The sequence below is a fragment of the Bubalus bubalis genome, chromosome 15 (genome assembly GCF_019923935.1).
Source record: "Bubalus bubalis isolate 160015118507 breed Murrah chromosome 15, NDDB_SH_1, whole genome shotgun sequence".
NCBI lineage: Eukaryota > Metazoa > Chordata > Mammalia > Artiodactyla > Bovidae > Bubalus > Bubalus bubalis.
Genome location: NC_059171.1, coordinates 62,403,668 through 62,474,675, shown reverse-complemented (window position 1 = coordinate 62,474,675; position 71,008 = coordinate 62,403,668). Strand labels below are relative to the sequence as shown.

The following is a 71,008-nucleotide window of genomic DNA, read 5'->3' as shown; positions in this document are numbered from 1 at the left end:
GGTGGCCGGGTGGGGGGTGCCCTTTGCCTTTTGATTTATATGCGGTCAGAGGAGCCCAGTTGCACTCTCTTCCGACTGGAATGTCTTTGACGTTCCATTTCACTGCGGGGCCATCAGCTGGGCCGCTGTGGAATGTCTCTGGGGACCCGGCGACCTCCCAGTCCGTTCATTTGTGCAGCAGAATTCTAAGCGCCTTGCCTAACATCTGCGTCCTATTAATATGTTCCGAGCATTTCCACCAGCTTTGGGAAGGCAGGAGATGCTTGGAGGGAGGCTCAGCCCCAGATCCTGGGGCATCTTTGACTCTTTCCCTTGTGAGTCTTCTGGATGCAGTCTCTGCCCACTCCCCGGGCTCTGTCCTGTTTCCTCAGCCATTACCCAGATGGCCATTCACTTTCCCAGGTGAACCCAGGGGCCAGGTGGAGGCCCACGGTGGACAGTGGTCTGTGAGCACACGGGAGGACGGTGGTGCAGCTCAGACACTCTGCTGCGCTTGGTTGGTGGGAGAGGGGCCACCCTGCAAGGGCCCTGCAGCACTGGGCTCCGAGCCCCAGAAGACCTCCAGGCCACCTGTCCTCTGAGGGCTGGAAGGCATGGGGGAGGGAGGGAGGGAGGGAGGAAGGAAAAGACTTGACGAGATGGTGCAGTAAAGTGATAGACCTGAGGAGCATTTCTTAAAGTGAAGTAAAAACCATTTCTAATGTCTGAGAAGATGGGAATGAACCTGTATCAGTGAGAGGTTGCTGCATGTGGTGCCAGGGCAGGGTCTGGGTGGAGACCTCAGAGGGACCAGGGTGCACAATCCTTGGTGGGGAGTTCGAGGGACAGACACTAGCGATTGACCCACTGGACCCAGGTTCCAGGAGGTTTTGTCACCAAGTATGTATGGACTGTGGGTCGGGCAGGGGAGCTGCTGCACCTGCTGGATGCAGAGGCCCATGGCCCCACCTAAGTCATGCTGCCCAGAGTGTGTCTGAAGGGGATACACTGTAATTATCTAAAAGGGATAGAGAAGAAGCCTCTTTTTCTGAAAAGTTTTGGGAACAAATCTGATGACCCGGCCTTCGTCACCTGAGATTTCAGTTCTCAGAGTTCGATGGGAGAATTGCCATTCTGGGTTAAACTGAGGAGCAGTTTTCTGGAAAGTTCAGAGGAGCACCAGGCTGGACGAGAATGGCCCCCCTCATCCAGCCCAGCACCAGGAGTGGACCAGGCCCGGGGAGTGCCCTGAACTGGAAGGTGCACAGTCCCCTGCCCCGCCTCAGACAGCCTGCTGCACCGCAGCCTGGCCAGGACCATAGACCCGCCCTCCACCAGCATCTGTCCTGCAGGCACCCTGTGAGCAGAAGGCTCAAAACCCCGTCCATCTTCTTTCCTTTTGTCAATATTATGCAAAGTTGCTTGGAAGACAAACAGATACAACCACTAACTGGGCCGGATCCTCGGGTCAGGAAATTCCTGAGCTCACGTGTCTGCAGGGAGGAGGCCCCCCAGAACGCACCCCCTCATGCTGCATTCAGGACCCGCTTCCGCCTGTTCCCACAGCTGCTGGGCTGAGGAGGGGCCGTGGCTGTGGGCTGGATGCCGGACGCGGTGGAACGGGCAAACTTTGGGCATCAAGGTCAAAGCAGGCGGCCGTCCACTCACTTCCTCCCGACAAGAGGAGCCGATTCGGGCCTCTGCTGCTTGCTCAGCGGATTTGAGAGCCGGTGGGTTTTACGAGAGACTTGAATCCTCTTCCCATGGACAGAGGAGCTTGGTGGGCTACAGTCCCTGGGGCGCAAGAGTCGGACACAAATGAGCGACTAAACCACCACCGCCCAGAGGCTGACCCAGGCGCAGGGCTGCTCTGGCAAGGAGCTCCTGGTTTGGCCGGTCATGCAATTGAAGTGGAGAAGCAGCAGGAGATCTGCCACATTGAGGGGTTTCCTGGTCTTGTCACCCAAGGCCCCCCTCCCCGCTGGCTCGGGGTCCTTACTAGATGGAGAGGATGCAACAAACCTACGAGATTAAAGGGCAATTTCTGTTCATTTGCAAGATACGCAGATCCTGCTGAGGATTTCTGCACGGCCGCGTCAGCACAGAGGACGACCTGCTGGGACAGAGGCTGCCATGCATTCCATATAGGGGGCTGCCGCCTGCCTGAAAAATGTGGGTCTGGGGTCCCAGCTGGGAGCTCCTTAGGCTAACACCCTTGGTACTCCTTCTTGTTAGCACTGGAATTAAGGGAAGGGTTAGTTGCTCAGTCGTGTCTGACTTTTTGTGAGTCCATGGACTGTAGCCTGCCAGACTTCTCTGTCCGTGGGATTTTCCAGGCAAGAATACTGGAATGGGTTACTGTGCCCTCCTCCAGGGGATCTTGCCGACCCAGGGATCAAACGCAGGTCTCTTGCATTGCAGGCAGATTCTTTACTGACTGAGCCACCAGGTAATTAAGGGAACCAAGGCTCAAAAAGGTCAGGCCAGCTTCTTGAGGTCACCTGAGAGTGGGAGTGGGTGGGATTCTCTGTACTTTGTGCCGATGGCTCCAGAGTTCTCCAGAGCACCCGCTGGGGAGCCACAGCACGTGCAAGAGTTCAGGGCTTTTCTTGTGAGAGGATCGGGTTGTTTTCACCCACTCTTATGCACACTGCGTGACTTTTCTCTGTCCTCCTGACACTGCCCGGTGAAGCAGCTCCTGCCGGCCCTGCATGGCAAGGTCAGGCAGTGCTGCGGAGGGGACCGTGGGCTCCACCCCCAACAGACGTGTGATGGCAGAACCGGGCTGGAAGGACCCATGCCCTGCTCCATGGCGTGAGCTGAACGGAGGTGGGGTCAGGGTCCTTCGAGGGCAGTGTTGGCTGGTTCCCGGTCACTAGTGAAGTGAACCGTTTCCTGAAGTTTAAGATGCAGGGGTGTGTGTGTGTCCTGTGGCCCTTTGACTGTGACCCTGGACCATCTCTGACAGGCAGGGGACCTCTTGTCTTGGCTCGCCCTGAGTGTTCTGCTGGCCGTCTGTTCTGGTGCAGTCATGGGTGGGCAGAGACAGGACTGTAGGCTCCCCTGTGTCCCGCCACGAGGCCAGTCGGAGGAGGAGGGCTCCCTCCCCACCCTGCCCAGCAGGCTGCCCGCTGGGCAGCCGTCCTACCGAAACCTATTAATAGCCTGTTTCCAGTAGATTCCCCCTCAAGCCGGGCCTCATTTTTAGCAGCTCCCTGTTACAATTGTAGGAAAAGTTCCCTTTGAACGTCTTCCTGCCAGAGGATGGTTCAGCCCCCGCTCCCGTGTGCCGGGCGGGTGCCCCTCCACACGCTCCTCCCGGGGCGGGAGACTGTCTGTCTGGGAGCCGCCTGGATGAGCATCTGGGGAGGGGGTGGGGGTGCCCTGCTGAGCTCACAGGGACTCATGTCTCCTTCCTGGTGCCTGGTTCATCACACCTTCAGGTTCATCCGGAGATAGGCACCCTGCCAGGTGGCCACCTCCTTGGAGGGCCCTCGCCTGCCCCCACCATAGAGAAGCAGCTCTTGGGAGAAAACCAGGCTAAGTCACATTCACATCAGAGGTGCCCGGGGCCTGGTGCTCCGTGCTGAGCAGGAGTGACCTCTGCCATGGGGACCCCTCCCCTGATGCACTGGCCGTACTCTTCTGCTCTTTCCTCCACATGGGCAGTTACCCCTCCAGACAGCGGGGTTCCTCCTAGGCTCTGCTCTCCGGGCTGGAGTCTGGGGCTGGAGGCTCAGCCGAATCCCCTGGGCTTCCTACGGCGCCATCGGCAGTTTCCTGGCCTGGATGCTGAGTCTGGAGTGGGACCTGGGGAGGAGCAAGCAAGCCTGGGTCCAGCGGCTTTGTCCTGTTCCAGAGTGGCCTGAATCTTGTAGGTTATGCTGACCACAGGCGATGATGTGAAATTTGACTCCTGACTCTGCATGCTTAACACAGAATCTTTCTTCATTCAGAAAGTTACTTTCATAGACAAAAATATTAATAAGTGAACATTAAAACCAAATCTATCTTTCACTTTTAAAAGACCTAAAAACAAAACAACAAAAAAAAGACACACTTCCAGCCCCTAGGAACATGGAACATCTAATGCTTCCTGGGTTTCTCATCTCACGGAGCGGGGGCAGGGTGTGTGTGGAATGTGGGGCTGAAAGGATCTCCTTCCCTGCTGGGGGCTTGTGGGGTCACAGCCCCGCTCTCACTGTGGTGGCTTGGGGCTGAAGGGCTCTGGCAGAGAGAGCGTTTATTTTTGTAGCATCACTTCCTTACTCCCCCAAACGATAACTGTTTGGATTATTTATTATTAAATCAGAGGGGGCAGGAACCTCAAATCTAATTTGGTTTTCACTGTTTGCACACTCTTTGTTTATCTTTCATTCATTACTGAGCTTGAGAAAGTATGAGAGAGAACTGGCCATTCGATCCACTTTGCGAGTTTCCTTCGGCTGCTTCTCAGCAGCAGCACTTCTTTCTTGGCTACTCGTGTTATTGAAATAACAACGTTTACCCATGAATACTCCAAAATGCAGAAGGAAAAGCCCTGCAGTAAAACACGCAAGGAATCATTCCACATATACTGTACCCCGGGGGACCCAGGGAGCAGACAGCCTCCACAGGCGTCAGCCTTGCAGGTGAGCCCCTTGAAAGAAGTCCCCCTGTTTAGTATGAGGACTCTAGGGGCTAGACCACAGTGACAACACGGAGCATCCTGAACGCCCCTGCTCCCACAGACCCACTGAAGGGACATCTCCACATGGGGTAACTTCCTCTGAACCAAACAACCCAGCCAGGGAGCCCGTTGGGGTTTGACAGGCAGAACCTCCTGTCTGCACAGTGTCTGTGACCTTTAAGTCTGCCTTAAAACTGAGAACCAGGAAAAAAACAGAACAAAACAAGGTCTGGCAGTGAACGCCCAGGTGGACTGAAAACAAGCAAAGAAAGAGAGAGAAGGCGACCTGGCTAGGTTCAGCCTCTGTAGCGACTCCTCCGTGAGCCAGACTCTCTTCCCCGCCCGTCCTCCTCCAAGGGAGGGGCACTGCCCACGTGGCAAGGCCTGGAGCCAGACCCCGAACCTTCTGCCGCTTGACCGACCCGGCCGGCAGCCCTCCTTGGAAGCCCTCCTGCTCATCACTGAGTGCAAGGAAACGAGCTGCCTTTTGCTAAGACGATGGGGCGAGGATTCTGTGTAAAGGCGCTGTGTAAGAAGCTGCTTCGGTTTTCCTGCGAATGTGTGTCTACGTCCAGGGTGTGCTCCGTGGCACAGAGGCAGCCCCAAGGGCCAGATCACAGTTACAGCCACGGAATGAGCTAAGCTCAGGTCAACAAGTGTAAATAAATATCCAGGCCCACGGGCCAGCCCAGCCCTGAGATGACTGAGTTCCATATAAAGGCTTCATTGAAGCCTTTCAGGACAAGATTGCAAAACCCCCGAGTCGGCAGCGTCGCTAAGAGAGTCCAGTAAACAAAACCCTGGACATTATGGGGCCCGCGCCCTCCGCCAGCCTGCCCACTGGCTTCGATTCATCCTCAGTCCACATCAACGTCCAGAGTTCAGAACAAGATGCCTGGGGAAGGATGAGAAGCAGGGATTATAATAGTCCTGGAGAGGCGGGTTTCGGTAGTCTTTGGGTGGAGGTGACGCCGCTGCCCCCCAGCTTGTCCTGAGGGCTAGGGGTGTCGGCCAGCTACCCACCCATGACCACAGTCCTCTCTGGACTGTGTGGTCTGGACTGGTGTGTCCGGCCCACCAGGGGTTTCCAGAGACCCTCTAAGACACTGCTGGTTGAGATGCTTTGCTGGGCAGATGCTAGAGACCAAGACTCACAGATTCTCAGAGTTTGGGCAAGTCTTAGAGATTAGGAGCAGAAGTTCCAGGACTGGGCAGCAGAAAGAGGAAAAGTGAGGATTTCAGCATCTTGGGTAGAGTGGTTGTGTTTGCTTGGGATTTAATTGTAAGAATAAATTCTGTTCCGAGGACTTGGTTGGCATCAGTGTCCGAGGAATGACTTTGTCAAAGGTGACGGGTGGGAAAGAAATGGTTCTGGAAAGGGCCCATAAAATGTGTCTGTCATCCTATGTACAGCGCATGCATGCTCCACCCAGGGGCCCCTTGCAGGTGCCGACCCCTCATGGGTCTCTGTGGACGGTGGCACCCCCCACCCTTCCCCTGTAGATCTGTGTCCTGTGCTGCTCCCAGGGCTGGGGTGGGGGTTGGGTGGGTAGGGGGCCGTAGTGACCTGGCAGCAGCCTAGCCTCAAGTGGGATGTGGTGGAAGAGGAGAGCTTCTGGCCCCATCACCCTCAGAGGAGGGCCCTGGAGTCAGAGCCCACTGGGCTGGCGACATTAGCAGCTGGGGGTTCTGTCCTTGAAATGAAGTTAGAGAGAGAATGGAAGATTTTCTGGTCCATGCTTTAGAATTAGAGAGCATCCTTTCAGAAGTCCATACAGAGCCCGTTGCCTCTCATGGAGGCCCTGCTTCCCCAGAGATGGTGACTCAGGGCTTCTTGAAACGCTGGTGGGTTTGCATTCCTAATTTCTTCTCCATGATGGAGCTTGGAGACAAAGATTTAAGTTGGTGTATGTCTAAGTATGGAAGCATTTGTATTTGTGTCCACAGTTTTGTGATGTCATGTGCGTATGCACTTAACTGAAATCTAAGACCATATCTGTGTGTTTGTCCATTTGTCTCACAGACACACTCAAACACGTTTGTAAAGTATAATTTTCATCCATTTAAATACAACCAAACTATGTCACCAGTCACAGGCAAAACTGAGAAAGAGCAAAAGACATTTTAAAGTAAACTTTTTAAGAACGATTTGGAACTTACAGGAAACTTGCCAGGGTTGCACCAAGGCCCCATTCAAACGTGTCCAAGTGTTGCAACAAGAGCCTTCATCAGGACCAAGGCCCACTGCACCCTTCTCCCAGCTCCTCACCCGCCTTCCATCTAGAACAGCATCTCTGTGTTTCCTTGACTTTTGTGACTGTAAACATTAAGAAAAAACCAATGCTAGTAATTTTCCAGAATACTACTCCATTTGAGATGATCCACAGTTTGCTCATGATTAGACCTGGTTTGTATATGTTTTGGCCAGAATATCAAAGCAATGATCTTATCAGGTGGCAATCGATGTTGACTTTTCTTGTTACTGAATTTGACCACATGATTAAGAAGTTCTGTGCCCGCTTCTTCCACCATGAAGCCCCTTCAGCTTGTCTCTATATCCATAAGTGTTGTGAAGGTGCCCTTGAGACTATTTAAAGTCTCATGCCTCACTAATTGGTGTTTCTTGCCAAAATAGCTGACCACCAGAGTGTAGCAAGACATCCTGGAATGCAAAGTCAAGTGGGCCTTAGGAAGCATCACTACAAACAAAGCTAGTGGAAGTGATGGAATTCCAGTTGAACTATTTTAAATCCTAAAAGATGATGCTGTGAAAGTGCTGCACTCAATATGCCAGCAAATTTGGAAAACTCAGCAGTGGCCACGGGACTGGAAAACGTCAGTTTTCATTCCAATCCCAAAGAAAAGCAGTGCCAAAGAATGCTCAAACTACTGCACAATTGTACTCATCTCCCATGCTAGCAAAGAAATGCTCAAAATTCTCCAAGTGAGGCTTCAATAGTATGTGAACCATGAACATCCAGATATTCAAGCTGGATTTAGAAAAGGCAGAGGAACCAGAGATCAAATTGCCAACATTCCTAGGATCATACAAAAAGCAAGAGAATTCCAGGAAAACATCTACTTCTGCTTTATTGATTATGCCAAAGCCTTTGACTGTGTAGATCACAACAAACTGTGGAAAGTTCTTCAAGAGATGGGAATACCAGACCACCTGACCTGCCTCCTGAGAAATCTGTATGCAGGTCAAGAAGCAACAGTTAGAACCGGACATGGAATAATAGACTGGTTTCAAATTGGAAACGGAGTATGTCAGGGCTGTCTATTGTCACTCTGCTTATTTAACTTATATGCAGAGTACATCATGAGAAATGCCGGGCTGGATGAAGCACAAGCTGGGATCAAGATTGCCGGGAGAAATATCAATAACCTCAGATATGCAGATGATACCACCTTTATGGCAGAAAGTTAAGAGGAACTAAAGAGCCTCTTGATGAAAGTGAAAGAGGAGAGTGAAAAAGCTGGCTTAAAACTCAATATTCAGAAAACTAAGATCATGGCATCTGGCCCCATCACTTCATGGCAAATAGATGGGGAAACAATGGAAACAGTGACAGACTTTATTTTCTTGGGCTCCAAAATCACTGCAGACGGTGACTGCAGCCATGAAATTAAAAGACACTTGCTCCTTGGAAGAAAAGCTATGACCAACCTAGACAGTATATTAAAAAGCAGAGACATTCCTTTGCAGACAAAGGTCTGTCTAGTCAAAGCTATGGTTTTTCCAGTAGTCATGTATGGATATGAGAGTTGGACCATAAAGAAAGCTAAGTGCTGGAAAATTGATGCTTTTGAATTGTGGTGTTAGAGAAGACTCTCAAGAGTCCCTTGGACTGCAAGGAGATCCAACTAGTCCATCCTAAAGGAAATCAGTCCTGAATATTCATTGGAAGGACTGATGCTGAAGCTGCAATTTCAATACTTCGGCCTTCTGATGCAAACAGCTGACTCATTTGAAAAGACCCTGATTCTGGGAAAGATTGAGGGCAGGAGGAGAAGAGGATGACAGAAGATGAGTTGATTGGATGGCATCACCGACTCGATGGACATGAGTCTGAGCAAACTCTGGGAGCTGGTGATGGACAGGGAAGCCTGGAGTGCTGCAGTCCATGGGGTTGCAAAGAGTCGGACACGACTGAGCGACGAACTGAACTGAGGGTGTATTTTTATTTTTTTTATTTGCTAGGTTTTTACTGCAAGGAAAGTGGACACAAAGAGCCCTGAAGCCCGTTACTTGGGGGTGGTGGGGGCTCCAGGACATAAGAGTTTAGATCAAGGTTGAGGTACTGAAACTTGGGGGCAGGGCTTCTGGACCATCAGGGGGTGATTTCAGTTGGACTGGGGCAGCAGGGAGGAGGTGGAAGGTGGGTGTTTGTGGAGGTAGATGGGCATGTGTGCTCTGGTCTGGGGGGGCCGTGAGTCTAGCTGAGTCCCCTGGGGAGAAAGGAGGTGAGGTGGCTCCAGTTAGGACATGAGATTCCACTGTGGATCCCTGGATCTGTGTCCTGGAACACGAAATAGGGAGGGATTGCTCAGGTGCCTTCAGGAAGTAATGCCTGGCATGGTCATTCTTGGGCTTCCATGGTGGCTCAGCGGTAAAGAATCAGCTGGCAATGCAGGAGCCTCAGGAGCTGCAGGTTCAATCCCTGGGTCGGGAAAATCCGAGGAGGAAATGGCAACCCACTCCAATATTCTTGCCTGGAAAATCCCATGGACAGAGGAACCTGGTGGGCTATAGCCCATGGGGTCACAAAGAGTCGGACATGACTGAAGCGACTTTTGCACACACGCAGGCATGGTCATGTTCTTCCAGACAAGGAAGACTTGTTAAAACAGACATTGTCTCCTTGCCAAGTCAGGACTCAACATATTTTTTTCACTGACCCTTGAATTCTTTGCAATGCTATGAACTTCTTGTGATTAATTCTTTTATGTGAGAATAGAAATAGAACTTGGAAAAATATCTCCTGAATCTGGAGCCATAGTTTCTCTGTTGAAACAACATTTTCCTTTATTGAGAAAGTTGTTGCATCGAGAGAAAGGACCCTAATTCCATGGTAGGTTTGGAGGCAGCCCTTCTCTTGGGAACAAAAGTCTGGTCTGCTTTGCATCACCCCAAAGAGACCCCACAGGCCCCACAGTCAGCTCAGCTCAGAGAGCTTCAGAAGAAAACCACATCTCAGAATATTTAAATCTCTGGGCATACATTTAGTAATTCAGAAGTAAACCTGACTTCATAAGCAGCAAAGTCATTTTTCCACAATATAACTTCCCTACCAGAAAGCTTTTCATCATTATTTTTCCTGAAGGGATTTCATAACCAGATTATATTATAGAAACTCTTGATTTTAGGCAGCTGAACTTTTTTTTTTTGGAAAAAAGCTGCCAAATATTTTTACATTAGAGGAACTCACAGAGCGAGACGTGGAAGGATGAATTCTGGGAAAGGACGATACGAGGGTGGATTCTAGGTTTAGAAAGGGAAAGCATTTGTGAACCGTCTGACCCCTGAGCAGCACTGAAATTATTCAACATACTTTCTCATCCACTGACACTCAAGTTCCAGTGAGGGGGGAGGGTGGGGGCAGTAAGTGCCCTCAACTAGAGGCCACCACCAGAGGTACAAGTGGCCGTGGTGGGGTGTGGGCAGCCCCCCGGCCAGCTCCACCCTGGTGGCCTCCCTGAAGGGCTTGTGCAGTCCAGACAGCCCTGTGGGGCTGGCATCGTTTCCGTGGTGGAAGTGAAGATGCAGAGCCCCAGGGCTGGGAGAGGCCGGGCTGGAGTTCCCCGGCCCAGCGTCAGCTTTAGGATGCAGCTTCGCCTCAGTGAGGAAGACCTCTGAGGCTGGAAATGGGACACTGTAACTGACGATTTAAATGATAGTTTGAAATGATGAAGGAAGAGAACGCTGCCTTTCCCAGCGAGTGGGCCAGATGGCAGCTGTTACGCCAGGGCAGAGAAGCAGGGGTGGCGTTTGTTTATTTAGACCAAGGGCAGTTCGCTTACTCCCAAGAGGTGAGGTTGCCTGGCCAGCCTGTGATGGGGGTGGCTGGTGCGAGGGGCGGTCATCCTGATGCTGATTCTGCAGACCCCAGGCGCCTGCCCCGTCTTCACCCGAGGCCTTGGGGGTGGGAAGGCCCATCTGTCTTCACCAGAGGCCTTGGCAGGGGTTGGGGGAGGCCAGGGACAGGTCAGAGGAGGGCCTGCATGGTGGTTCTGTGGGAAGGACCTTGCCAGGCAGAGAAGCAGGCTCAGGACTGGCAAGGATGATGATTCCAGTGGGGTCTGGGTCTAGGACCTGGGCAGGGGGGAGACGGGCAGTGGAGTGGCCCAGAGTGCCAGAGCCCCTTAGAGGAGGGATCGGGAGTGGACATAACTGGGGGCAGGCTGACTTCAGAACTGGATGCAGATAGCATTTAGGGAACTGTGCTCATGGCCTGGCTGCCCCTCCCACACGTGCAGACTGGGCACACCGCCTCCTGCCTCCCTGCCCACCCCTCCTGGTGTGTCCGAGTGGTCAGACCAGCCCGTGGTGCCCAGGCCCCCCACTCCTGCCCCCGAGAGAGGCTGCAGGGCCCACTGGGTACATCTGCCTCCTGCTCGGCGCAGAGGAGCCTTCACGGGGCTTGAGGCTGACCTCCAGCATCCTGACTGCAGGGAAGGTGGTGGGGTTGGGCATTAGCCAGGCTGAAAGAGCAGCACTGACGGGACTTGGGGCAGTGACGCCGTGGAGGTGGGCCTGGGAGGGGGCGTGGGCGCGGCTGCCAGGGAGGGTCTCAGGGTTGTGCGGGAGCTGGACTGTAACTGGACTGCAGTGCAGAGCTGCCAGGGCAGAAGGGGGAACGGGGTCCAGGTTGGGAACTCCTGGGTGGCCGTCCCTGCAAGGTGCCCTTGGGGCTGCCAGGCAGACTGTCTGAACTCCTGTACCGAAACCTGAGAGTGGAGCTCGGGCTGCAGACTCCAATGTGGGTCTCATCCGTGTGAAGATAAATGAAGCCGTGTGGTGCTTCCCAGGCCAGGACAGGAAGGAGACCCCACCAAGGGGCCTGGGGGGAGGCTGGGAGTAGCGGCCAGCCTGAGGACGGCCACGACCTCCACTGTCACAGGGGTCAGCTGACAATTCTTTCCTTGTGAGTACATTTAGATTCTTCATTTAAATTTTTTTTCCCTCTTTTTCTTTCTTTTAAAAGTACATCTTTACTTTGATTCTTCTGGAGTCCTTTACAGAGGAAGGCAGGAGAGACAGCAGCATCCATCAGCAGGTCCTGAATTCTGGAGAAATTATGGTAGTTTCCTTTCTTTCCTAAAAATTTATTGAAAGGACAATGGCAAAGCTGATGATTTATTGGAAGAATGTATGAATCAATTTTGGTGAAGGTTCCCACAGTTTCCTGTTTGATAAAGCCATGGGGTGAAACTCTGCACAGGAGAGTGTTTTGTTAGTAACTGAGAGTCAGAATTAAAGGGCTGAGTTGATCCCAAGGAAATCCAGCTTTATTTTTCCTCCTGCTCCCCACCCCCCACGAAGAGTTCATTCATTAGAGCACTTCTTTGTAAAGTGATCTTTGTGTTCTTTTGAGCTTGGAATTATACTCCAATGTTCTTCTGGAATGTTTTCATTTTCCTTTAAAATAATAAATGTATTGACTCGCTGGAACTAAACTAAATTAGGCAGCATGGCGGGGGTTCGGGGGAGAAGCTGGACTTCAGGCTGTCCTGGGCCATCACCTGGCTGCCTGGATGGACTGTCATTGGCTTCAATCAAACACCCCAAAGCTCCTTTGGCAGCTGTGACCTGGGCAAGTTCACCTCTTAACCTCTGATGCTTTAGGTGTTTTCTCTGTGAAATGGGGATAATTATGATATCTAATACACAGGCTTGCTGAATCCATAATACATGCCTAGCGTCTGAGTGCTCAAAGCGTCCAGCTGTTGGGGGGGGGCACACCCATTACAGCCTGTTCCACTCCATTCCATGCTGATGCTATTTCCAAAAAAACCAGGGTCTAGACAAGATGAGAGTTTTTGTTTTTTTGTGAAGGTGGAAAACAGCAGGGAACCTGGGGATCTGACTTGTGATGAAGGGAGGGGCTGCTTTAAAATGCCCTGCATGCCCTTCATCCCCTCATTCCCCTGCATTACCTACATGTGCCCCAGCAGCCTGTGGCCCCTGAGGGTGCACATGCCCCACGGGGTGAACCTGGGAGCTCGAGACCAGGGCTGGTGTGTCCACGCCTGAGTCTCTGTAACCATGGCTGGCTGAGGTCCTTCCCACTGTGGATGGCATGTCTTGTGTTCCCAGCAGCGGACCTGGGGGTGAACTGGAAGCTCCTGTCTGCTGTGCCTCTTCTCCTGAGATGTCTGTGTGTCAAGGGATCTTTTTATTCACAGCATTTGGGATCTAATTCTCCAACCAGGAGTGAAACTTGGGCCCTCTGCGGTGGGAGCTCGGAGTTGTAACCCCTGGACCACCAGGGTGTCCCCCCAGCTCCTGTATTTTATTCTATTTGCAGTGTTAGCTCTCATCTGTGGTCCTTTCTGAGATGGTTTCTGTGGGCTGGGATGCATGTGTTTCTTGTGTGTATTCAGTCCCAGCAGCAGTTGTCGGAAACACTATTTATTCCCCCATTTAATTGTCTTGGCAGTGCGTCAGAAACCCACAGATCGTAGATGTGGAAACTAAATTCTGCATTCTCAGTTCCATCCCATTGTTCTTTGTGTCTGCTCTGCCCGTATCATACTTGCTTCATGACTGCAGCTTTGCAGTAAGTTCTATAGTCATTCCACACTATTTTGGCTACATTGGGTTCCCGGCATTGACATATATGCTTTATGGTGAACTTGTCAATTTCTTCAAAAATCAAGCTGGGAGTTTGTTAAGTGTAGCAGGAAGTCTATCATTTTACTTTAAATTGATTGGTACTTTTGAATCTAAAGTGTGTCTTCTTGTAGACAGTATGTTATTGGATCATGTTTTCCTCTTTTAATTCACTCTACCAATGTTTTTCTTATGATTGGGGTGTTTAACCTATTTGCATTTAATACAGTTAGTAATAAGGTAGGCTTTATAGCCTCCATGGAAAAAGCAAGAGAGTTCCAGAGAAACACCTATTTCTGCTTTATTGACTATGCCAAAGCCTTTGACTGTGTGGATCACAATAAACTGTGGAAAATTCCGAAAGAGATGGGAATACCAGATCACCTGACCTGCCTCTTGAGAAACCTATATGCAGGTCAGGAAGCAACAGTTAGAACTGGACATGGAACAACAGACTGGTTCCAAATAGGAAAAGGAGTACGTCAAGGCTGTATATTGCCACCCTGCTTATTTAACTTATATGTAGAGTACATCATGAGAAACACTGGGCTGGAAGAAGCACAAGCTGGAATCAAGATTGCTGGGAGAAATATCAATCACCTCAGATATGCAGATGACACCACCCTTATGGCAGAAAGTGAAGAGGAACTCAAAAGCCTCTTGATGAAAGTGAAAGAGGAGAGTGAAAAAGTTGGCTTAAAGCTCAACATTCAGAAAACGAAGATCATGGCATCTGGTCCCATCACTTCATGGGAAATAGATGGGGAAACAGTGGAAACAGTGTCAGACTTTATTTTTCTGGGCTCCAAGATCACTGCAGATGGTGATTACAGCCATGAAATTAAAAGATGCTTACTCTTTGGAAGGAAAGTTATGTCCAACCTAGACAGCATATTCAAAAGCAGAGACATTACTTTGCCAACAAAGGTCTGTCTAGTCAAGGCTATGGTTTTTCCAGTGGTCATGTATGGATGTGAGAGTTGGACTGTGAAGAAAGCTGAGCACCAAAGAATTGATGCTTTTGAACTGTGGTGTTGGAGAAGACTCTTGGGAGTCCCTTGGACTGCAAGGAGATCCAACCAGTCCATCCTAAAGGAGATCAGTCCTGGGTGTTCATTGGAAGGACTGATGCTGAAGCTGAAACTCCAATACTTTGGCCATCTCTTGTGAAGAGTTGACTCATTAGAAAAGACCCTGATGCTGGGAGGGATTGGGGGCAGGAGGAGAAGGGGACGACAGAGGATGAGATGGCTGGATGGCATCACCAACTTGATGGACATGAGTTTGAGTGAACTCCGGGAGTTGGTGATGGACAGGGAGGCCTGGCGTGCTGTGATTCATGGGGTTGCAAAGAGTCAGACACGACTGAGCGACTGAACTGAACTGAACTGATAGCTTCCATTTTCCTATTTATTTTCTTTCTGTGTTGTGTGCTTTCTATTCTTTTTTTTTCCCGCTAGTTTTAATGATTAACATAATTTTAAAACCATGTAGTCCAGAAATATACCAACTTATATTCAATAGACTGCAAAATCTCTGCTCCAGTACTCCAGTATAGCTGTATATCTTCCACTCTGCTTTGTGCTATTACTGTCATGTAAGTTACATTTTTATACATTATGAGCCCATCAACATATTTTAGTAATGTGTACAGTATCTTTTAAATCATCTGGTGAAGGAATGAGTTACAAACGAACATATAGTTATACTGTCTTTCATATTTACCATGGTAGTTGAGTTTTAACGTGCTCTCTTTTCCTAACATGCCTTTGAATTATAGTCTCATGTCTTATCATTTCAGCTTGAAACACCTCTCTCAGTATTTCTTGTAAGGCATGACTCCTAGTGCCACATTCTCTCAGTTATCGTTTATCTGGGCATGTCTTAATTTCTCTTTCATTTTTGAAGAATAATTTTGCAGGCAGAATTGCCAGTTAGCTGATCTTATAAAGGATTGTTACGAATTGTCTCTGTGTGTTAGTTGCTCAGATGTGTCCAACTCTTTGCTGCCCCATGGGCTGTAGCCCGCTAGGCAGCTCTGTCCGTGGGATTCTCCAGGCCAGGATACTGGGATTGGTAGCCATCCCCATCTCCAGGGGATCTTCCTGACCTAGGAATGTCTGTGTGGGCCTCGTGTAGTCAGAAGGCTCCTTAAAGGTGGATGAGGGCTAAGGAGAAGGTTGTGTGATGTGATGTAGGAAGGACCCAGCCCTACACTGCTTGCTGCCTGTGAGGGTGAGGGGCTGTGAGCGGAGGAGGAGGGCAGCCTGCAGAAGCTTCAGCAGGGAGGACACAGGTGGTCCCAGATCTAGAGAGAAGTGCAGTCAGCTCTGCCACAATCTGGATGTCAGCCGGTGAGACCCATGTCAGATCCCTGACCTGCAGAAACACAAGATGATAAATCTGTGCAGTTTTAAGGCACCAGGTATATGGTAACGTGTTACAGCAGCAGTAAGAAACTGATACACGGGAGACTGGAACGGGCCAAGGTAGAGCGCCACAGAGCTCACTGTTGACCCTGAAATTCAGCCGTCTTTCTTCAATAAACAGGCCTTGGGTTGCTGGATCCTCTGGACAACCTTCAGAGTTCTGAAAAGGCTTAGTTTGCACTTTCCACCAGTGTTCCTGTGGCTTTTATGAAAAAGCGAGTCTGGGAGATTCCTGTCTGCCTTTCCAGGGTTGCTTCCACCAGGACGACAGTTTAACTGGGGTTTGCTGAAGGGCTGGGAGGTCTGCAGGAAGTTTACAAACGACTTTTCTTTCAGGAGGTAGGCTGGCCAAGGAAGCCTCCAGGCCTTCATCCAAAGGGTTTGACTTAAAGCAATCCGGTTTTTATCTGTTTAATGAACTGGGCTTCCATTTAAATTTTGTTGCAGAAGTTTTTTACGTATTCAAAATAAACAAATTTGAAAACTCTGCTCTGTTCTCCTGCACCATCTTCTCACCCAGATCTTATAACTACAAATGAGCTCTGTTAGCAAATTGCAGGATGGATACCTCCTCTGTGGGGGCTGTGCTTGCTCAGCCTGAGTCATCGTGTTGTTGTGAGCAGAGATGCTAATAAATGGTTCCAGGTATGGAACACGCACACAAGCAGGTTGTCCCTGGGAGCTGCTGTCATCTATGACCTGGAGACTAAACTAGGACGTGGCAGGGTGAAGAATATCGATCTGACTTGAAGAGGCAAGAAGATAACATGAGAAAAATAGCAACCCAAGACGTCAGAAGCAATGTCACATTCTATGAAGTTCTCGAGTGAACAGGGGCACATGTGGAATGTTAGAGCTGATGCATCCACAGAGGTCATATGGGTCCACAGAGGTTGTCACATGGTCCATCCTGCGGTTTCAGAGTCAGCTCTCTGGTTTTAAGTTCTGTACTTAGTGGTGGCTTAACACAGCTCCATAAGGACCAGGGCAGAGTCCACGGTGCAGTGGAGAACCCGCTGGGGAGGGGTCTCGGGCAGGAAGGCTAAAGGCACTGTCCATCCTGGAAGCAGATGTCTGTGAGCGTGAGAAATACAGGATTGTGACATTGTGATCTACCAGTTTCACTCTCAGACATATTTAAATTCCATTTCTGATCACTAGCTGTGTGACCTTGGGGCATCATAGTGTAACATCTCTGAGGCTTGCTTCACTGTTCTCAAAGGAAAGCTATCCTTGTCTCTTAGGAGCAGTGGGATAATACATATAAAGCTCGGCTTCCTTTCCTTGTTGGATGAGGTTTTGGGCAAAAATCCAACCATGAAAACTAGTTTCTGCTGCTGCTGCTAAGTGGCTTCAGTCGTGTCCGACTCTGTGCGACCCCATAGACGACAGCCCACCAGGCTGCCCCGTCCCTGGGATTCTCCAGGCAAGAACACTGGAGTGGGTTGCCGTTTCCTTCTCCAATACATGAAAGTGAAAAGTGAAAGTGAATTCGCTCAGTTCGCGACCCCATGGACTGCAACCTACCAGGCTCCTCCGTCCATGGGATTTTCCAGGCACGAGTACTGGAGTGGGTTGCCATTACCTTCTCCGAGTTTCTACTAGAAAAAGTAATATATAAGTGCATAGAAATAATGTGACATCAGTTATGGTATCTATACATCTAGCCATTCTATTCAGGTGATAATATCTGGGCGGATTTCTGAGTATGTGCCTGTGTGCATGCTCAGTCATGTCTGACTCTTTGTGACCCCATGGACTGTAGCCTGCCAGGCTCCTCTTGTCCATGTCTTTGGGGTCAGAGGTCATAGGGGAAGGGTGACACTGGGAAGGAAGAAAATCACCCCTCCTCTGTGACCTCTGACCTCAAACACAAGGACTTTGGTTTCCCTGTTCCAACCACCACCCCAATCATTTCACAGCAACTGAGGATAAAGACGATGCAAGAGGTGGTCTACCCCTAGTTCTAACACCCTGTAGAGTTACTGAAACCAAGGCAGACTGCAGTCAGAGGGCGAGTCCCTGACTCAGGACGAGGACGTTCTGGGATGTGTGTGTGGGTGGGGAACCTTAGTTCTTCTGAAGAGCAGAGCCAACACCTGGGGTGTGGGAAGGGCTTAAGGGACCCTCCTCTGTCCCCAGACATCAGTGCACAAGACCCACGGGGAGCCTTGTTGGAAACATGGTCCCAGACCCCACCATCTGCTGAGATGCTCTGGGATTCATCTTTGAGCAAGTGTCCCAGGCCTGTGTCCCAGGCAGTCCGGAGCCACCCAGGGAGGAGCCAGAAGCCTGTGGCCTCACCTGACACTCACATTACATGGATGGGGCTGCGGACCGGGAGGCTGGGCCATAGTGAGGGCCACAGTCCATCCTCAGACCCAGATGCTGCCCACTGTTTCATCCGGACCCAGGAAGACTCCTTCTGGTTTATGTTTTGAAGAGAAGAGGCTTAAAGCAGAATTTGAAGGAAGCTGCCAAGCTGATAAATTTGCAAAGAAAACAAACGTTAACTCCAATGTGTTGATTCAAGGTCTGCACTGACTCCTTGAAGGTTGGCTGGAGAGATGGGATCGGGGGACTGTCCCCCACCTGCCCCAGGGCAGTCCTGACCTGATTGGGTGCACAGGGCATGGGGGGCACCCTCGCCCCCCCACCCCAACCCAGAGGCAGGCTTGTTGCCGGAGCACTGGCAGCTGTGAGGTGCCATCACTGATGGGGCAACACCCTGCCTGACCTGGGCCAGGCTTGTATCCTTTATGTTCTTAAATGACGTTTTCCCCTCCTCACTTGGTTTTAATTCCAAAAAATCATTTTTAGTACCAGAGAACAAGATAGAATAAAATATAAATAATTACCATACTGGGTAAAGATGTCATTCGGATGAGACCTTAAATCAGAAGTTAGTCATCATTGTTAGAAAGCTGAAAATGTGCCTTTGGTGGAGCAATTTAATCTGTTCCCTTCTTGAAGGCTTGATCAAAGTTGGAGGACTTTGTCAAACACGGGTGTTCCTGGGCCTTGTTTGGACCGAATCAGCCCAGTGATGGGGGGGCATGCCTGCCCCTCTTTTTCTTGCAGTAACACTATGCTGACAGCCAGTATCTCGGGGTGTGGCAGAGGTGAGATGCGAGAATGATTCATAAAAAAGGATCCCACAGGCTGGTTCCCGTGGGACTCCCAAGCCGCATGGGAAAGTGTAGGCGTGGGGCTGGTGGGGAGAGTAAGAGGCCCAGACCCACCCTCTGCAGTCCTCAAGTTTATCATCAGAAAGGTGGGGCTGTCCAGTCTGGGTGTGTCCAGTTTTTTTATCACACCTTCAATATGTTTTAAGACAGACAAACGGATGGGCTTTGAGAGCTTTGCAGCAGTTCATCTCTTAGAGACAACCAAACACTTTAAAGGGCTTCCCTGGTGACATTAGTGGTAAAGAATCAACCTGCCAATGCAGAAGAGTAAGAGACATGGGTTTGATCCTGGGTTGGGATGATCCCCTGGAGGATGGCATGGCAACCCACTCCAGTATTCTTGCCTGGAGAATCCCATGGACAGAGGAGCCTGGAGGGCTACAGTCCACGTGGTCACAAAGAGTCAGACACGACTAAAGGAACTTAGTATGCACCCATGCATGTGTGCTTTAAAAATAAGTTTCTAAATTGGCCGTCAGCACGTGCCAGAAAACTGACGGTGGTGGAAATTTGTCTTCTTTTGTATTACCCACTTTTATACTTAAAAATATGTTTATGTTTAAATTTTAACTATTTAGTCTTTAATGTGAAATTTGGAAACCTAGATGGTAGTTCTTTGAATAAAGATGATTTTGTGAGTCCCTAGTTTCAGATTTGGGATGATTTGGTTGTAATACATGTGTTGGCAGAAATAATAGACGTTGATTAATTTTTATAAAAGAAATTAAACTTGTTTTGCTTTCCTCTAAAAGGCTTAGAATGATATTAAAATGTGACTTAAAGTCCTCTGCACTTAAATAATAATACTTCATCGTCAGTGGAGATCACCTCTTGGATCTTTCGTGTGCGGCGGTCTTTTGTTTCAAATTAAGTTTGATGGTGAGGTATGTAGGAAACATCTAAAATTTTTCCTCTGTCTACAGTTCTGAATCCAACTTGCTGACACCCCGTAAATAACACTGACTGGTGGGCCCGTCCCAGTGGAACTGATGTGTTAAAGCGGCCACAGAATCTCCCATCTTGTCTTGTCTCAGCCTGGTTCCAAGGATGAATATTCCAATTCATGTCCAGGTCTGTTTACGCCTTCTTTGTGGCAACAGACTCTTCCCTGGTGGCTCAGATGGTAAAGAATCTGCCTGCAATGCAGGAGATGTGGGTTCAATCCCTGGGTCAGGAAAATCCCCTGGAGAAAGGAATGGCAACTCACTCCAGTATTCTTGTCTGGGAAATCCCATGGAAAAAGGAGGCTGGACAGCTTCAATCCATGGGGTCAAAAAGAGCTGGACATGACTGAGCAGCTAACACACACACACACACACACACACTCTTCACGTATATTTAAAGCACAGAGTATTTTCTATGCTAAAGTTTTGCGGAACGTGTGGACTCAGGTCTCCTACTTGGCTCCCTCATTGTCCACCCCCCAACCTGCAGCTCCCACTTCCCAGCAGGCACCCAGAGATATTTGTAGAATGACTAGATGTAACATGTGATGACTTCATTCTGTCATCAGTCAGCTGATGAAGAAGTTGGAAAGTTTGGGAAAAGAGGCTTAGGGAGCAGGCAGGGGTGGGGGGTGCTCAGGCCTCGGTGGTCTCTGTCCTCAGCCCCCTCCACCCCTACCCCTGGGCGCTGCACTAGGGGAGGATTTCAAGGCACTAAGCAAGCCAACCTTAGTTTCTTTCTCTTTAAATAGCATATACATATATGTGTATGTGTATAAAATGTATGTAGTGAAATAATACTTCATATTGACATATCTCCTCCTGGAAAAGCCCCCCGCGAGGGGTACAAGAGAAGTCAGGTGGCCCCAGTGGCCACGACCTGCTTCTTTCAGGCCATGGACTCCTCAGTTGAGGCTCATTAAAAGATCTAAGCATATGACTTGGCTACTTCAGAAACATATCGAGGCTTAGACCCCTGCTTCTAAGTTCCTACTTTTCAAAAAGAAAAAAAAGTTCTAAAGAAAATAGAATGGTCTCAACGTCAAGTTTTTTGTTGTGCTTCTATGTATTTTTTTCGTTTTACAAGAGTATTAAACGTGTATTGCTTTTATGCACTACAATTAATCAGGCAGGAACCCCAATAAATGTCATTTCCCAGGACAGACTCAGAGTGCGAGGCTATGCCAGCTTCCAGCCTGTTGACAGCGTGAGAACATCTCGCAGGGTGTCGGGCGGGCAGGAGCATCACCTGCCCTGTGCACGTCACCTGGACGGCGGCTCCAGAGGCGGGGGAACCTGTTCATCGGGTGAGTGTGTGAGCAGGTGTGGACCGTGCATTTCCCAGGAGGCTGACCGGTCTGTGCAGGTGGATAACTAGTTCACAGAGTTGAATTTGGCTCCTGCACCTGCCAAGCTGTGAACTCTCGCTTACTGAGGGCTGTGCCATCACCGGGAAGGCTGGGACCTCTTGACCTGGAATTGGATGCCATGGAGGCTCTGTGCCGCGTGACTGGTTAATAAACTCACAGATCTGAGCAGCGTGTTTCACACCTTCTGAGGCCATCATGTGGAGGACGGAGCAAGGCTGAGATGAGACTCCCCCACCCCGGCCCAGGTGATCCCAGCTGTGCATGTGCCCTGTGGGGCGTCCGTTGTCAAAATGCAGAAGCGTGTTTGCAAAATGCCCATTTGGGGGAATGCTTTTCCTCTCTTCCAAACTCGTGTCGCTGGGACGATGGGTCAGCTCTGAGTTGTGGGGCCCTCTGAGCTGACATGTGTTGGGGAGGACACGACTTTGCCTCAAGAATCCACAATTCTGGGGCTTTGGGATGTCTCTGAGAAAGACGGTAACACCAGCATCAGCCAGAATGTCCCATCCCAGGCACACTGGGCCTCGGCCATGTGGGGGCCCTGGGCTAAGGGTTGTAGGGGGGGAAGGAGGGACCTCACTGGGCCCTGTGGGATGCCGGAACTCAGGTGCTGATGCATTTGGTTATTATGTTTGAACTGGATTTGGGAAACGGACCCAAGTGAGACAATGTGATGCTTTTTCAGGTTAACATGGGCTGAAGCTCTTTTGATTTGTAGCATGTGAATTCCTTGGTTCCCTGATTTCCTGTGATGCCTGCAGTATCTGTGTGAGCTGACTGAGTCCCAACAAGCTAGTGGAAAAATAGCTGGGATGGTGCTCTGCCTCAAACAAACTAAGCTTTCTGGGGCTTGGGGCCTTGTCCTGTTTTGTTTTGGTTACGCTGTGTTCTGGTTTTAATGGCTGTGCTCTTGTGAGAAAGGCTGATACTTACTGAGATCCTGGACTTCTACAAAGTGCCATTAAACAAATTATCTTGTTAAAATCTCATAAGGAAACCCCTGGAATAAGTACTTTTTAATTTCACTGTTCTGCAGATGAAGAAACCAATGCTGAGGGATGGGATGGCCCGAGGCCGCAGAGCCGGCTCGTAGGGGCTGAACCGCGTCTGGCTGGTCTCTGTGGGCTGAGCCTGGGCCAGGCAGTAAACGGGGCAGGGGGGCCTGCAGGCAGCCAAAGGGTGACTTGTCTGACTGGTGCCTCCTTCTCTATTAAATAAAACAAATTTCCAACAAGTACATTTTGGGTGTATTTGATGCACATTTTGTTCCCCTTTGTATTGATCTTTATTTCTTCCTGGGGCCCTGATTGAGGAGGCTAGATCCTGGAGGGAAAAGAGCCCTGCCCCCCTGCAGCTGCTCCTGAAGCCTCGGGTTGGTTCTCCCAGGAGTGGGTGCAGCAGCATTGTTCTGGGGTGCTGCAGGGGCAGAACTGTGAAGCCCCCCGGTGTTCCACCTGCCCCTTCCCCTACCCGCCCTGCGCCAAACACGCACATTCAAACCCTAAGTCCCGGGTGATGGTATATGGACGTAACTACCCCCTGCAGATGGTCCCTCCAGACGCAGTACACGTGGGAGGCTTCAACAGTGGACTTCGGGGAGGGATGCACATTCAGTCCTTAATGTTGGAGACTCAACTGAAATCCTGTGAGAACTTTCTCGTTTGGATTTCACTTTTGCTATTAAATCTTATGTGGGTAACAACTCAAACCAAAGTATGGGAAAGTCGGACAGGCTGTTTGAAATCCCTGTGGCTCAGAAATGCCTTTGTCCTCAAAATGGAGATTCTTCTAGGCCATCCGTTAACGGAGACAGGGCCTTTGAGTATTCTGAGCAGTTTGAAGGAAATCGGTCCTATAAATTTACTCAACAGTTTACTCTCTCAAAGCCCATTCCCTAACTCAGTTTTCCATATAAACCTATTCCCACAGGAGTTAATATCTTCTGTTTCTCCCAAATGCAAGCAATTCCACTGTCAGTAAAGTAAAAACGGGATTTTCTCACAGAGTCAGCAGCTTGTATGCATGAACAATGGACTCTGGTGTCCGGGGCTGTGGGTGTAGCCCCCCCACTCACAATCCCGGGTCTTGGGGGGGCTGCTGGTGTCTTGGGCGAAGGGCAGCCGGCTCCCATCAAGGCACATTTGAACAGCTGTAAAGCATCCAAAACTCGCCATTGGCGCGAGCAGCGGTGACAGTGGCCCCGAGGATGAAATGAGAGGATGCAAGTGTGAGCTACAGCTCTGGCCAGCAGACACCGCAGACTGGCCTCTGGCTGCAGAGTAGGGGACATGCTTGCCAGGCAGCAGGTCTAAATGGGGCAGGGGGACCAGAATCAGGGAAGTGGACCCCATGGCCTGGCTGGGGTGGAGGACACCCGGTGCCGGCGTGTGTCAGGGGACGTGGGACTTATCCCAGAACCGGGGCAAGATCCAGATGTCGAGCTGCCAATCAGAGGAAGACATCCACTAGGCCCCTCGGCATGCAAGGTAACACCAGTGGGATCTCCCTGGACGCAGCATCATCATGAAGACTCAGGCCCAGGTTCCTGGAAGCAGTCACAATGGCAAATACCCAACTATCACGTAAGCCGGTTCAGCACACGGGTATACATGCTGATGTAACGATGAGCAAAGCTCAGGAAGTGAAACTCACAGAAGAATTAAAGTACTTCAGTGTGATCAGTAGCTTCGCTAAATCATTTTAAAAAAATCACTGTAAAAGAGCAAATGAGCCAAGTGCCCTCTTCTGCTTCGCCATCGACACCTCCTCACTCTAGCCCCACTTCATAGGACAGAAAATATTTGTTGAAAGCTCAGTTTCCTCTGCAAGTCAAGTTCTAATGAAAAATGTACACAGGACACAGAAGCAGTATTTATTCATTTCCACTCTAGTTTCTAAATCCTGGGCAAAAATTTTTTTTCCCTAACTCATAGAAATGTATACTGTCTTGGAAAAAATTTTAAATAATGGTCACTTGCAGAATTTCTCAAAAGATTGAAATGTTGTGTGAGCATTTTCTTAGGTTTTAGATGACAGCAAATTGACAATGAAACATTTTAGGTGTTAGATGTATTTGTTCAGCTCCTTATTAAAAATGTAACATGTTCTGGTCAGGGGTTATGGTCCAGATGGGAGGAGGGTCTGTGTGTGTCTTGTGTATGGAGGTCACTTGGGTCACCAGGTGCCACCATCCCGTCACGCTTCCATGGCAACTTGCACTTTCTAATTGTCCTGTGACCACTTGGGATGGTCTGCATTGATCTAGTGCCTGATGTCCCCGTGAGGCCTGCCAGGCGGGGCTGCCGATGCAGTGACAGAGAGGAGCCTCACACTTTCAGGCCTTGCTGTCTTTGCCCTTGCTGACCTGGCCATCAGATCGGCCATTTCCTTTCTGTGTGACCTGTGCGTGACTTCGATGCTCTGTCCTCACCTGATGTCGGGAGTGACAGTGTCCTCTGCTCCATAAGGTCCCTATGGGCTTAAGAAGGTGATGCCCACAAACCACCCTAGACACCATGAATCCAGCCACAGGTACCAGTGATGTGCCAGCGGGCTGTGGTCCTGGAGCAGCTCGGCCCAGCCGAGGGGAGGGAGTGGACCTATTCACCCACACAGGGCACCTTGAGGCCATTTAAGACCCACTGATGGGTCAAGGCCTCTTGCAAATGGCCTACTGGGGATGCCTTGGAGGGCTCAGGACTGGGGATGTGTCCTGAAACACAGCAGAGGACCATGAGGAAGGTGGAGCATCACCGCCTGGGTGCCACTTGGTCGGTTAGAGATGCTGATGGAAGCCCCACCCTGGGGCCACATCTGCTCACTGCTCGTGGAGAGCAAGCCCGCCCATGGGGGTCCCTGAGGGCCATGAACACCAGTCTCTGGGAGCGGGGTATCTGCAACTGGCAGTGGGCGGGGGCGTGGAGGGGAGGCCTGGGAACGCTGAGACTGATGCTCTTGCTTGCCTGGCCCTGCGCCCCGTGGCGGGTGCGTGGCTGCTGGGGGGGCTAGAACCCCTGCGCGCCATCTCCCAGTCCCAGTGCTGTCACCGTCGCAAGGCCCTAATTAAGGGTGACGCCTCTGACCCTGCAGCTCTGGGATGAAGTGCTGTCTGCAGGTAAACCCAGTCTGGGTTCAGACTTGGTTTCTTGGCTTCAAACCTCCACCCCTCACCTACTCGCGGGGTCCATCCACGAGGCGGAGGATGTGAGGGAGGCTCCGTGGAGCAGCTCACAGCACTGGGGACTGCAGGCAGGCGGGCAGAAGTCCTGTGGCGGGGGGGAGCATGTGTTCACGCACACGGCGCCCACACCTGCGCTTTCCCAGGTGCTCTGTGAGCCCGGTCTGTCTCAGGCTCTTGACCTCCCATCTTCCTGCCACTTGCTCCTACAACCCTGAGCATCCTTGGGAAGGGCAAGGGAGACCTTCCTGCACCTGACTTAGTTCCAACATTTTCACTCCTTTCTTTGCAGGAAGTGGGCTTTGGGGCCTCTGTGTTCCAGTTTCAGAGGGAAAGTTGGCCGCTCTGTGTTTATGAGTCTTCTCAGGGGTCCAGAAAGGTCTTTACAAGTCGTCTCAGGGGTCTGTAAAGGTCTTTTGGATGGGGGGGTAGAGAGAGTAGGTGGCACTGTTCTGGATGGCACTTTGTGAACTGAACCTCTGGGGAAACCACAGCACTGATCACACCGGCGGCCGCGGACCGCAGACTGAGAATAGAGCGCTGACCACTTCCTGACAGGGTGGTTTGACTGCTGGGGCCAAGCAGGGGGCAGCTGTAGACAGAGGACTGGATCCGCCCAGGCCTCAGCCTGCACAGGACACTTGCTGACACCTGGGTTTCAGATTTCTGCACACACAGCAGGAAGGAAGATTCCAGGGCCCCTTCTCACCCACCTGGTGGCTCAGATGGTAAAGACTCCGCCTGTCAATGCAGGAGACTCAGGTTCGACCCTTGGGTTGGGAAGATTTCCTGGAGGAGGGAATGGCTACCCAATCCAGTATTCTTGCCTGGGAAATCCCGTGGACAGAGGAGCCTGGTGGGCTGCAGACCATGGGGGTCGCAAAGAATAGGATACGACTGAGCTACTAATCCTTTCTCACCCACACTGTGCAGCTCCCATCCCAGTGAAGAAGGAGGCAGCCTGGGCGCATGTAAAGAAAGCTCCAGTGATTGTTCCTTTGTCACGAATGCGTGTCTCCTCTCCAGTCCTTTCTGTTAGGATGGTGAGTGGGTGTGTAGGACACAGGAGCTGTGCCCTGCTGCCTGCCTGTGTCTGCTGCGTGCCTGGCACACCTGGAGAAGGGCGCCCTCAAGCGCAGCAGAACCAGAGCGCTCCTGCCCTGAGACCTGGGAGCACTGACTTGAGGCTCTGAGCCGTCAGGTTCACTGGAGACGGGCCTCACTTCTCAGCAGCCTCTGCTCCTGTTGCGGGGTGGTCCTTTCCCAGCATTGAGAATGCTGCCCTGGGAAGGGCGGAGACGCCAGCCCCTGGAGGAGGAGAAGGTGGTGAGGGGGTCCCTGAGTTTGGCTCCCAGGTCCACTTTCTTTTCTACTGTTTGACAGCACAGAGCAGTTAGGCGTGAAAACCCAAAACTGCTCGCTTCCTAATGAAGAGAATTCAGATCACGTCGGCTGTGGAAATCCATGCTTATGAGTGGGCACTGTCCCCGTCCCCCATGATGGATCACTCCTCAGGCTTCCGAGCCCCGGGCGTGTCCCCCGCGGGAAGCGTCTGAGCAGCAAGCATTCTTTGTGAGTGAGACAGGAGCATTGTCAGGAGCATAACTAGGCTTACAAACACCTGCTCGCCCTCCCACATCCTGCGTGCAGGTACAAGTGCAGTTTTCAGCAGAGACAGGTCTATTTCCCAACAGCTCCAACAGGTAAAAACTGGCAGAAGTTCCTGGCATCACACGCCCCCTAATTGTCCTTCTAGCTGATACCTGTTCTGAGTCGCTCCAGGTGGATTTAGGATAAAGCCGTCCTGTGATTCTCCAACTGCGAGGCATTCCACGGGCCTTGCCTTTAAGCTTGGTGGTTGCACAGACCATACAGAGGGGCTCAGAGGATCATAGGCCAAGTCGGAGGAGGGCTGCCTGGCTGTGTCAGCTGCCTGACGTGCTGAGTGAACAGGTGTATGTAAAGGTGGCTCCGCCTCCCATCAGACAGCACCCGCCTGGGACCTGCAGGTCACAGCACGCAGCGAGGGTTTCCAGAGTGAGGTGTAAAATTCCAAAGGTTTGGGTTCGGTTCAGATAAGCACCCACATGTTTGCCTCTTTGGTTGAAACCTGCCTAAAACGTCTCAAACGGCCTGTTAGGTTGGGCTGGGAATCTTGAGCAGCTCCCTGTCTCCTGAGGCTTTCGGCGCTTCCTGGAAGAGTCAGTGCAGATTAGTGTTTCCAAGTCTGAGCCCAAGATGCAAAAGTCTCGAAGCTCACTTTCTATTGTCTTGTGTCCTGAGGCCGTACTCCCTGCAGGAGCTGGGGTGCTCTGGAGAGGAAGTCGGAGCTCAGGCCTGAAGCTCCTGGCTTGGCTGGCATGGGGGGTGCCTTTGCTGCCTACCTCCGAGTGATTATTTTCATTCTGAGAAAAGGAAAGCGCCGCCTGGTTGTGGCCCCCAGATTGGTGCTGGGGGCTCTTCTCTAGGAGGTGAGGGGTGATGGGGCTGGCCCAGGAACCGGGTAGATTTCCTGGAGGCCCAGCACCTCTGGACAGCTAGAGAGGACGGCGCATCTGGCCACTGAGTGCAGGCCCAATCAGCACTGCCCGGGGCCCTGTCCCAGATCCTGGCTCCATGCACGGGACTGGGGATTACAGAAGGGGAGCAAGTGACCCCAGGAAGAGCAGCTCCACTGGGCTCGGCCTCCTGCCCCTGAGACCCGAGGCGGGCAGGGCTCCGGGTGAACTGGCCCGTGTCCTGCTTTCTCTGCCTTGAGTGTGCTCTACGCCCTGGGGTGGTCCCTGCCTATTTCCTGTCCTCACCTTCCCCTGATTTTCAAGGTCGACAAGAATTGGTCAGCAGGCCCTCTGGCCGTCTCCTGGGTGTCCTCAGAGCTGCCTTTGTATTACTCACTCGAATACAGCATCGAATAAAGCAATTTGGAAAGATTTCCCTGGAGTCTTCCCTGCCTGGTCCGGTCCTTCTCAGGCGTCCGAGGAGGGGCCTGCTGGCCCTGTAGGAGGCATGGCGCTGCCGCGGAGGGCAGGTGGTACCTCCCCCCGGCATGTGGGGGGACCTGGGGGGGGCCAGAGACAGGGGTCTTCACTGCCTCCTGGGGGACACTGGCTTTCCCACAGTCCTGGGTTCCTGGCTGTGGATAGACAGTGGATCTGAGAAGCATTTCCTACCTGAGGACAGGTTACAATGTCCGGAGCCAGGGCTGCAGCACACTGGAGGTGGTGGTTTGGTTCTTGTTGTTTAGTGGCTCCCTTGTGTCCGTCTCTGTGACCCCATGGACTGTAGCCCCGCCAGGCTCCTCTGTCCATGGGATTGTCCAGGCAAGAATACTGGAGTGGATTGCCATTTCCTTCTCCAGGGGATCTTCCCGACCTAGGGATCGAACCTGCATCTCCTGCCTTGACAGGCGGATTCTTTCCTGTTGAGGCACCAGGGACGGCCCTCTACAGGTTTTGATCGATAACTGTCAGAGTAACGACATCTGAGTCTTGTTGGCGTGGACTTACGGCCTGTCTCATTTTGAGTCTGTGGTTAAATGGGTGAGCCTGGACCTGCTTGTCTTTCCCACGTTGCTGGGGTCCACAGGTTGGGGGTGGCTGGGTTGGGATGGCACTGCCCGAACCCCCTCGCTTTCTAAAGCCTTTTGTTTAGTTTCACACATGGGTCTGTGCTGAGGCAGCCAGAGCAGAGTCTCACTTCTTTTTTGCTGGAGAATAAAAAGGGCCGACATCTCATGTTTATTATTGTGGAATTTTTCTCAGCGAAGCTGAAGAAATACATCAAGATAGTTTGTTCTCAGGGGACGGAGTTCAGACATTTCATAACATATAAATAATTGTCCTTAACATGAGCCACTTATTCTATGTCTTCTTTGTTTATGGGGAATTTTCCTTACTGAATGATAAGATGACTAGCTCGATGTCCAATTCTGGATTCTTGACCTCACCTCCTGCGTCTGGGGGCTGAGAAAATTCCTGGGACGTGGTGACGAGATCTCTGCTGAGCCCCTGTGTGCTCGCCCCACACCGCAGGGCCCTGGTTAGGACAGGCTGTCTATGCCCACGTGGGCAGGCCCTCAGCATGTCTGGCCCCTGATCTCGGGTAACAGCTATTTGAATGTGTAACTGGAATTTGAAAGCGGAAGGGCCCCCGAGGAATATGAGGCCATGAATTATTTTCTCCTGGAGAACTTTCACCCTAGGTCTTCTGAAACTTGCTGGCCATTCACAGAACCCTGGACTTTGTGGAAAAGCACTGTGATGGGCCTAGAGGTGCATTTGTTGGGACCAGCAGAGTCTTCCTTGTCAGAAGCAGGCTGCTTCCCCCGGAAGTCACATGTTCTCTGGAAACACGGGGTGTCTCTCTGAGTCAGCAACTTCGCAAAAGTCGTGATTTAATTTAACCATGCTGCTTTTGGTTACCCTGCCCACACAAAGTGAACATTTTCTGAGCTATGAAACTAAATTGGAGGCAATTTCCTCTTTGTCTTATTTCATTAACATTTCAGACTCAAATTTGGCCCTGAGAAGTGTGCGCTAAAGGCAGTGCTTTGGGCACAAGGAACCCGGAGGCGCTTAGTGTTCACGCCTACAGACTCTGACGTTACTCGGTCTGCTGTTTTACAACGCTCTGCAGCCATGGGCCCTCTGGGTCACCCACGGTGGCTGTGCTGCGCTAGGCCCCTCGCGGGCTCTGGCCCCACAAGGTCACTTGTCCCCGGCAGGCTCTGACCGCACCCCCACCCTCTGGAGTCTCCTCCTTCCTTTCTTTGCTTCCTCAGTTTCACAGCATGTGTCCCCATCCAAGGGTAGGACTCTTGTCCTGTTCACTGCTCTATCCCCAGTCTCTAGGCAGTGCCTGGTACTTACTTACGAAGTGTCCACAATTAAATGAATTATCTGTAACAGCAATTCCTCTAAACCAGAGACCAAAGCCTCTGTTTTTTGCTTTTTTTAAAAAACCAAAACCCCAGGCTTTTCCCCTAGAGATTAGCTTCCTATGTAGGACAGTCTTTTTCTCTTCTTTCTTTGGCTTTTAGTAGGCCTTTGATCTCAGTTCACCAGCAAAGAAGGGGAGCCCAGGAGTCAGAGTGCTGTTATCTCAGAGATAAGAGTCAGTGAGCTGGAGAGGGTGCATGGGAGGGGAGCCCTGTGCGCAGCTGGTGAGGATGCAAGTTACAGCCCCCGTGGAGACTGTGAAGGGTCCTCCAAAACTAAAACTAGAGCTACCATGCGACCCAGCAATTCCACTCCTGAGTATTTACCCAAAGGAAATGAAAACACTCACTTGAAAATGTGTCAGTACCTCCATGGCCATTGTAGCATCGTTTAATCAAGACTGAGAAGCAACCTAAGTATCGTAGATGTGTCGTTGGTGACGTGTCGCTGCAGAAAATGTGGGTATGTGAGTAGTGGAATAGTACTCAGCCACAAAAAATTGTGAAATCTTGCCATTTGCAACAACATGGTTGGTCTAGGAAGGCATTATGCTATGACCTCACTTACATATGGAACCTAAAAGAAACTAAAAACAAACTCCAACCCTCCCCTAAATAAATAAAAAACCCAAAAAACCAAGATAATAGAAAAAGAGCTGAGATTTGTGGTTATCAGAGATGGTGGCAGTGGTGGGGAGGTGGAGGAAAGTGGTCAAAATGTACAAGCTTCCAGTTACACGAAGAATAAGGACTAGGCATGTGATCTAGAGACTGCAGTTAACGCTGCTCTGGGGTTTACAGGAAAGGTAAGAGTACATCCTGAGGGTGCTCCTCCCAAGGAGAAAGTATTTCTTCTTTCTCTTTGTATCTATACGAAATGACAGACATTAAACAATTGTTAATTGTTTCATAATATATGTTCCTCATGTCATTACACTGTGTACCTTAACCTTAGTTAATTGAGTGTTGCTTATCAGTCCTAAAACTGGAAAAAAGATGAATATAACAAGGCTTTGTAACCCTCTCTTTTTATGGGTATTTCCTAACCTCTCAACACATGCTAAAAAGCATTCCCATCACACAAAATTCAACTGTGTCTCTGTACACTAACAATAAACAATCTGCAAATGAAATTAAGAAAGTTCCATGTATAAAAGCATCAGCAAGAATACAATTACTTATGGAAAACCTTAACCAAGGGGATGAAAGACTTGTCCACTGAAAACTACAAAATACTGCTGGTAGAAGTTAAAGAAGTTGGAAATAAGTGGAAAGATTCTATGTTCATGAATCAGGAGACAATATTATTACAGTAGCAATTTATTATTAACAAGTTGAATAAAATATGTCTATTCTACCCAAACTATGTAATGCAATCTCTTCAAACTCTTAATAATTTTGCAGAATGAAGAAACAAAATGTGGTTTATATATTTGCTGAACTATTATACAGCCATAAAAAGAATGAAATCCTGACATGTGCTATGGCATAGATGAAGCTTGAAGACATTTTATTGGATGAAATAAGCTGATATTTGTACAAAAGCACAAGTATATGACTTCATTTATAGGAGATATGTGAGGAGGGAATGAAAACCCACTCCAGTATTCTTGCTTGGAGAATTCCATGGACAGAGAAGCCTGGTCCATGGGCTCACAAGAGTTGGACACGACTAACACATACACACAGACACACACACAGGAGAAAGTAGGAAAGACAAACTCACAAAGAGAAAGTGGAGGGTGAGTGCCCGAGGCTAGAGAAGGAAGCGGGGAGCTTGTGTTTAATGGGGAAGGAGCTTCAGTTTGGGAAGCTGAGGAAGTTCTGCCAAGGATGGCAGGGATGGCTACACCCGTGTGAATATGCCTGATGCCACTGAGCTGTGCACTTAGAAAGTGTATATCTGATGTGATGTGTATCTAATTTCACCACAATTAGAAAGCAATCGTCTTGTCCCTGCATGGGAACTGCAGGACTGCTGGGAAGTGGGTCCACATGGAGCCGGGCACTCGGGCTGGAGGAGGCCCCAGGCTTTTGGAACCGCCAGCCATTCTAAATAAAGCAGATTCACTCAGGGGAAAAAATGAGCTGCAATGGCAGAAAATTTTCCTGAACACACGATTATTGTATTAAATTCCCCCGAACTCTGAGCTCCTATTACGAGAGTCCTTTGCCCACGTCTGGAACTCTGTCTTGTGGTCAAAGGGGGAAAATTTTGTTAAATCTTTGAGGATAGAGATTGAACATAGGGAGAGAGAGGCCAATTTTTAAGAAGTGTCTCAATTCACTTAATGAGTCTCTAGCTGTTCCTGACCCTCGGAGAGACTGAGCAGAAATCGCCTGTGGCTTTGGCGGAGACCCCTCTTTCCCGGGGGGCTCCCCGTTTTAAACCATGCAGCTTCAAGGTTACAAAGTGGGCGTGGCTTATTAACACCCCAGTGACAGCCACGTCTGAGTGACCGATTCTTCTTCTGTGATGGAAACGTCAGCCTGTTATTACACGGGGCTCCGTGGGGGATTGGAAGTGCTTCTCAGAAGGGAAGTGCTTCCAGCCCAGCTTCAGAGCCCGTTCCCATGTCCTTGCTGGAAACCTTCCGGAAACCACATTCCTTTTCGGTCCCGCTGAGCAATGTGAGCTCGCCCAGCCAGGCTTCCCAGACCACCTCATCAGCAGCCTGGGAACGGAATGTGACCAGGAGGGTTAGCTTGCTGGCTGGGGCTCCCATCCAGGCTGGGCTGCAGGGAGGGTTTCTTTTGCTGAGAGTAGCATGTCAGGCCCAGCCTATCTCGAAAGATACAGACTCTCCAATGAATCAAAGGATTCGAACTGTCTAATCTGGGGGCGAGGGCCTGGACTGAGGATGACTCAGCTCTCACAGTGGCTGGAGTCAGCCTGGGTTTTAGGGGAGGGGCACTTGACAAGGGTCAGAAAAACCCACAGGACTCTCCTATCACTTTTGGAGACGGCCAGACCAAAGCAAAGAACTGAGAAGAGTGAGGTGATGACTTCATGTTTTAAAATAGAAGAGGGAGAAAAAGAATAGTCTTTGAGAAACAAGGAGGGATTTTGAATATTCTATGATTGCTGGTAAATGAGTTTGTTTGCTTTAAATAATGCAGGAAAGTGGGTCTCCATGGTGCCCACATCCCAGGAGGAGGGGCTGGGTGGGAGAGCCTCTGACTCTGGCTTGTTCTCATTTACCTCCATCAGTGCACCTGGGCGAGTTTGATAAGATGGGGGAAGAAGAATAGTTTCAAGAAGAGTGGTCTCTGAAGTTCACAGATGGCATAGGCTTCATTTTTTCTGGTGTGTATTTGATCCAACTGCTAGATGGTGTCAATGACAACTATTTCTCCCTGGACTAAATCTGTGAACTGAAATCATGTTAGTTGTCAAAGATTTCTAGCTTAGAAATCATGGAGAGACCCCCGCAGGCCTGATGTCCCCTCTGTGGTTGGTATTCTGACTTTATGATCTGATTCTTAGAGAAACACCTGGAGACAGACAGACGGCTGTAGGGTGACCGAGTCAGGTATCTGCTGGAAGGATGATGGAGAGTCCCTCGGGTCTGCCTTATGCCTCTCCAGACCTCAGGTTCCTGGACTTGTGGACTCCAGGCCACAGGGGGCCTGTCATGAGGTCTTGAGGAACAACCAGAGCTCAAGCCATAGTGTGGGACCGGGCGGGCTTGCAGCTCATTTTGGCCCCTGTTTGGGAGTCCCCCCCTACCCTCTTGGCCTCCCACCCACCCGCGGCCTGTGAGTAACTGAGTCGACTGGGGCATAGACGCTGGGAAGTTCTCTGGGAGAGAACATGTCTGAGAACGTGGATCCAGTAGGGGGTGTTCTGGGGAACAAAGCAACAAGGGACAAGAAGGTGCAAACCCAAGGACGTCAGGACACCCGCTTGTTTGGACCCTAAACTTGGGACCAGGTCCCTGAACCGTCTCTGGCAGCGTCTCAGGCAGGAAGACGCCTCAGGGAAGCACAATTAAGGATTTACACCCAGAATTAAAACGAGCCATGTTCCTTCCCTGTGACTCCCCTCTCCGAGGCCAAGACGGTCCCTGACGCCTGCCTCTGCCCTCTGACCGTCCCCGAGTCCGAGGCACCTGTTGGTGTGAACACACACTGGGTCGACCTGACGAGGACTCCTGCAGACAGAGGACTGGGGGGCCCAGGAGAGGCCTTGACTGTCACAGTGCCCTTTGCGGGGGTGACACCCAGCTGCTCCCCCCACCCCGGCTTCCTTAGCCCCCACCCACCTTCATCCTGGACATCTGCTCAGTTTCTTTCTTTGTTTCTATTTTTTTTTTTAACAGAAAGGAGATACACAATCTTTTTCTTTTAGTGTTTACACATAATATCTACAGAATTTATCTTTCTGTCCTGAATGACTTAAAAACAAAGCAGCTGTTCCTTGGTGCCCTCTTGGGTTGTTGTTACTCACTCTGGTTTCCTTCACCAGAAGGATCTCTAGGTCACTCAGCGTGCGTCCTCGCTGCTTTGTATTGTGCAGATGGGGGAGCATCTTAGAGTCAGAGAGAGAGAGAGAGAGAGGAAGAAGAAAAGAAAGAAAGGGAGAACGTAGGGAGGAAGCTTCCAGATTCAGAAAATAGCTGAGTCCTGAATCCTTCTCACTCCCCTCGTCCCGTGGATCCATCACATATGTGAGATGGTGATGCTTAGAACTCTCATGATTTCCTGGAAAACCAAGGGGAGTCCCTGCTAAGGTCCCCCTTCCATGGATGACAGCCCTGAGGTCCCTGCTGGCCGTGAGCACTGACTCTGCACGTGAAAAGTCAATCAGAGAAAAACAAGCACTGTGTGATCTCACGTGTATGTGGAATCTAAAACATACAGCAAACAAGAGAACATAACAAAACAAGCAGACTCTCAGACGTAGGGAATAAACTCGTGGTTCTCAGCAGGGAGGTTGGGGGTGGGTGATCTAGGGGTGGGGGATTAAGAAGTACAAACAACTGTGAATACCATAAACAAGCTACATGGATATGTGGTACAACGTGGGGAATACAGCCAGTATTTCATAATAACTATAAATGGAGTAAAATCATTAAACACTGTGAATCACCATCTTGTCCACCTGTAACTTGCATAATATTGTACATCAACTACATTTCAGTGTAGTAGTACACTGAAATAGTAGTGTACAACTACACCAGTACATTTCAGTGTAGCACCCTCAGTTCCTCAACCCTCGGGAGGTACAGAGTGCAGGCTTCATGGGATGAGCATGGGCCACACGGGGCTGGGAGAGGCTGAGATGAAAGGAAAATGAACAGGAGTTTCTAGCACAAAGCCCTGTTCCCAAGTCCCATTGCAGGAAAACAGCCCAGTTCATGAGAGTTCTGAGCCTGCTTCCTCCCATATTTATCTTGGCCGGACACCAGCCCCCGTCTCTGCAGAGACTGGGGGAAACTGGGGACCCCCATTCATGGCTGAGGCCATCTGATGCCTGAGCCCTACCTGGCACAGCCTTCATTCACAGCTCCTGAAGCAATTTCTTCCATGTTCAATATTTTCATTTCGTGGTCCTTGAAAATGAAGTATGTTTTAATATAATTCCAGGCCTCAAATTCAACAGATATGTTCTCAATCAACAATGAAGGGATTTGATTCTCTGTCAAGCTGCTTGTAAACAATGTAAAAAATATGACTTCTTTCTCTCGAAGGGTGGCAATTAAAGCATTGCTCCCAGGAATTCACTGAGCTGTCTTATTTATGATTGTAAAGTGCTCAGAAGTGCTATGTTGAACCAAAAGAAAAAAAAAACAACAACAATATTGTATCTTTGAAAGGTTTTTATATGTGATGCAACCTCATTCCAACTGACCATCTCAAGCCCCCTGAAGTGTGGGTAGCAAATTGCATTCCTCTGAAACTATTATAAATGGGGCAGTGAGTCAGGGAGAGACTAAAGAATGTTCCTGAAGTCACATAGCAGGAGTTTTGCACTAGAATTTCCTGCTTCATCTCACATACTTCAATCCCAAGGGGAGCCCCAACCCCCGAGCACACACACGATATGCGCAGAGGAAGTTTCATCTATAAATACAACCTTTAGAATGTTCCTCTCAGTTTTGAGTTTCTGTGTTTTTGCTGCCAAACAACATAGCAGTCAGCAGATAGAAAATATTGGTGACCAGAAGGCTGATTCCGATCCTGTGAGGCTGCCCTGCACGTACTGGGGCGTGGCCAGGACTGGTCACTCTGCCTGGCTCAGAGGATCAGGGCCAGCTTATAGGGAGGCATGGACGTCCACACCTCCATGCCGCGGTTCATGCTGAGAGGCTGTCCAATTACGTGGGTGACAGCCGTGTGTCCACGGGGGGCCCTGGAGGATCTGGCATCGTGGACACAGTGGGGGTGGGGCTGGGCAGGGCACATGTGCTTCTGCCCAAGGGCTGGCTCAGGAGCCCTCGTGTCCCAGGGGGTGCTGGCCCACCCTGCTCTGGTCCCAGCCTTCATCCCCTTGTGAGCAGAAGGAGAGTTAGAGATGATGGGAGGGGGCAACCCCGGCCTCAGAGAGGCTGCTGCATGACCGGAGGACTGGGCAGGTTGGGTGGGAGTCCTGTAGAGGAGGCCAGATGGTGGGGGTTGGGGTCTGACCATGCTTGGTGAGGGTCTCAGCTTTGGGAGAGATCAAAGTCCAGCAGGGCTGGGTCACTGTGGTCCCCCAGTGGCCCTTCCAGCACTGATCTCCTTGCTAACCCTGCAGGGCCAGCCATGGACCTGAGGCTCTGCTCGGGGAGAGCATGGCTGTGCGGTCAGTGCTGACAGCAGAGCTGGGACCCTCCCTGGGAGCTTAAGGGGGCCCAGGATTGGGGGTTGGGGTGGGGAGGAGGATGGTCCAGCTTTCCTTCTTGGTGCCCGAAGGGCTTGGGGGCTGTGCTGTGGTCTGTAACCTTGAGCTCAGAGGCAGACGCAGCCCCAGGCCCCGCCACCTCGCCCTGCAAGTGCAAGTGCAGACACAGATGGACGTGGTGACAGAAGAAACACTTCCTTTCCTCCCCCACATAAACCACACCCCCCCATCAAGATAAAACACATCTATGAAAATCACACACCTGTAACTCTCAGTGAGCACTGGCAGAGGTGACTGTGGTCTGAGGGTGAGTTCACAGTTTCCTGGGCTCCTGTCTGGAGGGCCTGGCCTCCCCCACCGAGGGTGCACCAGGCTTCTGTCCCGGTCAGCTGGCCCAGCAGCTGCTTCTGGGCCTCGCAGTCTTGGCCACCATGCTGGTCCTGCTCTGGGAGCTATGAGGCCAGGGAAGGTCAGGTGGGAGGGGCGGCCCTTCCCTGTGCTGGGGGCACCCTGGTCTCGGCCTGCCAGGTGCTGGCAGCACCCCAGCCCTGGTGGGACCACAGACATCCCCACACTTTGCTAACGTGCCCAGGGCCAAGTCACCCACACTCGAGAGCTTGTGTCCAGAGTCTGGGGTCCTCAGCCTCTCCAGGTTTGGGGTGGGGGCCGGTTTGGGTGTGCAGGGGTGGGGAGGGCACAGGCCTGTATTTTATCACAAACAGGATCCGTGGCCCTGTGCTGACTGCACAGCTGTCCACGTCTGGAAGACAGCTAACCCAGGCTTCACACAGGCCTGCGGGATGCTGTTTTCCCTGATGTGTACAAACGTGGGTAAACCCTTTCCCGAGTCGCCCCCAACCCCCAGAAAGAAAGAGGAGGATGATGCATCCATGCATATGCCTGTGTGTCCACGTGTGTGTCTGTGATTCCGTGTGTCTGTGTCTATGTGTGTGTCTGTGTCCATGTGCGTGTCTGTGGTTCTATGTGTCTGTGTGTCTGTGTGTCCACGGTTCTGTGTGTCCGTGTCCCTGTGTGTCTGTGTGTCCGTGTGTGTATGTGGCTCCGTGTGTCTGTGTGCTCATGTGTGTGCACGTGGTTCCGTGTGTCTGCGTCCATGTGTGTGTCTGTGGTTCCATGTGTCTGTGTCCATGTGTGTCGGTGGTTCTGTGTGTTCGTGTCCATGAGTGTGTCCATGCATGTGTCTATGCTTCTGTGTGTCTGTGTCCCCATGTGTGTGTGTGGTTCCATGTGTCTGTGTGTCCATGTGTGTGTACATGGTTCTGTGTGCCTGTGTCCATGTGTGTGTCTGCGTGTCCGTGTGTGTGTGTGTGGTTGCATGTATCTGTGTGTCCATGTGTGTCTGTGGTTCTGTGTGTTCATGTCCATGTGTGTGTCCATGTGTGTATATGCGTGGGCATGGTTTGGACTTGGTTGTGTTGGTCCTGGGTGGGCCCTCCCGGGCGCTCTGGATCCAGAACAGAAAAGAGCATTAGGGAACCACACATAATGTAACGGCCGCTGGAGAGAGATGGAGCTGCTTTGTGAAGCTCATTTCAAATGGGTTGTTTTGAATCTACAAGTTCATTCAAATCCAATCACAGCAAATTCATAGATTGTGATGTCATGCGAATTGAAACCAAAAAAGGGCTGTGGGTATGCTTTCTGCCAGACGCACTTCTGGCTCCAGGAAACCCCTCCCACCAGCTTCCTGGCTCTGCTCTCGGCCTGGGCTGGGGCTCTGCATTGAGCTTCAACTCCCTGGACAGTTCTTCTTTATTTAGCAGCCCTTGCACCCAAGGCAGCCCTTCATGACTGCTTCTCACACTGATAACACAAATTTATTTTCACACTAAAAAGGGAATGTCTCCTTCCGATTGCAGACACACCCACGTTGTCTGGGGGCAGTGGTGGGGGGTGGTGCGAGTAGAGCAGGAACCTGATGACCTGGCTCATTGCTATGGTTCTAAAGGCTTTCTTAGCCCACGGGGGTGTGGGGGGGGGGTGCAGAAGGTCTCTGTCAACTGTGAGAGCCTCCTCCCACCCCCGTCCCAGCCTGGTGCCCTCCACGGATGACAGGCCTCTTCCCATCACCAGGGATGGGGCTTGATTTTAGTGGCCCAGCATCGGCATCAGAGGCCGCTAAAGCAAGAATGTAAGGGAAGTTTGTCTGGGGGGCCCTCTGGGTCTCAGGCTGTTTTGCTACAGGAAGGGCATGTTGAACCCTGGGGATGGGAGGGCGTGCACCCCATACCCCCGAGTGTGCAACTCCATCTGAGTCCACTCTGCCCTCTGCAGACAGGTCACCCTATCTCAGGCTTGCCTCAGGACTGGGGGCATAGCTGATGTCCAGTATTTCCTGTCTAGAGAAAACCTGGACCTGCCTTCCCTGGTGTGACTCTAAAGGACACCGACGTGTGTGTGTGTGTGTGTGTGAACTCAAACCACCAGGCTTGTGGGTGAAACCTCTCATGTGGGTGTGTGAGCTCAACCACCAGACCCCCGGGTAGAAATTCATGATCCCATTAAAGCAGCAACAGAGAAGTGACTTAGGAGTTGGACCCACTTCACCTGGGCCTCAGAGTAGACACCAGTGAGCTGAGTTCCCAGGAGGCCTAGCTGCACCCACTGGGCCTTGCTGCCTGGACCCCCGGCCGGACGTCCCAGGTCGTCGCCGTTTCTGAGCTCCTGCTCCAGCACCAGCCGTCTGCGCTATGAGGTCCTGTCACGTCCTCCCCTCCCCACGGCCAGCTGGACGGCTGACTCCCTGGGCTGTGCCTCCACACACAGTTCTCAAGACTGATGACGGACTGGAAGATGTGCTTGTGAAGTTCTGTTGAGAAGAGAGTGAAGAAACAAACGAGGATGAGTCCCTCCGGAGAGAGAGCCGTCCTGATTCTCTGTTTGAAGAGCCATTGAGACTGGCCAGAGTCCTGGGCATGGTGGACCTGGGGTGGGATGGGGAGGACTTCAAAACACAAGACCACACTCCGGATGACAGCACGTAGTCCAATCGGAGCGCATCCTCTGTCTCCTCTTTCTCCACCACTCCTGTTTTCCAGCCTCATGCAGCAGAAGAGATGACGCTCAGCCTGCTGAGAGCTCAGCTTTGTTTAAGGGACAGCTGCCGGGCTCCTGTAAGGAGCACACCACGTTTCCTGAGAGGCCTTCCCTGAATACCGTGTAGTCAGTGACAAAGTCATGTGTGGACTAGCCCACGCCTGACATTGTGTGGCCGCTCACATATCTGATGCCGGCATCAGCTGCCCCCAGGCCAGGAGTTGGCAGTCAAAGCCCTGGGACACACAGTGCCAAGACCCGGGGCTCTGGGAACCTGTCTGTTTGTTTTCCAAGCAGAAAGCCCTCTCTCTCTCCATCTAGGAGGCCAAGTAGCGTCCAGCAAGGGCTATTTGCAGGGTTGGGCCTGTTGTGAGAGCAGCAAGCAATGATGGGGGCCAGGGGAGGTAGAGGCAGATGACCCTCATCTGCAGCTCCCCCGCCTGTGGGAAGACAAGGCCTGGCTCTGGGAGTTGGGGGGTATGCCTTCGGAACACACTCTGCTCAGGGAAGTGGGGTGACCATCCTGGAGATGCACACTGGCTGGTGTGGTCCTGCCCTGGTGACCCTGGAGGCAGAGGAGGTGGGAGGGGAAGGAGAAGAGTCTACAGGCGTGTCCATGGGTTTCACTAGGCTGAGAAGAGACCTAAAGTGATGGGAGAGACAAGGGCAGAGAGCCTGAGGGCAGGTTTGGAGTATGCAGAGCCCCCAAGACACAAGAGCCCTGGCAGCAGGATGAGGCTGGGGTCCTTGGAATGAAGACCAGCTGCTCACCAATGACTGGGAGTGGGCTGGGGACCTCTGGGGAGGCTAGCGGTCTCTGGAAGCTAGGCGTCCCTGGAGAGGCTGGCAGTGGGGGCAGGGGTCCCTGGGAAGAGTAATAGATTTGCTTGGATTTTTAAGGCTTGCCTAGAATTTATCCACCAGAGACCAAGGAGGAGCTTAAGCTTCCATCTGGGAGTCAGCATTCATAGAAGGATCACCATGCAGGATAAACCTCAGAGAGGCTGTCCCCAGAGCACAGAGTCCTCCCACCCCAGGGGATAGAGTCCCCCCCAGGACACAGAGTCCCCCTGGCCAGGACACAGATTCCCCGCCAGGACACAAATTCCTGCCCCCACCGGACACAGAGTCCTCCCCCCCAGGACACAGAGACTCCCCCAAGACACAGCTTCCACCCCCAGGACACAGACTTCCCCCCCTCCCCCGACCAGGACACAGATTCCCACCCCCACAGAACACAGAGTCCTCCCCCGCAGGACACAGAGACTCCCCTCCCCCAGGACAGAATCCCCTTCCCCCTACCCCAGGAAACAGAGTCCCCCCAGGACACAGAGACCTTCCCCCCAGGATACAGAGTTCCCCCCCACCACCACCCAGGACACAAGACTCCCCCCCCAGTACACAGGAGTCCTCCCCCCAGGACACAGAGTTCCCCCCAGATGTCAGAGTCCACCCCCAGGACACAGAGGCCCCCCCCAGGACACAGAGTCCCCCACAGAGTTCCTGCCTAGATCACAGAGTCCACCCCCAGGACACAGAGTCCACCCTCAGGACACATAGTCCCCCCAGATCACACAGTCCTTCTCCCAGATCACAGAGTCCCCTCCCCCAGGACACAGAGTCCCCCACGGAGTTCCCCTCTAGATCACAGAGTCCACCCGCAGGACACAGAGTCCCCCCAGATCACAGAGTCCTTCTCCAAGATCACAGAGTCTCCCCCCTAGATCACAGAGTCCCCCCACCAGGACTCAGAGTCCCCCAGGACACAGTTCCCACCCAGGACACAGAATCCACCCAGGACACAGAGTCTTCCCAGAACCCAGAGTCCCCCAGGACACAGAGTCCCCCCTAGGGCACACAGCCCCCTGTTGCCCCCTGACAGAGACTCCCCTGGAGGGGCATCAGGCTGCGGGTCAGTGTGGTGTTGGGGCTGCGGTGGCCGTGTCTCAAGTGTGGGCAGGGCTGCCGCCCAGAGGTCTGTGCTGGAAGTCAGGGCAGACCCCTGAGAACAGGAGGGAGGCGAGTGGCTCTGAGCCTCGGGCCTGAGTCCAGGGAGAGGGCTGTCGAGGCCCTGCGTTTCCAATGATGATAAGCATGTCTCTGCAGCTGGAATAAAGCACTCGGGCCGGAAGAAACGTCAAGAGCACAGCTTCATGTTTAAAATCTTCAGTATGAGCTGTTACACACGATGACGTGGAATAGGACAGTGTGAGGGGGCAGAGGCCAAGGTTGCAGACTCCGTCTCACTGACATCCGCAAAGAGGGGAGCGCAATGCTTTAAATGAAGGGCTGAGCCCTCCGGGAAGGGTGTTGGGCGGAGACAAAGGTGGGGTGACAGTGAGTTCCACACACAGACACACACAGGGAGACACAATAGGAGCTGGCACGGGCTTCCAGCCACAGTGGGTCTCACGTTTGAGTCCTGAGATCAAAAGGACGCAGTCATCCCTTGGGGACCACGGGCTGTGGGCAAAGCCAGCCGAGCTGGCAGAGCAGGCGGAGCCCAGCTCACGGATTCTCCCACAGGCTCTCCTGTAACCTTCCCACTGATGGATGTCAGAGCTCTGAGATAGGAAGGGAAAGTCCTGCTGAATGAAGGATCTTTACTCCTTTGGTTTCCATCAAGGCACAGATAGAAGCAAGTTTCTTACTTTAACTTCTGGGGAAGTCTCTGTCTGGGTGCCCGGGGACACACACATGGGGGATTCTCTGAACTGAGTGGGGGAAGAACATGTTCTTCATGATTCTATGAGAATTCTTCATTTCTTGTCTAGTTTAATGTTATTTTAAAATAGTGCTTGTGGTATAATCATTCTTTTTCTTGAGATCTTGCTACCAGATTTAAAAAATCTGCTGCTACGAGCCAAGATAATTTGCTCATGTAATTGTTTTTGAAACAGATCTTATGCAAGACATTTTGTGCTGGTGAAGCTGAGCTGTGTATCTGCTGACTTGTGGCCAGGTACCAAGAAGGACCCCAGCTGATGAGCAAAGTTGCACCCTTGCCAGGGCCTGGATTTCAGGCCATGTGGCCATCCTCATGACTCAGAGGAGGTGGGACTCGATGCTTGTGGGCGGAGGGGCTGGCGGGGTGCCGACTCTCCGCTGCTGAGATAAGCAGTTCCTCTCTGGCTGGCAACATGTGTCCCTAGTCCCCGGGGAGGGGGCCCAGCTTCCTCTCCAGAGGCCCCCCTCCTCCTGCCCCGTTGCTTGAAGGCTGTTCCCTGGAAGAAGCGCTGTCTACCCTGGGCTTCTGCTGCAGAAAACACTGGGTCTTCAATCTGGAGAAGGGACAAAGGGACTGACGGAGGCCAGGGAGGCGCCCGCAGACCCATCTCAGCTTGTGATATTCCACGTTCTTGGAGCCGTGAATCCAGCAAAAGTCGGGGGGGGGGGGGAAGATATTTTAATCAGAATCACCATCAGGTTAAAAACAATGTTCTCAAGTATGGCCACAGTGTGCTTGAAGTCGGTGGCTGGTAGGAACTTGTGAGAAAAAGAAACTGGTTCCTGTTTTCTTTTTCTTATAACTCAGCAGTGAGGACCGTGTAGGCCGCTGTTGACCAGAAATAAATGTCTAACTTGGATTTTGCACAATTGGGCCCTGCTCCACAGCACACTGCCTGCCCACTGGCTAGCCCGAGTCCTGCAAGCACAGCAGAGGGGTGCCGACCTGAGATGGCTACGGGGTCCCTCCAGGCCTGCCCTGGGAACCTGCTGGTTTGCAGGACCCCTGGTTAGCCAGCAGCCTCTCTTACTGCCTGTTCACTGTATTCCAGAACAAAAGCGCATCTAGTTTCTTTTTTTTTTCCTGGGGCATTTTATTCTTTTATTCCTTCTGCTTCCCCTCTTTCTTTCTCTTGTTTTTACAATCTCCTTGTAATGACTAATTGGCAGTGTTTCCCGGCTTTTTTTATGTTTCTCTTGCTCTGGTTACAAGTCGTACTAACCCAGCAGTATCCACAGGGACCAATAGACAGCCAACATTCCCAGTGATATACTGCGCTCCCTGTTCTTTAAAGTGTAGCACATTTACAGGGAAATGCACACGGCGCGGGGGCCCACTCCCGGGGTCGCTGGCGTTACGCTCGAGGTCCCCGCTCAACGCCCCGTGGGTGCGCCCCCTCCCCTCACAGCCCCTCCCTTCGCGCCCCCTCCCTTCGCCTCCCCCAGCTCCCCCTTTCCGCTCACCCGCTCTCCTGCGACCTCTCCCCGCATGGCCCCTCCCCGCGCGCACTCCTTCCCCATGCAACCACCTCCTAGCGCCCCCTCCCTGCGACCCCTCCCCGCGCGCCCCCTCCCCGTGCGCCCCCGCGGTCCCTCCTCCGCGCGCCGCGGTCCCTCCTCCTCTCGCCGCCTCTGTGCGCCCGCGGGGCCGCCTCGGTGCCCGTTTACTGCGCGCGGCAGCCACTCTGGAGCCGGCGCACATCTGGATGGAGTCAGGCCCAGCGCCCGGGCCGGCGCCCAGCCAGTCCCCACCCGCTGGATTTCCTGATGTAAACAGAGCAAGAACACAGCAACTCTGCTGAATGTGTCACGCGGCGCTCTTTATCTGCTTGGGGTCAAGACGGCGACTTAGAAAAACAGAAGCGTTGCTTTGAATTTAAACAGCTAAGAGCCAGAGCCTAGACTGGTCTGCAGGGGGGAGGGCGAAGGCCTCCAGACCCACCTCCCGCTTTTGTGCCTACTTGTTCCACTTTATGGTAATTTGGGGGCTAATTTCATTATCTACAGCCGAATTGGAAACAAGATGCTGTTTCTGCTAATGGTGCTGAAGGCGTGTATGACTTTCTGTGCAGTGGGTAGAACCTTCCACCCCGCTGCCCCCAGCCGCCCCCGCCGCTCTCAAAGCGCGTTATGACGCTGATTCTCGCAGCCGGAAGCCTCCTGCCCTGTTTCTGAGAGGGCCGCATCGCTCTCTGTCACCGAGCGCCGGCCAGGAGCGCCTTTCCTTCCTGGGTTCCCAGAAGGGCCCAGGCCGGGGCTGGAGGGTAGACTTCCAACCCCGCTCGGCGGGTGGACGTGCTTCCTTGGCCGGTTCTGGCCCGGTGGTCTGCGCTCGGGTGCCTGGCTGGCCCTCGTCTTTCCCTGGAGCTGGTGGTTCCTTCTCTCCTCTGGCAGGGAATAAGGGCTTAAGGATTTGGGGTTCTGAATATTCATCAGCTAGAAACCAGCCATTTATAAACCAAAAGTCATTTTGAAAAGATGGTAAAGAGGGAAAATAGAAAATGATGGCGGAGCTTGTGTTGTTTTCACCAACAATTAACACGAAGTGTAGGCGGTTTCCACCTCAGTCCCAAACTGTTTCACCGCCGGGCCTGGAGATCTGGCCGGGGGCGTTGTCCTGGCCAGGGTTCCCTGGCCCCGAAGCCGGGACTTTTTTTTTTTTTTTCAAACGTCCTTAAGTGGAACATAGAAGGAGCTGCGCTTGTCTGAGGGTAGGCTTGGCGGTGGGGATGGGGCAGGCTGACTGGGGCCGGTAGCGTTTCCGCAGAGCAGCTTCCGGGGGAATTTTGTCTAAACGTTTGAGGTCAATGGGCCCAGGCGGTGGCTGGACGTCAGGGCGGTGGCTGGACGTCAGGGCGCTGGAATGTTGAGGAGCCTCGGATGCATCACAGTGCTTTGAATAGGCTACCAGGGCACTGTTTCCTCCCACAGACTGTATCTTGATGAATTTGCCAGAAATTGGGCCAAGACTCACAGAGAAGACCGAGGTCCAATTTGGCGAGTTGGCTGTTAGTGGCTCTGCTTGGTGGTTTGATTAAGAAGATGGAGCCAAAACCCAGAGTGAGAATGAGGTTCCTTTAGAGCCGCCAAAGGCAGACGTAAGGTTTGTCTGATTCGCCCCACCCTGTGCTCTCCTTACCTGTTGAAATGTTGATGGCAGGATTCTGCAGTGGCTTCCTGTGATGGAGGGGTCCTGCCTTTCAGAGGTCTGGCCGCGAGTGCGGGACTTCTCAGTTTATTCATAAAACAATTGCTTCTCCCTTTTCACACATAAGATTTTTACCGAAGTTTCAGGGGACAGACAGGAGGTTCCAAAGAGAAGAGACCAGCGTGGCCCCTCTCTTGCTTACTTATTCCAGCCTCAGTTTGCCCATCTCTAACGGATAAGGAAATCTCCTCCAGGTTAGCGGATGTTACCGTCGGTGATGCGTGTGAGGTCACTGCCTGTTAACCAGGGTTACTACACATGGGTTTGTAAGAAAGGCTTTTATGTTGCAGTTGGGTTTAGTGGTTCTGAATTTTTGTTAGTTCCTATCTATTATAGACACGAGGACTTGGGAAGACTTTCTGACCTTACGTCCTCCATTCCACACACTCACCTTGTGTTTTCCAGGAGCTCCTTGATTTAATGATGGAACAAAGCATTTGAAATCAGGAGCGCACCACATTTTCCTGCTGTGCTCAGGGGCCAGCAGGAACCTGTGTGTGTGTGTGTGTGTGCACACGTGTGTGTGCACAACACTGGCCCTATCACAGCTGTTTTACTTTAATTGAAACTTTTATTAAGGAGGCTGCAGATTCACATGTGGTTGAGAGGGCTGTGTACTCTTTACCCAGTTTCCCCCAAAGGTAACATTTTGCAAAGCCACGGAAGGATGCTCAGCCAGGACATTGATATTGACACAACTCACTCACCTCAATCCGGTGACTTGCACTCAGTGTGTGTCTATTTGTTCCACACATAGCTGTATCCATGTGTGGGTCGTGTGGGCACCACTGCAGTCCAGACACTAAAACAGTTCCACCAACACAGGGTCCCTCTGTGGCCTTTTGTGGCCACATGCCCCCCTCCTCCCGTCCCAGTTCTTGGCAACCACCAATCTGTCCTCTGTTTCTAAAATTCTACCCTATGCATGGTCCTTTGGGGACTGTTTTTCTTGCTTAGCATAATTCTTTGGAGATTCATCCAAATTGTTACACGTATTAGTAGTTTGTTCCTTTTTATTGCTGAAAAGTATTCCGTGGTATGACTTTTCTGCAGTTTTTATCCATTCACCTGCTGAATGACATCTGGGCTGATTCTAGTTTTAGGCTATTACAGGTAAACCTGCCATATTATTTGTGTACAGGTTTCTGTGTGAATGTTAGTTTTCATTTCTCTGCTACAAATGTCCAAAAGGACCATTGATGATTTGTATGGTAGTTTAATGCTTAGTTTCAAAGAAACTGCCAAATTGTCCTCAAGACTGGCTGTGCCATTTTACCTTCCAGCCAGCAATGTATGAATGACCCAGTTTCTCCACATCCTGTGCCAACTGTTGAGTGTTCTCATAAGTGTATAGTGGCCTCATTAAGGCTTAAATGTTCATTTCCTTAATGCTCAATGATGTTGACTATTTTTCCCTCATGCTTGTTTGCCATGTATGTATGTTCTTCAGTGAAATATCACTATGCTTCATGCTCATTTTCCGATTGCATTGTTATTTTTTTTACTGTTAAGTTTTGAAAGTTCTTTCCATATTCTAGATACTGGTCCTTTGTCGCATGCTGGATTTGCCAACACCTCTTCTCCATCTGTAGCTCATCTTTTTATTCTCTTCACATAGACTTTCACAGAGCAAAAGGTTTTAATTTTGATGAGGTCCAATGTATCGGATTTTCCTTGTATGGGAGTGCTTTTGGTGTCAAGTCTAAGAACTCGTTGTTTAACCTTTGAGACTGAGGATTTCTTCTGCGTCCTTTTTATGAAAGGTTTGTAGTTGTACATTTTACACTCAAGCCTATGACCTAGTTTGAATTAACTTATATATAAGACGTGTAGGGTGAGTCCCCTCCCCTCCTGTCCAGTTTCATCAGAACCACTTCTTGAGAAGGCTTGCTTCCTTCTCGGAGTCACTTCTGCACCTTTGTCAAACCTCAGCTGAGAATATTTATCTGGCTGTTTCTGGGCTCTTCTGTTCCTTAGATCCATGTATCTGTCTTACTGTCTCCCAATAGGACTCTTTGTGATTACTGTAGCTGTGTTATATGACTTGACGTCAGATTAACTGTTTCCTCCCACCTTACTCTTCTTTTTCAAGTGATTTTACGTTTGTGCCTTTCCATAACAATTTTAGAATTAACTTGTCTATCTACAAAAAGTGTTGCTAAATTTGGATAGGAATTGAGTTAAACCTATAGATTCATTTGGGACTTGACATTTTTATGATGTTGAATTTTCCAGTCCATGAATGTGGTATGCCACAATGTTTGTTTGTCTTCTTTCATTAGCACTTTGTTTCATTAGCATACACGTTGTAATTTTTAGCGTACACTTTCTGTACATGTTTTGTTACATGTATATAAAAGTATTATGTTTTCTTTGTAGTGATTACAAATGGTTATTTGTTTTGAATTTAGTAATTTAATGTTCATTGTTAGTATGTAGAAATGTTATTGATTTTTGTGAGCTGATCTTGTATCTTGTGACCTTGCTATACTTACTTTTTGCTTCTATGATTTTTTTTTTGTAGATTCTTTTGGACTTCTACAATAGACAATCATGTCATCTACAAATATAGTTTAACTTCTTCCTAATATCTTTTATTTTCCTTGCCACTGCAGTGGCAGAACTTCCAGTGCCATATTGAATGACAGAGGTAGAGCCTTGCCTTGTTCTTGATTTTAGTGGGAAAGCACACATCCTTTCACCATGAAGAATGATCGTAGCTGTAGATGCTAGATGCTCTTTGTCAAGTTGAGATCATTTCCCTCTCTTGCTGATTTCCCTTTATTATTATTATTTTTTTATCATAAATGAGTGTAGTGTGTTTGTTGCTCTGTTGTGTCTAGCTCTTTGTGATGCCACAGACTATAGCGTACCAAACTCCTCTGTCCCTGGGATTCTCCAGGCAAAGATACTGGAGTGGGTTGCCATTCCCTTCTCCAGGGGATCTTCCTGAGCCAGGGATCGAAAGTGGGTCTCCTGCATTGCAGGCAGATTTTTTACCATCTGAGCCACCAGGGAAGCCCTAAATGAGTGTAATGTTTTATCAAATGCTTTCTCTGCATCAAATAATAGGATTGTTTTCTTTTGCTTTTTGATGTAGAGGAACTAAAAAGCCTCTTGATGAAAGTGAAAGAGGAGAGTGAAAAAGTTGACTTAAAGCTCAACATTCAGAAAACTAAGATCATGGCATCTGGTCCCATCACTTCATGGGAAATAGATGGGGAAACAGTGGAAACAGTGTCAGACTTTATTTTTTTGGGCTCCAAAATCACTGCAGATGGTGATTTCAGCCGTGAAAGTAAAAGACGCTTACTCCTTGGAAGGAAAGTTATGACCAACCTAGATAGCATATTCAAAAGCAGAGACATTGCTTTGCCAACAAAGGTCCATCTAGTCAAGGCTATGGTTTTTCCAGTGGTCATGTATGGATGTGAGAGTTGGACTGTGAAGAAGGCTGAGCGCCGAAGAATTGATGCTTTTGAACTGTGGTGTTGGAGAAGACTCTTGAGAATCCCTTGGACTGCAAGGAGATCCAACCAGTCCATTCTGAAGGAGATCAGCCCTGGGATTTCTTTGGAAGGAATGATGCTAAAGCTGAAACTCCAGTACTTTGGCCACCTCATGCGAAGACTCTGATGCCGGGAGGGATTGGGGGCAAGAGGAGAAGGGGACGACAGAGGATGAGATGGCTGGATGGCATCACTGACTTGATGGACGTGAGTCTGAGTGAACTCCGGGAGTTGGTGATGGACAGGGAGGCCTGGCGTGCTGCGATTCATGGGGTCGCAAAGAGTCGGACATGACTGAGTGTCTGAACTGAACTGAACTGATGGTAGAATATATTGATTGATTTTCAAATACTGACTAGCCTTGCATATTTGGAATAATCCCAGTTGGTCACTTTGTATCGTTCTTTCTATACACTATTTGATTTAATTTACTAATATTTTCTGAGGATTTTGTGTCTAGGTTCATTATTTATATTGATCGATAGTCTTATATCACTGTCTTTGTCTAGTTTTGGTTTCAAGATAGTACTGACATCAGAAAATGAGTTGGAAGTGTTTCTTCCTTTTTCATTATCTGGAAGAGATTATATAAGATTAGTTTTAAACTTTTCTCTTGTAATTTTCTTTGATCTGAAGTCTACATTATTAGCTATTAATAGAGTTATTACTCCTTATTTTTTAAAAAAATAATGTTTATATATTTATTTCCGTATTTTTTGCTTTCAACATGCCTGTGTCATTACATAAGAAGAGAGATTGTTTTGGTAAAAGCAATGTACATTTGGAGCATGTTTATTTTTCCAGTCTGTTAATCTGTATCTTTTGATTAGTGTATTTGGACAATTTGCATTTAAGGTGGTTTCCCGGTATGTTAGTGCTTAAAAGGACTGTTTTATTATTTGTTTTCTCCAGCTCTTGATCCTGTATTTCTTTGCATTTTTCCTGGTACATTAGCACTATTTTAGGATTCCCAAAGTGATTTATCATTATTTTAGTGTGTGTCTAAAGGTTTTGTAGTGGCTGCTCTGGGTACCCAGATATACATATGTGACTTGTAACACTTAACTGGTATCAATATTTTACTGTTTTCAGGAGTGAAAACTTCACATCCATTTAGTTGCTTTTTCCTTCCTTGCTTTTAAATAATTTGCTCTTATGAATTAGAACGTGTTATGATTTCTGGTTTATCATTGAATGTAACTGATAAAACTTGAGAGCAGGATAGTCTGTTGTGTGTGCCCATTTCTAATCTTTCTGTTGCTCCTACTTCCTTCCCAGTTCTTCCTTCTATCATTCCCTGTCTGCTTGAAGGAGCTTGTTTAGTAGATCTGTAAGGGTAGGCCTGTTGTTCAGTTGCTAAGTCAGGTCTGACTGTTTTCGACCCCCTGGACTACTATTAACTGATTCATGAATGTTTCCCTTTCTGCGAAGTTTGTTTGAACTTGGTACCGTGCTTGCCTGTTTAGCATCCAGGCTTTTTTCATAGAGGCAAAAACATGCTTCTGGGTGGGTGCCTTTACTTTCATATTACAGCTCTGTTTTAATTTAATGGCCCGACACCCCGGGGCTATGATGGTTGTGTTACCTGCACTTCCCAACAATGTCGATGTTCAGAGAAGATTAACTGGAAATTTGCTGTGAGTTTCAATCTATTGTTTCAAAAGAAATTCATGTTTACAGCAAATTGCTTTTAAAAAGTCACTGATGAAATTCCTATTTGCCATTCAGGGAAAGACCTGAAGAAAAATTAGTGCATTGTGTTAAGAATTACCTTTTGCGGTGTCTACTGAACAGCTGTTAGGATAGAATTCATTTTGCCTCCCCAGTTTTTACTTTAGTATTAATTTTCAGTTATACAAGAGTCTTGAAGCAGATGATGCTTTTGGTTAAGCAATTCATGGGTCAGTGACCTGTTAAGTAATTTGTCTCTGAATCTTCAGTTACTTCAGTAACATTTCTGCCAATTCTGAGAAGGCTATTTAAACCAGTTAGTTTTTCTCTGAACTATCAGACTTAAAATTGCAGTAAATGAATGTTGCTTTTTACTCATATGAATGGAACCTGCCTTAAAACCCTCAACTGGTATCCACAATGTGATGACCTACGCGCGTGCACAGGACTCCAGACAGTGTCTCTATAAATGTGTTTTATTTTAAAAAAGCTGGAGACTTTTTCACTTATGCAGTTGTTTCCATGTTGTTACTGAAAGAAAATTCAGAGTAAGGCATTTCTTGAAAAACTAATGCTGGAACTGTATTAGTGATCTAGATAACTTCCCAAATAACTCAAAATGTTTTACAATATTTCTTTACCTGACTTTTTTTCCCACTAGAAAAATCAAGGCCATTGATCCTACAGAGAGACACCTCAGAGATCTCATGGGTTTGGTTCTAGGCGTCCCAATGAAGCAAATACCACGATACAATGAGGCACCCACGTGTTTCGGTTTCCCAGTGAATATAAAAGTTGTTTATTCTATATTGTAGTCTATTAAGTGTGCAACACTAGTACATCTGAAAGAACAATGTGTGTAGCTTAATTTAAACATACCTTCTTGGTAAAAAATGCTCACCATGAGCTGACAATACAGAGTGGCTGTAAATCTTCAATTTGGAAAAAACATAGCATCTTCCTTCGAGGCACAAAGAAAGTGCACTCGTGGTTCTTTCGTCCAGGTGGGACACGCCCATAACCTGGACATTCCATCCCGGTGGTGCGGACACACCGCGGTGAATTTCAGAGACACAGGAGAACCAGGAAAAGCGATTTAGGGCTGGCTGTCTAATGGTACTGCACGGTGGCTGCTGTGAGAGGCTTAGTCGGCCAGACAAGAGGCCTGAGGTCAGATTAGAGATGGAAGACATGTGTATTAACTTGGCCTTGAGGCCCCAGACAATGAGGAAGAGGTCCCATGGGTCAATTTCTGGGTGTATCTCTGTCAAAAGATATTTTTCATGAAAAGGTGAAAGCAAGATTCTCGTAGTGATGTAAACATCAACCCGAGTTGAAGATTTTGTCTTACTCTTTAACCACTGAGGGAACCAGGCAGGTGTTAAAAATGGTCCAAAGGAAAGGTGAAAAGCACAAGTTTATTTGGAGTAAGTTTGTGTAGGCAAAACTGATTTTTCTGCAGGAACAGTGAACTCTACTGAAATTCCACAGGACAGCTGCAGTTTGCATACCCACCCTTCTCCGCAGTTTATGAAGAGATGTAAAATAGCTGGCTGACAGCAAGCCAGGTGAAAAGTCAGGCTGTTTGGAGGGGTGTGCTGTGGACTTGCAGCGTTGTCATCAAAGAACATTTTTTCCTCTCGTGTCTGGGTTCATTCTGCTGGTCTACACTCAACCTGCCCCCCGCCCCCGCTCTGCCCTGCCAAAAAAAAAGTGAATTGAACCAGAGAAGGGAGCACAAGACAATCCTTCTGCTCCCTGGGAACAAACCAAATGAGTGAATATACATATTACATTGGAATGTGAGTTACAGTGGAGTGGGCATTCCGTTCTCAGTTATGCCATTTTATTGCTCTGCCAGCGAGACTCTTTCAAGCCCAGTGAGTGACTGAATGAATCCTGCCTGGTGCAGGAAGATAGAATCCGCCAATCAGAAAGTAACAAAGAAGTAGATAAAAGAAAGTGAGGGACTGAACTGAAAAGACAGTAACAGAAGTAGATAAGAGTCACAACGTCACATCCTGCAGAAGAAGAGTATGGACCACAGTATCTTTTCACTCGCCTTCTGATTGCAGAGTCTTCCTCCCTCCTCTCAGAACAGTGTCCCGCTGGCCCCTGTGGACGGTGGGGGAGGTGGACGCCCGCAGTGGAGGAAGGGACTTCACACCCTGGCTTTGCTGCCAACAAGCCACGAGTCTGGGCAACTGGCGGCTCGCTAAAGGCAGGTCAGACCGGTCATCTCTGAAAGGGGGCGTGTTCTGCCCCTCTGGTGAGGATTCAGAATGTCTTTCCTAAGCACCAGTGAAAACTAAACAAGGCCACAGATGTAAAGCTTGGACATGAGATGCCCGGTAGATGATGTCAGGGCCTCCTGGTTGGTGGTGTTACTGGTGACTCAGCGGCTTCCCACAGGGCCTGCGGCCGGGAGGAGAGAGGATGCTCATCCCACCCCTCCCACGGGTGCCCCGCTGTACCTGAGCAGGGGACGGGGAAGGGCCCTTGGGGGTCTGTTTGGGACCATTTACTGGAGGAAGATGTGGCCCGCCTGTTGGTGACCGAAGCCTTGTAAACACTCCTGCAGCCCGGGAGATGGGGGAACGTGTGACTCCTGGAGCCTCCCTGTTGTCACGATGAGATGACGTGTCGGTTTCATTTCAGACTCTTCTGAAGGAGACTGAGCCGAACATTCAGGGCCTGCAGGCTGGTGGAAAGGTGAGTGGGGCAACCCTGGCTTCCCTGCATCCATAGAACTCAGGGTAGAGTCTCGTGGCCAAGCTCGGAGAAGCCCCGGGCGGCTGAGAACAAGCCTCCTGCTCATCCCGGCCTGGCTCGGCGAGCTCCGGGGGAGGCAGAAGGGCAGCTGGTCCTCGGGGTGTCCCTGGGGAGCTGGCAACACTCCTGTTTCCATGTGTACCCCCAAGGCTTGGGGCCAAACCTAAGGAGGAAGAGCTTCTCCCCTTTGGCCTCAGCCCAGCCTGTGGTCAGAGATGCTGCTCCTGGTGTGAAGGACACACAGCCGTGGTTTCTGGACCTGGTGGCCTTGGGCTGAGGGCTGATGCGAGAGTAGGGGTGCCTGGGCTGGCAAGGCGGGCAGAGCCCCGTGTCTATCCAGAAGGAGGGCTGTGCCAGTGAGGCAGCCCTGGATTTAAACTCGGGGACCAAGGTCCAGCTGTGGCCACCTGCTTGAGTGTCCTTTCTAGTGAACCCTGCCCTGCATGCTTGGCCATTCTCTCTGTGGTTTCCTTGTGTGTGGAGGGGGTTGACATCGGGAAAGATTGAAGGCAAAAGGAGAAGCGGGTGGCACAGCATGAGATGTTTAGATAGCATCACTAACTCAATGAACATGAATTTGAACAAACTCCAAGAGACAGTGGAGGAGAGAGGAGCCTAGCATGCTGCAGTCCATGGGGTTGCAAAGGGTTGGACATGACTTGGTGACTGAGCAACAACAACAACAGCTGAGACAGTGAACCGAGCCCAGTGAGCATGCGAGTCCTGGGTGTGGACCGAGCCCCTCACTGCCTGACCCCTCCGAAACAGGGAATTAGGGGGGAAATTTGTGAAATTACCTGGCACTGAGCAAGTGCTCAATGGAATTGAATTAATTTTTTTGACTTTGCCAATGCCCAGTGTTGATATGAGTTCTTCTAGAAATTCAGTTCTGAATTCCTAATAAATAGGACGTTTATCATCTTTATCTATTGTATTGTTGTCCAGTTGCCCAGTTGTGTCCAACTCTGCAAGCCTGTGGACTGCAGCATGCCAGGCTTCCCTGTCCCCCACTATCGGAGTTTGCCCAGGTTCATGTCCGTTGCATCGGTGATGCCATCCAGCCATCTCACCTATCATATTATTTGTAAATTACTAACAACCAGTTCTTCCTTGAGAACCTCTGCCCACGCTCTGCCGAGACACAGAGCTGGAACCGGCACGACTTTGTGTTCCTCCTGATTGCAGAGCATGGTTTTATTTTTCCAGGAATGTCTTGCTCAAGCAAATGGCCTGACTGTCCCTCCTGGGAACTTCCGTGGAAGCATCCACACTCACACCGAGAGTCAGGCATCGCTCACTGAAAAGTCTGGTTCTCTGGGCTGTGCAGTCAGGGTCCTCACCGGCCCTGCTCCCCCAGCCTCAGCTCTGGCCTGTCAGCTGGTCGAGTCTGCGGCATTTGGAGCAGGTATGATGTACTCTCCACATGCTGGATGGTTCAGAGAAGTTGCAAGAGCTAGAATTTGAAAAAGTCTGGATTTTGCATTTTACATCTTAAACTATTGTTGCAATTCTGGATTAAGATTTATATATTTGAAAATATTTCAGCTTCTTGAGCTCCTTCTAAAGTAAGTGCGGCATTTTTTTCAAAGTTCAACATACACCTATTCTGTTTTTTAAGAAGTAGCCTCTAGCCGTTGACTGGCCACTGACGGATGAATCCCTCATGGTCTGTAGTCCTCACAGCCCCTGACGGGGTGTTGTCTTCAGTCGCACCTGGAGACCCTGCCCTCTGGACAAAGGCCTCCCTGGACAGGACGGGCCAGCCCTCCCATCTCCTCTGCCTCCTCCACAGACACGTCCTGGGCCCGGGTCTCCAGGGGCTGTGGGCTGCCAGCCCTGGGCAGTCAGAAGCTCTATGGGCTGGTCGGGGTCTCCTCTCCTGACCTCCAACGGCCCCCTTGCTGGCACCCCATCTTCCTGGTGGCGGTGAGAGGCTGTGAGCCTCAGCCCCCGAAGGGAGGGAGGGCACCGTCTCCTCTTTGTGAGCGTTCTCAGGCTTCGCGAGGCTTTCTCAGGAAGCTCTGTGGCTGCGGCCCTTTCTTGGGCCAGCGGCCTCGGGCAGGGTGTGCAGGTGTCCCGTGTCCCCTGCCTGGAGTCAGGAAGTTTCCCTCAGGAGGTCCTCAGCGAGGTCGCCCAGTCCTTCTCCTTGTGGCTTCTCTCAGAGAAACGCTGCATTTTGGTGCCAGAGAACCTCTGCTGGTTCCTCTGGGTGCCCCGGGGAGGGGGGACTGGGATCCTGGGTGTCCGCCTGAGGTGACCTGGTTTTGGGAAATGCATTCAGCTCCCGCTCAAGTGGCCTTTCTTACAACCGTGAAGGCATCCATGTGCCCTTCCTGCCTCTCTGTCTCTCTGACTCTGTCTTTCTCTGCTCTGTCTCTGTCTGCTTCTCTCTCTGTCTTGCTGTTCTCTCTCTGTCTCTGTCTCCCGTTCATCTCTGTCTCCGTGCTTCCGGAGCCGTGTGCCCTGGAGGCAGTTATCGGGAGCTCTGCTCAAGGACATCTGAGTCTTAGGAAAGCAGGCCCTTCTCACCCATCCAGAGCCTCATCTGGGTCACATAACTTTTCGTTGGGCCTTGGCCAGAGATCACTTTTATTGGGAATAAGTTATTACTGCTAAGTACTGCTTTCCTAATCCTTCTGGATATTTAAGAATCTTCATCAGAAGCAAGTGGGCACTAGTAACTTTTGGTCTTTTCTAAATAAAATAACTTTGTCCAGGTGTAGCAAGTATTTATTTCAATATCAGGACAAGCTTTCATTGTGTTATTTACAATTCACTTATTTGCAGGTGATGGCTGGCAGGGGCGTGTTACTAAGTCATGTATGGAAAATGTCCCCATGTTTCGGGACAGAGGTGATTTCCACACTCTGGGTGGCAGAGTCAGGAGTTTGGAGATGGGGTGCCCCCAGTGGTTCTCCCTGGGCTCCAGGGGGTGTGATTTGGGGCCATGTGAGTAAACCAGGTGTGACCTTATATTGCAGAGGGTGCGTCCACCCAGCGAAAACAAATCTCTGTTTTGGGAACATCCTAAGTTATAGAAATCCCGTGACATTGAAAGAGAATAAAAATTCTTTAAAAATCTTAAATTGAAATATATTTCTTCCAAATAACGTCTTGCATGATATCATCTAAACATTTTGGTTCAGGTTGTTCTTTGTGATGGAATTAACTTTATATTTTAAAATTAGTGGTTTTCTCTGGATCCCCTTCTTCCAGGTCATGGTATCATCGCTTTGATTTCTGTAGAATATCAGAATTTCTAAGAATCTTCATTTCAGATCCAGGAGTTCTAGTTTCCTTCTTATAGAACAAAACAGCATTTGATAGACTTTTAAAGAATCTACTACTCATGGGATTCTCCAGGAAAGCATACTGGAGTGGGCTGCCATTTCCTACTCCAGGGGAACTTCCCCACCCAGGGATTGAACCCACGCCTCTTGTACCTCCTGCATTGGCAGGTGGGCTCTTTACCACTGAGCCTCCTGGGAAGCCCATTGTCCTCACAAGCACATTCTTTCTACCTTGAGTTACGTAGCTGGATTGGAGGATGCAGAACCCCCAGGCCTGCTGTGCCCAGGGGTCACCCCTTCAGGGTAGGGTCAGAGGCCTGTCTGCTTTCCTCCCACCCCCGGGAGATTAGATTTGGTGTCTGGCCAAATGGTTGGCTAGAAATCTTGAACAACAGGGCCTTTGCACTAACTGCCAAGTGTGTGGTCTTCCCAGCAAATTTTAATGGACTTAACATGACTCTCACACCCCAGATGCCCTGCTGAGAGGAGAGTCTGGTTCATCAGTGGACACGTTGAATCAGAGGGGCTCTTTCAGCAGCCTTGGTTCATCAGCACACATGTGGGGTCAGATGCAGCAAGACTGAGCAGTCTTGGCAGTGAAAGTGAAAGTCTCTCAGTCGTGTCTGACTCTGTGACCCCATGGACTTTACTGTCCATGGAATTCTCCAGGCCAGAATACTGGAGTGGGTTGCCTTTATCTTCTCCAGGGGATCTTCCCAACCCAGGGATCGAACCCAGGTCTCCTGCATTACAGGCAGATTCTTAACCAACTGAGCCACAAAAGCGTGGAGTTGGAGGTCTGACAATGCTGGGTGCTGGGATCTGCTGTGGTCTCTTCCCTTTGAGAGGCACTCCCACCCCCCACCCGCCCTGGGGACCACAGGCTGAACTTCCTGGGCTGTGCCCTGCACAGGGGAAGAAAGCCCAAGAGAGGCCAACCTGGCTGCCCTAAGTGCTGTCCCCCGTTGGTGGCCAGTGGCTCTCTGGGCAGGGCTGGCACCTGGAAATCCGAGGACGGCCAGGCGGGTGCGGCCGGGACTTCTGTCTGGGAGGACACAGCAATGGGTGTGACTTTCGGGCTCTGGACAGAGCAGAGAGAGGAGTGCGTGGCGGGCAGGAGCTCAGGACCAAACGGGAAGGAAGGATGTGCTTGTCAGCCCCCCTTGCAGTATGGACTGCATCCGTGCGTCTGAGCCGGGGGCTGACAAACAGCCCATTGTGCCAGGATGGGGTTAAGTCACCCGGGCAGCTGACTCGGCTTCAGCTTGGAAATGGCATTTCTCACCTCCTCCACACTGGTCTTTTCAGTTGCTTGCCAAGTTGAAGGGGGAAAAAAAATCCCTTAATTCTGGTTAGAAGTGTTTCAAACGTTACATAAAGAGGCACTTGGCTGGTTAACTGGCTCAGTTCTGCCTGGGTTTCGTCTCAGGAAGCATTTAAGCTCACTCCCCAGGACTGCACCCCTAGTAAACACCCTGCTTTAAGGGCCCTCCGCACACGTAGGCTCATTGTTCCTCCTGAGAACCACCAGTTTATAAAAATCACAAACACATTGTGTTTGCTGGAATATCCTGGTCTATGTTTGAAAAGGTGTAATACATTCCAGTTTGAAAACTCAAGTTCTCTAAGATGCTTCTTTTCCTGTAGGTTCTGCACTTTGGCCTCAAGAGAGGCTCAGTCACGTGGGCACGTGGAGAGCCAGCTTGCCCACGTGGTGTGGCACTCTGCATCTGATACATTACGGGTTTTCATTCATCAGTGAAATTAGGAAATGCCGTGACACTTTCTAATGTTCTCACTAGCTCACTTTTTTTTTTTTTTTGCTGCATATTTATAATCGTGTAGACAGGACAAGTTCCAGTCTCCACTAACCACCTAGAGAGGATGTTGAGATTTTAAGCTGTAGAAGTTGCTCTTGGTTTAGCCAGGTTCTTGTAGTCAGAGGCAGTGCTGTGTGCCCTGTTCTGATGGGCTCAGGGGATGCCATGGCCATGGGTCTCTGTGCTTGCTGGTGGGAACACAGCTCCACACCTGGTCTCAGAGCACAGGTGAAGATGTTCTCCCCGTCATGGGGGTAGTCCCTGGGGACAAGGTGCTGGGGTGAACCCGGCCGTGTTGGGGGTCCTCTTCAGCCACTGGTGCTTCGAGTTTGGAGTAGAACCTGCTCCCTGGTGGGCAGGTGGTGCCATGCAGGATTGTTGTGAAAATCCAGTTCCTTCTGATATTCCTCTCCCTCCCCTCCCCTCCCTCTCCCCTCTTCTCCTCCTCTCCGCTCCCCCTTTCCTCCCCTCCCCCTTCTCTTCCCCTCCCCCTCCTCTTCCCCTCACCCTCCCATTCAGGAGTTTATTCTAACTCATTTTCTTGCTCTTTCATTTCAGGCATGATTTGTTTCCTTAGGAATTCCTTCTATAGTACTTGGAGCTTTGTGGATAAAGCACCAGTCAGAGCCGCCCTGTGGAAATGGAGTGAAGGTAATTAAAGACACACGAGTGTGCGCTCTTTCCTTTGGAGACTGAGTCCTGCAGGCCCTGCTCTCGATCTGTGTGCTCGGCTGTGACGTGGGATGTTAGCGGAGGCGCTGCAGGGCCTTCAGAGTGTCGGGTCTGGGCTGGGCCTGGGTGGGTGGATGGACCCCCGCACCGGTGTCCTGTCAGTTCAGATGAACTGTTCAGTCCTGGTCCCAGATCCCGGCTCTTCAAAGCCCAGGGTCGGGTTACGTTTTATAAGAAGAAAGTCAGATTCAAAGACTGGCAGAAGATAACCTAGTCTTAACTCAGAGACACTCACAGACGTGCTTTTGATATTTATGTGCTGTATTTTCACAGCACTTTCTATAGGTCGGGACTTAAACCTGGGAGGGTTCCCGCTTGAGCCAGCCTGGATTCCATCCGGTCACAGGCTTAGTCTCTTGGCCTCAGGGTCCACGGCCGGGACCCTCAGCTTGGAGCCCAGCCCTCATGGGAGCCGCTGCAGGGCCTGTGAGCTAGGCCCTCTGGGTAGAGGTGTCTGACGTGCTGCCTTAACTGAGCCTCTGGCCCAGCCACTTCACCGTGGACAGGACACTGTGCTGTGGTCCCAGGGTCCCCAGGGTGCACCTTGTCCAGTTCGAAGGTCCAGACTGCAGCCTACCCTGTCCCTTTGGATTCCTGAGCATGCAGCGGGCCTGGACCCTGTTGTCTGTCCTCTTCCTGAGAAGCCCAGGCGTTTCCCAGAGCACTTGCTGTGAGGAGCTGCCCCACTTGGGCGGCCATGAGCTGGGCACAGAGCTGGGGAGGCCTGGGCGAGGGAGGGGCCAGGCAGCCTGCCGAACCCCTCCTCCTGCAGGCCCAGCCGGGCTCTGATGTCCATGGGGACGCTGCCCCCCTCCCCCAACCCCCGCCCTCATTAGGGAAATGACTGTTTTCCTTGCATTCCAGGCTCTGCCGTTCATGTGAGCCTTTGGGAATCTGTGGGGACAGTGGCAGATGGGGCTGAGGGCGGGGGGAGGAGAGTTGAGGGAGTAAGTAAGTGTCAAGGAATTCATTGTCTGCGCTCCACCTGTTGCTGCTCTGGTCCCAATCAACCTGCTCGCCAGGCTGGAGCCAGCGGACATCTGGAAACACTGCTCTGTTTATAAACTTGGCATGGAGCAGCGCTCGCGGCCTGACCTCCCACACGAATCTGGAAACAATTAGAGAAGATGATAGGCAGGCCCAAGAACGCTCCAGGGAGGAGGAGCCTGCAGGGGAGGGGTGCCCGGGGGAACCCGCGGGGGGTGCGGGAACCGTCCTCGGGTGTGAGGAGCTGGGGTCTGGGAGGGAGGCCCGGGTAGGGGAAGGGCGCCCGGGGAGGGGGTAGGGAGCCAGGGTGGGTGAGGGGGCCAGAGATCTGGTGGGGGAGTGGGGTACGGGGAGAAACGAGGGTTGGGGAGACCTTGGGAGGCCTGGACTCCAGGGAGGTCTGGATGGGACCCCGGGTAGGGTGTTTGCAGCCCCAAGTGGCACCCCCACCCTGGCCCCCAGCCTGCCCTCACTGTGAGCTCAGGACCAGTCCATAATGGACACAGAGAATCCAGGCCTTTCTGGTCCCTGTAAGAAAAACATCACACAGTCTCAGCTCATTTTTTTTAGTTTCGGAAACACATTCTTGAAAAGCACTTTTTAACCACAGGAAGTTTAAGCAATGTGCCATTTTCCCGCAGAAAAACTAAGAGATACTTGAAGTGCAGGGGGCAGTTCTCTAAACAGGGCAACCCTGGCGGCCCGGTGCTGGGCGCTGTGGGGTTGGACCCCATGGCGCTGGGCCCTGGCAGACAGATGAGTGCCCCGCTCTGAGCTACAGAGCCAATTTAAGCCAGAGTCTGCAGCCGCAGGAGGTGAATGAGTCTCGTCCTCTTCACTCAAGAAACACTTTTTTCTCTTTCTCCGCAGAGTTGAAATGTGATTCCCAACCTGGAGTGGATGCTCTTTTCACGCTCAGCTAGGTCTCTAACTCCTGAAATATTAATCTGTAAGAGCTGCTGGCAAACCAATCATTGGCACAATTAACAAGCTCCTGGTTGGTCACATAGCCTTGAGGAAGGGAGGTCCCAGGGGTGGGGGTCAGCTGAGCCACTGGGAAGGTGGCCTCCCCCAGGCCTTGGTCCCACTCTGCCTGGTCTCCAGGATCAACCCGAGTATGTTTGCTAAGATTTCTGAAAGTTGCTCCAGCCGCGATCACACGTCACGTGTCAGCTCACATCCGGGCACTCTCTACTCTCTGAGCACAGAACTTCGAGGCTCAGCCTGGTCTCACCATCCACCCCCTGCGCCTTTCTTCTTTGCATACATGTGTCCTTTATACTCCCTGCTTCTTATGCACTGGTTTCCATTTAGGACATAGGACAAGTACCATCCAGGGACGTGAAAAATCCAGCCTGAGGCCCCAAACAGAGTGGGTCCTGCTCTCTGGGCAGATCCAGAGCCCCTGGAGATGAAAACCTCGTAAGCCAACTGTGGACTCGGTGCTTTGCTGCAAGAGGATTCATTTGAGCTATAATAAAAAGTAGTGTGTTTATTTAACCCCTGTAAGCTGATCTCCTTGGTCTTCATGAACTGGCTGGGCAGCTAAGGACCCACATTCCTTCCACAGTTAATAAAACTTCATATTTTTCTCTGTATTCATAAATTTAATTGCACTCAGACCCACTTAATCTACATTAGTTTTTGAAACTTTACCTAGATTAAAAAAACACAAGCACTCCTATCCCTCCCCCCGACCCTCCCTGCAACATGCAGCATAATCATCATCTTTAAGTTAGACGATATAAATTGGAAATTTTACTGGTTTTGCCCTTCGGAAATCATCTCCCATCTTTACAATCTTCTGACCTGGGGATTGTAGCGATGTAAAGTGACTTGGTTACAATTCTTCCTAAAATAATACACTTAATACTTTAAGTGCTTCTATTTGTTCAACTTGATTAAAACCCCCCAAACAAAAGCAACAATAAAATCCCCACCAAGCCAGATCTAACGGACTTCACCCAGGACCTCTGTAAGTCCTTTGTGACGCCCGCACGTGCTGGGGGAGAAACTTCTTCCAGAGACCCGAGGAGGTGGGCTGCCCTCAGCCAACACGGGGCTTCCTTCTGCTCCCTCCACCCCCTCATGGTGGGTTTTGAACACCAGTGACATTTCTATAAATCATTTTGCTTTCTACTGAGAGATATAAATGTGGCTTCTCAGCCTGAGAGCTGGTCACCCAGCCCGGAAGCCTGGCCAGCGGCCATCACCCACTCTACTGCGGCCTCCCTTGTGCAGAATCTTCTCCAAACCCAGCAATTTGAAGGCATCTTAAAACTGCTTGTCAGGAGGAACACCAAGCCCCCTCCTCCTCAAGAACCACAGCAAGGGCGGCTGCTTCTGGGCGCCTGCACAGGCGCGGGGTGAGCAGGATGCTGCCTGACCGTGTCCAGTGACTCCGCCAGCGTCTGTCGAGTGGCCGGAGCCCCTCACTTTGCTGCCTGACCTCCGGTGGCCTTGGGAGGCGCTGAGCCTTGCCTGCCTTGTTTCTGGACCCTGCATGCTGTAGTTCAGCCACATGTCGATGGGATACCATTGCTCTCGAGAAGATAGGGTCCAGAGGCCGTTGTGTGCCTCCTGACTGCCCGCCTCTCCAGCCACCATGGCCCCCGGTCACCGTGCATTTCCGCTAATGCTCTCCTCACTCTGAGGGTTTATGTTTGCTGCTCCGTCTGCTTGAAATGAGTGGCATTGGTGGTTCAGTGGTAGAAATCTTGCCTCCTACTTGGGAGACCTGGGTTCAATTCCCAGCCAATGCTTTGTGCTCACATTTCTTGGGCCTTCCCAGGTGATGCTAGTGGTAAATTATCCATCTACCAATGCAAGAGATGCAGGGGTCAGGAAGATCTCCTGGAGGAGGCAATCGCAATCTACTCCAGTGTTCTTGCCTGGAAGATCCCATGGACAGAGGAACCTGGTGGGCTATAGTCCGTGGGATCACAGAGTTGGACGTGACTGAGCATGCAAGTGCACACAGGCATGTATGCATTAATATTTGCCTCTGCCTGAAACACTCTTCCCACCACTTCAGGTTGGGTCCCTTACCCGCTTCAAGAAGCCTGGGTACTGAGGTTGGGTGACCAGCAGCCCATGGGCTCCTGTGTTTGCCCCATCAGGAGACTTCCCGCTGCACTGCCTCAGTCTTTCACCAGCTGACCCCAAGCTTCAGCTGCATCAGTCGTGTGCTCACCCTGTCCACCTGTACATGTGGGCGCTGGCTCTGCAGCCATGCGAGCCATGCTAGGACCGGGTGCCCAGGGAACAGGAGTGCATGAGGTCCAGGGTCAAACTTGTGTTCAACACCGTAGTTAATGGGAAGGCAACTGGAAAGAGAATCTTACTTGGTCCTCCCTGGAGGTGCTTTGACGGTTCAGTTCAGTTCAATCACTCAGTCATGTTTGACTCTTTGAGACCCCATGGACTGCAGCACACCAGGCTTCCCTGTCCATCACCAATTCCCGGAGCTTGCTCAAACTCAAAGCAATCGAGTTGGTGATGCCATCCAAACATCTCATCCTCTGTTGTCCCCTTCTCCTCCCATCTCCAATCTTTCCCAGCATCAGAGTCAGTTTTTTACATCAGGTGGCCAAAGTATTGGAGCTTCAGCTTCAGTATCAGTCCTTCCAATGAACATTCAGGATTGATCTCCTTTAAGATTGACTGGTTTGATCTCCTTGCAGTCCAAGGGACTCTCAAGAGTTTTCTCCAACACTACAGTTCAAAAGCATCAATTTTCCAGCACTCTGCTTTCTTTATGGTCTAACTCTCACATCCATACATGACTACTGGAAAAACCATAGCTTTGACTAGATGGACTTTTGTCCACAAAGTAATGTCTCTGCTTTTTAATATGCTGTCTAGGTTGGTCCTGGCTTTTCTTCCAAGGAGCATGTGTCTTTTAACTTTATGGCTGCAGTCACCATCTGCAGTGATTTTAGAGTCCAAGAAAATAAAGTCTGTCACTGTTTCCATTGTTTCCCCATCTATGCCATGATGGGACCAGAGGCCATGATCTTTGTTTTTTGAATGTTGAATTTTAAGCCAGCTCTTTCACTCTCCTCTTTCACTTGCATCAAGAGACTCTGATGGTTACCAGGCTCTTTACAGTTATAGGCACGAAACAGCCTTCTTTCCAATGGTGTTTCCTTCTATTATCATTAGTGATGAAAATTGGATTTATTTCGCATATTACAGTGCAGGATTTGATGTTGTTTTTATGTGAACGTAACTGCTCTGTAAAACCTCAAGCATTTTTCTCTCCGAGAATTGGCAGATGAGAGGTTATATAAACTTGTGGCCAGCGGAGAGGTTCCCAAAACATCTCAGTGGAAGCAGAGGAAACAGAGGGCAGGAATGCCGGTGTCTGGGTCCCTCCTGCAGATGGAGGGGAGTGCTGGCGCCTGCTCTTTATTATGGGGCTGCTCTCCACCGAGGGCTCGCTCAGGGGAGTCAGGCATTCTACTGGAGGTCACACAGCCCCTCTGGGGCCTGACTCCGTGTCTGCGAGCAGGAGTGGGTTTTTTTGCCGGGAGGCCCCTATCCCCATCCCTTATGCTCCTGGGCATGGAGATGGACCCCTGCTCTCTCAGCCTGATCAGCCTGGTGGTGACCACATGCCTGATGGTGACCACATGCCCAGAGGGTCACACTCTGTAAGGGGCCCGCTCAGGCACCTGCTTTCCTGTTTGAGCCTGTCCTGCGTGGGCACTGCTGGACTGATCTCTGATCCTTCAGTGAACATCCGGGGATTCCCATGTTGGAGGGGGTCATGTCCTCACCAGTGACGATGAGATCAGGGGAGGCTGACCTAGGGGGTCCTGCGTCTCCATCTTATTACCATAGAATCCCCAGGGGAACCATCAGGCATGAGGTGCGGGGGCTCTAGGAACCCCTTGAGTGCCTCTGTCCCCCTGCCGGCTTCCTTCCAGTGCCTGGCCCACATGGACTGTGACCGCTAAGCCAGCACTGACCTTCAGGAGGGTTCTGTGCATAGAGTCCGGCCTCTATAGCCCCCCAGCCCCTGTGGGTATTTCAGCCTCCTCTGGGAACCACTTCTCACAGTGGGCAGGGGGGCTGGTAGTGGTGGCAGGAAGATGCAGGGTGGGAGGTGGAAGTGACTGCATGCAGAGTAAACACCCTCGTGACTGCAGACATGAGTGCTGGTGTCTAGTCATTGGTTTTTACGCCTGAATTTCTCCCGTGTGTCTCTGTGTTAACATGACTGTGTGGGTCACAGACAGCAGAGGGCTTGGGAAGCCGAGCATCAGCAGGAAGGGCCACCCCTGAATGACGCCCACCTCCTGAGGGAGGGTCGTGACCCCGCTCCATCCTTCCACTCTACTCGGGCGACACCCCCATGCATCCTGTTCAGAGGCAGCTCAGATTCGGCCATTTTCCTCCTGTTTTTCATCACAGAGCATGAGGGAAGACCAGGAGGTGCCCGTCTACCCACGGGATCTGGAGGAGGCCTGACTGCTGCCTGCAGAGAGGGGAGGAAGCGTGGCCGGCCCTCGGGCTGCCCACGGCTCTGTCAGTCAGTGGCCTGGGCCCCACCTCGCTGGCCACCCGTCTGCATATATGATCCCAGCTAGAGCACAGGGCAGAGTCACAAGAAGGGAACTTGAGACATGGACGCCCTCTCTGGAGAGCCTGTCCCTTCTACCACCTGGGTCAGTGTGATCACCATGGTGCAAGCCCATCATCACTGCGGCCAGGACCCGAGAAAGGCCGAGTCCTGTGCTGGACACAGAGCTGGCCACACGCTTTCACACACACGTGTCAGGCAGGGCCCATGGCCATTCGCCGTTCTTCTGTGCTTGAGTTCGGGCTTTAGGTCTGCAGCAGGCTTCTCAGCCTGTCTGGGGCCTTGGTCCTGCAGAGAGGCACATGGACCCCCACCCCCAGTGGCTACAGGCGACAGAGACTGGGAGGCACAGCAGGAACGGGGGCTGCAGGGAGGGAGGGAGGAGGACCCGTCTGTTCACACTGCAGTCACAGAGGTGTCCTCTCAGGCCTGGGAGCCACATCCAGGATGAGTGAGGGCCTGGCCTCAGAGCACTGCCGCAGGGTGACTAGCTCCAGGGGAGCAGGGTCAGCCTGGGTCTTTGACCTGCGCTCGGAGGCTCTTGACTGATAAAAGTCAGTAGGCGATTCTCTTCAAAAAGGAGGGGCCAGCCAGCTCCGTAGGAAGCTCTGTAGGAAGCTGTGGACCTGAGTTCTGGGTCACAAATTATCCCTCAAAGAATATGTTTTGTAAAAAGTTTTTTATTGTAGTATAGTTGATTTACAATGATGTAATAGTTTCTGCTGTACAGCAAAAGAATTCAGTTAGACATATATATATATATATATGTAAATATGTCCACTCTTTTTAAGATTCTTTTCCCTTATAGGTCATTATTGAGTGGAATTCCCTGTGCTATACAGGAGGTCCTTGTTAGTTATCTACATACACAGAGTAGTGTGTATATGCCTTTAAACTTTTTATGTGAGATGAAGAATCAGTGCAGTTGTGAGATATGATGCAGAGACACCCATGACCATTCACCCTGTCTCCCTAGGTAACACCCCATGAGGCTATAGACCGACACCTCCACGTCACAAGCTAAAGCTGAGTTTGTGCAGCTGCAGACTTGCCTATGGTGAGAGTCTGTTTATCTGTTTATTTATCCCTATCACCAGGGTCCCTGTGCTTCCCTCTGGGGTCACCCCCACCCCTACCCCTGATGAGCAGTCTCTTTTCCGCCTTCGTGTGTTGTCCAGTGTGTGTGGGAGGTGTCCTCGCTGAGCGTCATTCCTTGAGGCCGGTCCTCTTTGTCCGGTCTCTGAATCCTTTCCGTCTGAGCATCTTCCACAGTCTGGAAGGAACACCTTTCCTGTAACCACTCATGGCTGAAAGACACCTGAGTTGGCCCTTGTTTTTGGCTATTAAAATAATGCTTCCAAAAGCATTCACATTCCTGCTCCATCCTGGTTGGCGGCCGCCGGTCGAAGAAGAGCTTATTTCTGGTGGCCCTGAGCAGATGCTGTCTTCAGAACACCTTCAGTGTAACAGAATCAAATTATCACCTAAGAAGGTCGTTCATATCTTTCCTGTGGCTCAGTATTTTCAAATGTATCACTCTCAAAATTTTAGCTGGTTACTTTGCAAAGGTTGGGGATGTAGACTTGGGATTCTGCTGTGCTTGTAACAGAAAGGTAGTATTATTTTATGATTATTTTATAGTCATACCTGAAACAAAGCGTCCTTCTCTTTCCTGATGATGTTGTACAAACAAGATGGTCCTCTTTGCTTCTCAGACCACCAGGTGAGTATTAGCACCATTCTCATTTCACAGGTGAGGTGGAGTCAGCTTCTGAAGGTCTCGGAACTGGGGCAGGTGAAGGTTAGTGGACCCAGGCGGCTTGGGGAAGAGTCCAGAACAGCCTCCCGAGCTGTCAGTCGTCTGAGGGGTCTGTGTGATGCCAGCAGAGACTTGCCTCTTGGATCCGACGGTGGGGTTCTCTGTGTAGATGCTGCCAGGTGGTTTGTGTTTATCCGCTGTTAGCATCAGCCCCGTCCTAATTGAGGACCGGGGTCATCTCTCAGCAGCTGTCCTGAAAGCACAGCCGATTAAATAGATACTGATACACAGAGCTCTTTGTCTGTGGAAAGGATATACAAGTCAAAACACTTTTCCTGCAGCTCTCGGTTGGTCAGCACGGACACATTGTGTTTCAGGACACGGCTCAGGGTTGCTTCCTCTAGCTGCCCACCCCCGTGCTGACCGCACACTTTCCTTCTCACTCACAGGAGGTGCTTCCTGTGCGACCCACCCCCCACCCCCGCCACGGCCCGCAGCATCTCCGCAGCCACCTGGTTGCCTACCGCGTCCTCCTCCGGTGGGGAGTCCCCGCCCCCTGCAGTGACCTCTATGCTCGGAAATGGTCTCAGCCACAATTCTCTCTTCCCTCTTGCTCTGCTGCAGTGAGAGGAGGCAAGGGGGGTTCTGAAAGCTGGGGTGTGGTTTTTGGCTGCCTGACCCATGTGGCCATGGGCAGCTACACACCAGTGCTCATGAAGGACCCTCCTGCCCCCAGGCCCAGAGACATGCCGCCAGGACTCCCCTCTCTTCATCTTGTGGTCGGAGGGGTTTGGGGGCTGCAGAGTACACCCACACGGCCTCTTCATGCCACTCACCCATGTCCTGCCTCCAGCCCTTCACACTGGACATTCAGCCCTGATTTCTGCTCAGGTTGAGGAAATGGTTTGTCAGTGTCTCTAGAAATCAGTCACTTTGCACCCCAAGATATGGCCTCAGGAGAATAAACATTCTTTATTTCCAAATCGTAAGAGAGTGGGTCCCTCCTGTGTGGAGGAAGGCTTGTGGACTGGGGAATTTAGGACCCTGTCCCGGAGGACAGGTAGCTGCTGACCCCCCAGGCTGCTGTTCACGAGGTTTCTGGGAGGCTCATTTATCCCGACTGTCCTGGGTGTTGTCAGCACAGGGGCTGGACATGGCTCTAATTTTGAGAACATGAAGAAGGAAGCTCTTGGCCAGATGAGTTTCTCAAACTCCTCTTTCCATGACCGAAAGTAGCTCTGCTTTAACAAGCATTCTTTGCTCGCAGCTCTGCTTCTCATCTGGCCCAGCCTCCTGTGAAGTCATAGCTGTGTGATATGGCAGCCGTTACCAAGATGGAAATGATTAGGACGTCATGGGAGCTGGCACAGGATGGCCCATGTCCTGGACAGGACCAGGATCCAGGGTCCCAGCCACAGCTCTGCCGTCCGCCCAGCCCTGCTTGGTGGCTGGGGAAGGCCGGTCCGCCTTCCCCGGGTCGATCCTCGCGGTCTGCTGGTCGTGGCCTCAGAAGCTTGGATGCCTGCGCCTGGACCAGCTGTTGCCTGTTGTCCCTGGGGATGCTAGGCTCCCCCGGGTAACGGGATGAGGCAAGCCTTTCTGGGACACCTTTCAAGTTGGGAAACTGGAGCACAGGCTCTGAGAGAAGGCAGCTGCAGGAAGTCTGGCAGAGGCACCCGTCCCCTCTGCTGAGAACAGGAATGAGCCTGGCCATGGGCTTGGACGAGCTGGAGGGGGAGGACATCCCGAAGCACTGAAGAGGGTGTTTCTGTATTGAAGAGTAACCTCGGGGCTGGGGGGAGGGGAAGGGCTCAGAGGGAGAGGACAGTGGTCACCAGACTTTTCCATAATCAAACTTTTTAGGAGACAGTTTAGCTGAATCAATCTAACCTTTGGGATAATGCTCTTTAGAAGAAAACAGAAGATGAGGTTTTCACAGTGAGGGAACGAGCAGTGTGAGACTTCGCTGCTCTTACTGCCCCAACCCAATCCGTCCTCACATAGTTCTCACCGTTCTCCTGGGAGACGGAAACCACATCAGTCTCTTCTTCTGGCTCAGGGAGTTCTTGTTTGTAGCCCCACTCATGGGCATGAGAAACTAGAGTCCACCTGCTGCCTGTGCTCAGCTGCTGGGGCTGTTGTCTGGCCAACTGGTAGACCTGTCACCTCCCCCCCCCTCCCCCAGCTTCAGGGACTTTCACAGGAACATCCAGTTGTCACCTGCCCCCTTCAGTGGAGGAGAGGGGTCTGGACCACTGTGGACAAGCGTTTGCTTCCCGGGTTTGGACAGATGAGAATGCACAACCTAAATGTGTTATTTGTGTTTCATCCGGGGACTCTACAGGTCCAGAGGTGGCCTCTCAGTAGCTCAAGGGACCATCCTGAAAAGGTCAGAGAGGAGCCAGGACATATGGGAGCTCCTGGCTGAGAAAACAATCCAGTTAACCCCAAGAGATGTCTGCGGATCACTGAAAACAGATACCACCAGTTAGCGATTTTAGTGCTTGTCTAGGTATGGGAAGATGCCAGAGTCTG

General features: G+C 50.9%; 1 long non-coding RNA gene across 7 annotated transcripts; it reads left to right on the top strand.

Moving 5' to 3' along the window:
- Window positions 1–44,523: 44,523 nt before the first annotated feature.
- Window positions 44,524–62,627, top strand: LOC102391231. 7 transcript variants are annotated; one of them, XR_006544996.2, is made up of 5 exons: window positions 44,524–45,114; window positions 54,185–54,238; window positions 55,505–55,703; window positions 59,967–60,059; window positions 61,998–62,627. It is a non-coding gene; the product is annotated as an uncharacterized LOC102391231 (long non-coding RNA). The 7 variants fall into 7 exon arrangements; XR_006545001.2 differs by lacking the exon at window positions 44,524–45,114 and adding an exon at window positions 45,121–45,849; XR_006544999.2 differs by lacking the exon at window positions 55,505–55,703.
- The last annotated feature ends 8,381 nt before the right edge of the window (window positions 62,628–71,008 follow it).